We start from the raw sequence: 72,089 nt of genomic DNA, 5'->3' as shown, positions 1-72,089 counted from the left end.
TCTTAGATGGAGACTGACAGGTACAAAGAGTTTTCCTAACGGACAGGCAGCAGGGGCATCCCCCTGAACCTCAACACCCTCTTTCTCAAGATTGGAACATATAGATGTAGTAAGTGTAACCACTAGTGTTGAGCATTCCGATACTGCAAGTATCGGGTATCGGCCGATATTTGCTGTATCGGAATTTCCGATACCGAGATCCGATACTTTTGTGGTATCGGGTATCGGGTATCGCAACAACATTAATGTAATAATGTGTAAAAGAGAGAATTAAAATAAAAAATATTGCTATACTCACCTCTCCGACGCAGCCTGGACCTCAGCGAGGGAACCGGCAGCGTTGTTTGTTTAAATTTCGCGCTTTTACTTGGTTACGTGAAGTCCCGGCTTGTGATTGGTCAGGGCGGCCATGTTGCCGGGACGCGGACCAATCACAGCAAGCCGTGACGAAATTACGTCACGGCTTGCTGTGATTGGTCCGCGTCCCGGCAACATGGCCGCCATTAACCAATCACAAGCCGTGACGTCACGGGAGGCTGGACATGCGCGTATTTTAAAAAGCGCGCGTGTCCAGCCTCCAGTGACGTCCCGGCTTATGATTGGTCATGGCGCCATGTTGCCGGGACGCGGACCAATCACAGCAAGCCGTGACGAAATTACGTCACGGCTTGCTGTGATTGGTCCGCGTCCCGGCAACATGGCCGCCATTAACCAATCACAAGCCGTGACGTCACGGGAGGCTGGACATGCGCGTATTTTAAAAAGCGCGCGTGTCCAGCCTCCCGTGACGTCACGGCTTGTGATTGGTTAATGGCGGCCATGTTGCCGGGACGCGGACCAATCACAGCAAGCCGTGACGTAATTTCGTCACGGCTTGCTGTGATTGGTCCGCGTCCCGGCAACATGGCCGCCCTGACCAATCACAAGCCGGGACTTCACGTAACCAAGTAAAAACGCGAATTTTAAACAAACAACGCTGCCGGTTCCCTCGCTGAGGTCCAGGCTGCGTCGGACAGGTGAGTATAGCAATATTTTTTATTTTAATTCTTTATTTTACACATTTATATGGATCCCAGGGTCTGAAGGAGAGTTTCCTCTCCTTCAGACCCTGGGAACCATCAGGAATACCATCCGATACTTGAGTCCCATTGACTTGTATTGGTATCGGGTATCGGTATCGGATTGGATCCGATACTTTGCCGGTATCGGCCGATACTTTCCGATACCGATACTTTCAAGTATCGGACGGTATCGCTCAACACTAGTAACCACCCCTTTTTGTAGTATAGGAACCAGTTCACAATTATCTCCACCCCCAAGAAAACAACGAGATGAGACATCCGCCTTAATGTTATTGTTCCACGGCCTATATGTAACAAAAAAGTTAAACCTCATGAAGAACAATGCCCATCTTGCCTGTCAAGGCGTTAGACGTTTTGCAGACTCTAGATATATGAGATTCTTATAATTCATAACTACCATAACCAGATGAATTGCCCCCTCTAGAAAATGATGCTACTCTTCAAAGGCCCACTTGATTGCCAATAATTCCCTGTTACCAATGTCATAATTTCTCCCTGCAGATGACAGTTTTTTAGAAAAGATTACACATGGACACCATTTACCAGGAGACACACCTTGCAACAATACAGCCCCCATTCCCACTTTAGATACGTAAACTTCTACAAAAAAGGTTGTGTAATGTCAGGCTGTGAAAATCAGCGCAGATGCAAAACACTTCTTCAAGGTATCGAATGCCTCCCTGGCCGGACAGGACCATTTGAAAAGGTCTGTCCCTTTCCTGGTCATATCCCTCAGAGGTTTAGCCACAACCAAAAAGTTTTTGATGAACTTACGACAGTAGTTGTCGAAACCCAAAAACCTTTGTAATGCCTTCAAATCCTTAGGACAATCCCAATCAAGTATCACCCAGACTTTCACTGGATCCATGTGAAAACCGGTGGACAATAAAACATATCATAGAAAAGGCATCTCCTCAACCAAGAACCTACATTACTCTTGTCTGACAAATAATTTTTTGTCTCTGAGTATCTCTAAGACCTGCCTGACATGTACCTGATGCGACACACGGTCAGGTGAATAAAGTAATATGTCATCAAGATAGATTACAACAAATCTACCTACCAGGTGACTAAAGTAATCATTTACAAAGGGCTGAAAGACAAAGGGAGTATTAATCAACCCAAATGGCATCCCAAGGTTCTCATAGTTTCTATCAGGCTGATATGACCCTTTCCCAAACTTTCCACGATATAGTCCTTCATTGCCTGCCTCTCTGGACCAGAGATATTATATAGTCTTCTCTTTAGCAGCTTTGTCCCAGGGGCAAGATTAACGTCAGTCCTTGGAACCCCTGCTCGGAAAACACATCCCCAAAGTCAGACAGGTATATAGGCACAGACTGGGTATTCACGCTTGCAAGCCGGGTGCCCAAGCAGTGTCCTTGACAAGACTCACTCCACTTTACCAACTCCCATGTCTGCCAATCTACCACAGGATTGAACAGAGTGAGCCAATGTAGTCCAAGGACCACAGGAGAGGGCAGAACCTCTAGTGCATAACAGTCAATACTTTCTTAGTGCATGGCCCCTACCTGTAGATGTAACCCTCGGACGACTTGAGTAAAATACCCATCTCAAGGGTGCAAAGTCAATAGCAATTATGGGTATATGATTTGGACGAACCTAGCATCGATCAAGTTAAAACCCGCCCCACTGTCCCGAAATTCAGAAATAACCACCTTATTGTTGCCCAGATGGATTTCAGCAGACAAAAAATATTGTGTCCTACCCACAGAGAAGATATGTACACCTAGGTTGATAACCTCCCTGGGCTCCTTAGTTTTCTGGTGGCTGCTTGCAGTGAGGTAGCAAAGGACATGCATCCACAACATGGCCCTTTCTCTTACAGAAAAACATACTCACTTTATGCCGAACTACAGACTGATTCCAGAACAACTTTCCCCACCCAACTGCATAGGTTCCTCAGATGACTCAGACCAGATTTCCCTTGGCATGACCTCCCACACATTGGGGTGTCTCTTTATCCCTCTGTTGAAAAATGGAAGTTCACCCGGATAGCCAGACACATGGCTGCATCAACGAAAACTGAAGTCTCATACACAGCTAAGTATCCTCCACCTTACTGATAGCCCATGACAGAACTGGCTACAAAGTGCAGGGTCAGTTCACTTAGTGTCAGTGGACCACCTCCGAATCTTGGAGCAATACTTCTCATCTGGCCGGTCTCCGTGCCGAAGCTGACATAGTGTGGACTCAGCTAAAGAGACGTGGTCGGGGTAGTCACCAAATGAGCCAGTTCCAGAAAAATGTCTCCAACATCTGGAGTGACTGGGAGTCAGATGGGAGAGAGAATGCCCATGCTTGGGGGTCACCCTAAAAGAGAGAGATTATTTTCCTCACCCACTGCTCCTTGGTTAGGAACAAAGACTTAACATGAAGTATAGTTTACAGGCCTCCCTGAAAACAACAAACTTGTCACGCCCCCCAGAGAACCTGTCAGGCAAAGCGATCTTGGGCTCCACTAAGGGTTGCCTAGGAGTCATGGTCCTCAAATCTGATGTGTCAGGGTGCTGCAAAACGACAGTACATAGATCTGCCACCTCCAGGCTGAGATGCTGCAGTTGCCCTGTCAGAGCAGTGATAGGATCCATAATGGATCAAAAAACGGTTTCGGAGCTAATTTCAAAACTCTGTTGTCGGGTGTGGCGGGACCAGGGGCTCCTACCCTGACCCTAATGGTAGGGAAGCCCTAGCTCGCCCTGTTACCCAGATTATTTCTGATGGTGAAGACGCCGGGGCCATGTACCTTGCCTTAGCTCTTGAATCCGAGATTAACAAGGTAATATGAACAGGGATAACGAAAAAAAAAAACAATCATAAAAATACACTTACACAAACAACAGAGGAATGCACCAAGGAGTGGAGGATGGTGTTAAACTGAAGAAGAGGAATTGTCACATACCAAAAACCTAGCAACAGTTACATATAAATCCAAACACCTTCTCAAATAGCAACCAACAACAACCTCCACCATGCAGCAAAGGCTTACTCTGACAAAAAGTGCTATCCAGGGCCAAGATTATATAGTAGATGGGTGTGGCTAACAGTGAAAAGCTGAGCATTAATGCAGCACAGTTTCCTGAAGCTCTCAACTGACCAGATTAACCTCAGCACTGCTAAAAGAAACCTGCACCATTTAATATGTTGGGGAGGTGCTTCTAGTCAGTGCAAGAGTAGGAGAAATCAGACGCTGCGATCTTGTTGCTACTCTCTGTTGCGGTAAATCCGTGACACCTACTGTTTGGGCACGGACTATGAACACAGACTTCTCCAGGAAGTCCTTCTTACTATTCTGATTCAGCACCCCAAACATTGGGTATTTGGGTACATTATTTGGTAAATTGAATGGTGTCATTCAAAACTACAAATCATTGCACAAAACAAGCCCTCATACAGCTATGTATATGGAAACATAAAAATAAGTCATAGCTATTGGAAGAAGCGGAAGAAAAAACTAAAGTTCAAAAAAGAAAAATTGATAGGTCTTGAAGGGGTAAATAAACACCATGAAATGAGAGCACATTGGAGATCCTGTCAATAACAACCATAGCTGTAGTGGTGGTTGATCCCATGTGACTGTCTGTTGATTTTATTTCAGTAAAGTCCAAACCTTTTCAAAATAGCTACTGTGCATCAGGTAACACATCAGTTTAATAGCTATGTGTAGATTTCTGAGTATTTTTTGGCATTTTTTGATCTTTAGCATTCATTGCTTGCCCTTAGAAGGGGAACTATTCCAAAAAAGCAGAACATGGCAAAGTAGATATGCGTGTGTTGTATTTGGCTTAAATCAAGCTCTGAATTTGAAACTGTAAAGCAAACAGTATGGCACTCAAAACAATACATTACCATTACCAAGTTAATGTGATCCTAAACCTTATGTACACTTTAACGTGTCTATGTCATTTCCTGTGTAAAATGTACTTGTTTGTTCAAGAGATGTAGTAAACCTCTGTGAGGACCATATGAACTTAACTATGAGTAACATAAAAATCTCATGACACCAGCATAATAAAAGGTGTGAAAAGATATTGTTTTTCTAAGAACATGGGCAAAACTAATAAAAATGTTCAAACTGAAGACAAATATATTCTGCCTTAAATTACTTTTTTAAAATAAAATAACTAAATTGTTCATATAGGAAATGAAAACAGCCAAAAATATATAATAGGCCTAATATACAAATAAATCTGCTTTCCTTAGCTGAGGGTTGCTCTGATGGACTAGTGGAGTAATGATTGCGGTCACATAGGCCTTGCCTCTAGGGGTAGGAACCCCACCTGGATTCCTGTGAAGACTCTGCTTTCTACTGTACTTGCATTCTAAGGATGCAGATACAGTTGCAAACTGTGGGAGAGCAAAGAACCATAGGCTCCGTTAGGCCAGTGGCCTGCTTACCATGAAGAATAGGAGAATTTCACTTTTTTATTGATTCAAACAAAGCAGAGGAGGACTTGGAACCTTACTATAGTATGATGTGATGAAGAGAGGGCATTATGATTGTTTCAAGGCTCAAAGAAGGGACATTACTTGGGCCATGCTTCATTATATAATCAGGCTTCCACAGACAGATTCCAGTACAGTCAGGCACTGGTTCTGCTCTGTCCCCTTTTATTTTGAGTCCTGTTTGGCACACAGCTAGGTGAGTCACTAGAGTTAAGGTTGCTACAGTTCACATACTGCATTGTGCCCATGCATTATGTTTTTATTCTAGGTAACGTTCACGTACACCCCACAGGCCAAGTATAGTATGACATTATAGAGATTTCAGATTAGAAATTGCAGCACAATTACTTTATTAAATATAAAGAAGTTCATTATGTAAACTGGTTTTGATGGAGAGTAGAAAGCAGGTAATTATCCATGAACAATGCTCCTTGAAAAGAGTGCCATGGATCTCTAAATATAGAATTTTGTCCATCTTCCCAGCTGGCAAGGTAATACATGCACCCCACCATAAGTGGTCCATCTTGTCTTCCTACATCAAAATGAATGGGGTTCTTGAGACTTTGATTTTAGCTGGATTAAAAACACAGCTAGAGTAATCATAAAAGTGTTAAAGGGGTTATTTTGACTCTTCAAGGCAGTATGAGTCTCTAAACCCTTGGCCATCAATCCCTTAGATAACTGTATGATTGTTGTACTCACATACCAAGCACCCTCAGATAGTGCCAACTCAGCTGTACTGAGTTGTAATAAGAGTCCAGGAGAAACAGGGTTGATATTCTCTGAAATCTTGTATTAAGTACAATGCAGCAGGTGGAAAGAGTAATCCCAAACAGATAAGTATACATGTGCATCCAAAGATGGCTACAGCAAACTGATAATGAAGAAGAAGGGAGGAGCAAGGGCTAACATCATCAACTACAGAAGGGAAGAAGGGACACACTTCAAACGACAGAGCTTCTCCCAAGCAACAGCAGAATGAAATACATAACATAGAAAATACACAACAAGCTGTTCCCATTCATGGGACACAACAGGAGTTGTGCAGTCTTAAGCTACACATCTGCAGTTACTTTATGTGATTGTAAACTTATGAATGCAAGTGTATTGAGCCAGGCAGGAAACAGAGCAACATACCAATGCAAAATAAGATGCAAAGTCCTGTTAGGCCTTAAACTTTCAGATACTAATGAGGTGGTAGGGAAATTGGACTGAGAGTAGACTTCCAAAGATCTATGTGTGCAGATCCCTTATAGGAGAGTTGAGAAACCCATCACCACTGTTATCGACTTTAAAGTTGGAGGATTTAATGGAAAACTAATCACACACCAAATTCACAACTCTATTTGCTGAAAATTCATAACTTTGACATAGAAACAAGGCCAAGATACTCAACTCTGAAAGAAAACATAGAAACTGGGTTGTAGAAAAATGGCAGCTGTTGTTCTGAACTGATGAGTGAAGATATGAAATATTTGGCTGTAACAGAAAACAGTTTGCTTGCCGAATAATTGGATAGCGGTCTAAGGCCGGGGTCCCACTAGTGTAGAATACGGACGAGTACTATGTGAGAAAATATCGCATAGCACTCAGACCACTATTAATCTATGGGGCAGCTCACATCACAGTTTTTTTTCCTTGGGCGTATTCAGTGTGCGGGTGAAATTGCAGCATGCTGCGATTGTACGCGTATATCGCCCGAGTCTTGCCAATGCAAGTCTATGAGTGGGAGAAAAAATCGGACACCACATGGACCATCAGTGCGACTTGCGAGAAATACGCACATATTTTCCTCATTTCAGCCCATTGAGCCATTAAATTCAATGAGGAAAAGCAGTGAGAAATGTAAAGCCATACTCATGTCATATGGATGTCATACAAATACATAGCTGCGAGAAAATCGCATTGGACACGCATTACACATGGATGACAATATGGAGACCACTTGTGCGACTCTCGGCAGGGAGACATGGACTGATTTTCCATACGTTTAGTGTGAACCCGGCCTAATAATGAGTATCTGCAGCCAACAGTAATGCGTGGTGGAGGTTCAATACAAATTTGAGGCTGAATTTCAGAAAATGGAGTTGGGGATTTAGTCAGGATTAGGGCTCATTCCCACTTGCGATGAAATCGGAAGAATGTAATCCGATAAAAAATCGGATTGCATTCGGACCAATGTTATTCTATTATTGTGTGTTCATCTGTATTTTTTTTTCCAGCTCAGATCGGATCATGATCGGACTAGAAAAAATTTGCAGTATGCTGCGATTGTAATCGGAAATTGCATCACAACCCGCAATAGAAGTTAATGGGTGTGAGAAAAAAAAAATCGCACAGCACTCGGACCATGCGAATGCTGTCCAATTTTTACACACCGATCGCATTTGAAAAGCCGTCAATTCATCTGCCACGTAGAGTAATATCACAGCATGACAGATTAGAATAGAATAGATATATCATGTGGTAGAGCGGCTCATTCAACTGCACACGGAGGTAGTCAATGGAACACTGCACCTTTAAGGATGACTTGGTTTATTAGTACCACATAAACCAAGGTGTGGTAAAGAAAATACCAAGTTGAAAACGGACATATTGGCATGCTCGGGGTTCACTATGTCTGTCAGAGTTCGTCACTGGGCAGTTCGTGGTGACAAACCTACCAGCTCACAAATGTTTGACTTGTTGCACTTGGTCCAGAAATGGTTGCAGCCAGAGTCCTCCACTCCAGCCCAGATGGTCGAGCAGGTGGTTATGGACAGATTTGTTCACTTGCTTCCCAAGCCGGTGTAGACCTGGGTTGCCCAAGGAGACTCCCGGAATGCGGATGTCCTGGTGGGCCTTGCAGAAAGGTACCAGGTGGTCGAGAGGTCCCTGAGGAAGCCAGGGGGTGGTACATTTCCATACTGGGATACCCAGCGGGAGCCGGAAGTCCAAAAAGAGGGGCAACAGAGCCACCACTGGGGGAAGTCCAAGGTCCCCCCACGCTGAGGGGCTGCCAAAGGCTGCTGGTAAAGACCTGATCTGCTGGCGGTGTCACAGTCCTGGACACATAGTGGCCCATTGTCATATGTCTGCTGACCAGATGGATTGTAGCCTAGGCAGTTGCTGCATGTATTATGCCTACCCAGACTGCAGTAAAGACTATCAGCCTGGAGAGGGGCTGCAATCATGCCCCGTGACCATAAAAGGAGTACTGGTATCAGAACTCAGATTCTGGGAGTTTGGTGACCCTGATAAGGGCCACGCTTACTCACCAGTTGATCCCAGGCAAACATGTGGGCATATGCTGTATCCACAGGGATGCCAAAGACTACCCTGTTTCCAGAGTGTTGATTAAAATGAATCAGGGTACAGAGTTCCATGAGGTTGGGGTAGTCAGAGACTTGCTACACCCCGTGATAACCAGGTGGGATGTCTGCCTGTTCAGGGACATGTGGAGGAAAGCAAGGGTGCCAAGTGTCTCAGGTAGGAGCTACCACATGCTAGTGCTTATCCCCACGGTGGAGAGCAAGTTACTAGCCAAATGGCAAGGCCCATATGAGGTGGTGGAAAAAGTGGATGAAGTTAATTACAAGGTACAACAGCCAGTGCGAAGGAAACCGCATCTGGTCTATCATGTGAACTTGCCCAAACCCTGGCAAGACCTCAGAATTGCTGGAAACCCTTTTCCTGGTAGCCAGTCCCAAAGTCACTGTGGATGATGTCACAATTGTAGAGACTCTGACACAGGCCCAGAGGCAACAGTGTCGGAAGCTGTTGCAGGGGAACCGGGACCTATTCTCAGAGTTGCCAGGGCATACGCAGTTGGTAGAACATGACGTGTTGACAGAACCGCACGTAAGGGTAAACCTCACGCCCTGTATAATTCCAGAAGCATAGAGAGAGGTGATATCCAATGAGGTGAAAAGGATGCAAGACCTAGGGGTTATAGAGGAGTCGAAAAATGGATGGTAGAGTCCCATCGTCCTCGTATCGAAGCCTGATGGTGAGTGGCGGTTCTGCAATGACTACCATAAGCTGAATGAAGTTTCAAGTTTTGATGCTTACTTGATGCCTTGTGTGGACAAACTCATTGAGAGACTTGGACCCGTGAGGTATATTACAACCCCGGACCTGACGAAAGGCTATTGGCAGTTCCCCATGTCCCAGAGTGCCAAGGAGAAGACAGCCTTCTCAACAACTGGTGGGTGTTTTCAATACACCAGGATGCCCTTCGGTCTGCAGGGGGCCTCAGCCACCTTCCAGTGGGTGATGGATCAGATCCTGGCTCCGCATGAGAAGTATGCTACAGTGTACCTCGATGATATAGTGGTCTTTAGCCCTGACTGGACTAGTCATCTGCAAAAGGTACAGACAGTTCTGAATGCGTTAAGAAATGCAGGGTTCACGATAAATAAAAAAAAAGTGCCATAGGGAAGGAGGAGGCTAAGTACCTAGACTATGTCGTCGGGAGAGGCGAAATTAAGCCGCAAATCAACAAGACCAAGGCGATTCAAGAGTGGCTGCAACCGCTTTCCAAGAGGCAAGTGAGGGCGTTTCTTGGAATAGTGGGGTACTATCAGCAATTCATTCCGAATTTAGCTATGATTGCCACATCATTGACAGATCTTCTTAAAAGCACCAAATCAATGATAGTTAAATGGACTGATGACACAGAGATGGCGTTCCAGGAACTGAAGAGAAGTCTGTGTAAGCAGACAAAGAGTTTATGGTCCAGACGGATGCATCAGAAGTTGGCTTGGGAGCCGTCCTGTCTCAAGTAATAAATGGAGAACAACCCATCCTATATTTCAACCGGAAGCTCTCGTCATGCGAGAAGAACTACGTCATCATCAATAAGGAGTGTCTAGCCATAAATTGGGCCGTTCATACATTGAGGTACTATCTACTAGGCCGAAGGTTCAAACTGGTGTCCGATCATGCCTCTCTGAGATGGTTAAGGGAGAAAAAGTGTAAGAACGCCGGGGTGACTAGGTGGTTCTTAGGCCTCCAAGATTTCAAATTCCATGTAAAGCACAGGCCTGGGAAGTCACACAGGAATGCAAATGCCCTCTCCTGAATCCCCTGTTTGGTGTCTGAAGGTGCCATAGCCCCCGGCTTTGGGCAGAGGGGGGGAATATGTGACAGTGTCACCGGCACTGTATGTGAGTGGAGATATGTGTTACGGAGATTGCTTTCCTCTGTGATCTAGAAACCCATAAGTTTCTTTTCAGCATGATATGTGCTTAAGGAATTATGTGGCCATGTTATGGGTGGGTTTTTAGGTGAGTAGGTAAGAGATGGGCGGGATGCCTACTCACCATATCTCCACCTCAAAGGTGTGGCTGGGGAAATAAATGTCAGAGCCAGTTTTTTTTCTGTGCTCTGTGTTGTGTAGAGGCAAGTAAGCCTCTAGACCGATGCTCCTGTGAGAGGTCTCACATGTGTTGTCCCAGAGAAACTGGGCAGAACTTTGTGTGAACTGTTTACTTTCTTTTCCACCAGAAAGGCTGTTTTTTTCTGTTACCATTTTGGGTGTTTGGTTTACGATGCAATAAACCACCCAGATACTTTACCACACGTGTGGCTGTGTCTACCTCGAGGAGAAGCTAAGAGAGCCAACCTGCCACAATATATATATCTGTAGCTTTGTCACCATAAAAGGAAGGGGGGACTCATTTCTTGCACAGGGGCCCCAAGCTGTCAGTGTCCGCTCCTGTTAAGAACTATCTTCATCGTAAAGAACAAGGAGTCCTGGGAGTGATTATATTGTCCCCAAAGAGTCCTAATCTCAACATCATTAAAGGGAACCAGTCAACAGAATTGTACACAGTATACTACACTCACTGTCATGTCGGCGCCGTTATACTGAATAAAATGATACCTTGGTTGGTTAAATCAGTCTTATGGTTGTTCTTTAATCATTATTTTCAGTTTTGTGCTAATGAGATTCTCGTGCCCTAAGGCATGTTGCTGTATATGGGCTCTGATTAGATATTCATAATGCGGACTGCTGACAGATCACTGCTCCTACAGTGACCTGCCCTGCAGTTTGCATAATGAGTATCTTTATATACTTAAAAAAAAAAAAAACTTCTGCAGGCAGCTGCCAGCCGTGGCACCTGCTCTGCAGCAAAATGTTCTGTGTGCCAATAATACATTTTTTTTCATGTTATTCAGCTAGAGGAAAAAAAATCAATTTGAAAATGGCACCTGCCGCACCTGCGCAGTAGCTGCTATCGGTATCTGCTACTGTAATCCGATAGCTGCTATTGCGCATGTGCCGGCGGCGCCATCTTACTGGAGAAGAAAAAAAAATGTTGGTCAAGAGGGCTTGGCTCATAATCTCCATTCTACTGAATCTCAAGGGTGTTGAAGGTGTTGAGGTCAGGACTCTGTGTAGGTCAGTGAAGTTCTTCCACACTAAACTCATCCAACCATGCCTTAATGGACCTTGCTCTGTTATTGGGACATAGTCATGTTGGAACAGAAAAGGGCCTTCCCCAGACTGTGTCCACAAAGTTGGAAGCAGACAACTAGAGGACACAGACCAACTCCTAAAAAATCCATAGCATTAGCCCTTCTCCACCAAACTTTCCACTTAGCTCAGTCACGCAAGTAACCTTCTTATAGCATGCGCCAAATCCAAACTTTTTAATAAGATTGCCAGATAGCAATTATTCACCATACCATGATTCATCACTATGCAGAACACATTTCCATTGCTTCAGAGTCCAGTGGCAGTGTGCTTTACACCACTCCATCTAACATTTAACATTGTGCTTGATAATGTAAGACTTGCATGTAGCTGCTTGCACGTGGAAACCCACCCTGTGTATTCTATTACAGAACTATGTTTGAATTCAATGAGCTCTTTAGAATGATCGCGCAAAAGACTACTCAGTCAGAAGTACGTAGCTCAAGAGACAGAAGTACTCACTTCCAGCTTGAGCATGCAGAGAGTAGAGTACAAAACTGATAGAAAGTCTATGAGTCTATACTCCACTCTGTGCAGAATGAGCAGTAGGTGAGTGCTTCCTGAGTTGTGTACTTCTCAGCAGTCTTTTGAGCGAATTTAAGGGAGCTTAATGGCTTACAACATATAAAATAATACACCAAAGTTAAGCTACACATTTAAGTTGTGTCCACACTTAGCTAGAATACATTGAAATAGCACAAATGATGACACGGGTTTTGAAACAGGTGCTTCTCACGAACTATATAATATCATCAAATAGTTAATTTATTTCAGTTCTTTAATGCAAAAAGTGAAACTTATATATAGAGTCTTTACAAAGAGAGTGATCTATTTCAAGTGTTTATTTTTGTTAATGTTGATGATTATTGCTTACAGCCAATGAAAACCCAAAAGCCATTATCTCAGTAAATTTAAATAATTAACAAAAAACACCTTCACAGGCTTCTTAAACATTTAAAAAGGTCCCTTAGTCTGTTTCAGAAAGCTCCACAATCATGGGAAGACTGCTGACTTGACAGATGTCCAGAAGGCAGTCATTGACACACTCCACAAGGAGGGTAATCCACAAAAGGTCATTGCTAATGTAGCTGGTTGTTCATAGAGTGCTGTATCCAAGCATATTAATGGAAAGTTGAGTGGAAGGAAAAAATGTGGTAGAAAAAGGTGCACAAGCAGCAGGGATAACCGGAGCCTTGAAAGAATTGTTAAGAAAAGACCATTCAAAAATTTGGGGGAGCTTCACCAGGATTGGACTGCTGCTGGAGTCATTGCTTCAAGAGCCACCACACACAGACATATCCAGGACATGGGCTACAAGTGTTGCATTCCTTGCGTCAAGCCACTCATGATCAATAGACAATGCCAGAAGTGTTTTACATGGGCCAATAAGAAAAAGAACAGGACTATTGTTCAGTGGTGCAAGGTGTTGTTTTTTTCAGATGAAAGTAAATTTGTGCATTTCATTTGGAAATCAAGGTCCCAAAGTCTGGAGGAAGAGTGGAGAGGCACACAATCCAAGCTGCTTGAGGTCTAGTGTGAAGTTTCTACAATTAATAGTGATTTGGGATCCATGTCATCTGCTGGTGCAGGTCTTCTGTGATTTATCAAGACCAAAGTCAGCGCAGCCATCTACAAGGAAATTTTAGATCACTTCCAGCTTCCCTCTGCCAACAAGTTTTTTGAAGACAGAAATTAATTCTCCAGCAGGACTTGGCACCTGTCCACAAAAATACCAATATATTTGAAAAAACTGACCGTCACATCCATACATAGACTAAGTGTGAACAGGTGCTGAACCTAGAGTAACCAACTCATATATAGTCAAGTAAAAAAGGCACCCCTCCACAGAGAGAGAGAATATTAGTCTAGGAAGAGGTTTTCACAGGTACCCATTCACATGGAGACGTTTACTCTCAGCGAGGTAGGCAAGAGTAGGACCTGATATACGAGAGATGCCGTAAAGGGGCTATCAGGTACACATAAAATTGGCCATTTTTATGCGCTAAACGCTCTCATTTTTCATATTTCTAGTGCAGTATTGCAGTTCAGTTTTCATGTTTCATGTTTGCATGTCTTAGCGCTGCAGTGTGCTGCCTTTTTTACTTCACAAAAATACCAAGACACGGCTTAAAAACAACAGTATCACTGTGCTTGATTGGCCAACCAACTTGCCTGACCTTAACCCCATAGAGAATCTATGGGGTATTGTCAAGAGGAAGATGAGAGACACCAGACCCAACATTGCAGACGAGCTAAAGGTTGCTATCAAGGCAACTTGGGCTTCCACCTCAGCAGTGCCACAGGCTAATTGCCTCCATGCCACGTCGCATTGATGCAGTCATTGATGAAAAAGGAGCCCCAAACAAGTATTGAGTGCATTTCCTGAACATACATTTTAGCAGGCCAACATTTCGGATTTTAAAATAATTTTTCAAGCTGGTGTTATAAGGTATTCTAGTTTACTGAGATAATGACTTTTGAGTTTTCATTGGCTATAAGCCATAATCATCAACATTAACAGAAATAAACACTTGAAATAGATCTGTTTGTAATGACTCTATATAATATATGAGTTTCACTTTTTGCATTGAATAACTATAAATTAACTTTTTGATGATATTCTAATTTTGTAAGAAGCACCGGTAGTATTATCACCTGATCTAGCTTTTTCAGTACTAAACAGCTGAAGTGAGTAAGCCAATTATAGAAATAGACTGAAGTTAAAAACAAGTTTAACAGATTCTGCATAATAACTGAAGTATATATTACAATACGGTTTCCTGTATGTATATACATTAATGTATGACATATCTAGCACAGAGTTTTACCGCTAACATGATGTGTTGCAAAAGTGAAAATTTCACTTTGATCATACATCAATGACAATTAGTCAAGTACATTCCAGGAAACACACAGTCTGATCCTGGTGTGATCACAGCCCATGCACGTTAATGGATTTTTCCCCTTTTCCTTCCCACATGTGAAAGGCGGCATTCCAGTTAAAAGCTACAGCAGCAATATCTCAATCAGCATGTAGAGCCACAGGGGAGAAAGGCATAAGGCATTTATTGACGTCGGAAGGAGGGTTTCCAAGGCTTGAGTTCAACCATGGCTAGAGAACACACAATTCAGCCACCAAGAAATCCAGGTGGAACATAACCCCATTGACCTATGGTCCCAGGATAGTCTACATGATGCTGCAAATTGGTATCTATGCCAAATAAAGCAAATGATGAATTTGAAAAGCAAAATACATCATAATATAGACTGGTAGAATGATAGATTGCGCCAATATCAAAAGGGTCGAGTGACAGGTCCTGTGACCGAAGCAGACTTATTAATTTGGAAACTTTCTGCTTTACAGAGAATACTGGACTCCTAAGGACACCAAATCATGTATTTCGAATGACTAAATAATATAACGGAACATACAAGAAACAAGTAAACAAAGAGGCATATGCATTACACCAAACCATGTGGTTACTCACCACGCCCGGTTTCAGTGCAGCCACTGATGGACAACCAGACCTCAGCCTTCTTCTTGACTAGGCTTCTGCCTCATCCCTTGGATCATCTGTGCATTTCCTAATTAGGATTGTCTGAGGCTCTCCTGATAACTTAATCTGTTTTCTAGTATGTTCTACTGTCACATCTCAATGATGCTTTCCAGAATGTCTGTGTTTTCCGTAAGGGTATATACACTGTGTGCCCAATTATTAGGCAATTTATATTTTTTATGATTAATTTTATTATTAAACAACTACAGTGCTGTCAGTCAATCCAAAGGGTTAAACAACCTGAATATTTTGAAAATATTTTTGTGTGCAGTATTATTGGGCAACTCTTAGTATGTTCAGAATTATTAAGGAACAAGATGAAAGATATCTCAATTGTACATTTTCATCTGTCAAAGTGAGAATAATAATCAAACAACTATGTACAAAAATATATTTCTGACATTTTAATAAAAATATCAGTGACCAATAAAGGCCCCACTCAGGCATAGGGAAAGTATAAGAAAAGATATGTTAGTTCACAGGATAGGGGATAGTTAATATTTGGTACTAGCCCACATTGGGGTGGAGCTAGTGGTGATAAAAAAGGGAATTATTCCTTATTGGAAGATAAGTTATTTAGAGTGTTCGATAGTGACAGTGTCAGGTTCAAGGTGTAGTGGGCTGGAAGCACGTTGTCTACAAATGGTTCCGGCAGTATGGAGTCGTACAAAACACCCTGCTGAAATTTCTGCAATGTCTGGAGTCTATGGCTTGATACAGGTGCTAGGGAGTGCACCTTAATCCCTTCTATATAGAGGAAGATGGATGAGGAACTACATGATGGAAACGTAGCGGATTTCTGGAATACTGTGGTGCTGGACAGGAAATCACTGAAGCTGATAGGATGATCAAGCATAGGGATAGTCCTAGTTGAAAAAAAGGAAATGAAACGGAAAATGTACTGTGTGCATGAAGCAAGTGGCGAAGCTTGCTGTGCCCGATACTGCATTGCAAAATACTAATGTACTTGAACTGTCCAATAAAGTTGAATGTGTTAAAACGAACTGGGTGTCCCCTGATGTGTGTCTAACTGTCCCTGGAACTAAAAATGTGGTGACACCGTAGGTCTCCGGCCTGCAAGTGAGTGTGATGCTCAACACATACGGACTTGAACACAATATTTTTGCAATGTGCCAGGGCATAATGGAGCAGACGCTTGATCACAGCTACTGCCCTGTGGCACTTACAACGCACATGATTTTTGAATAAAGAACAAGAGTTCATCCTGGAACGGAGTGCCGACCTTTTTGTTCAGTTGTATTTATCTTAATGCCTGCTCATGTTGTCGAGCCGCCGAAATGTTAATGATGCAGGTGTGGTGTGGTGTACTATTCTGTTTGTCTGTGGATTGTTTTCTATGGCACCTTCATATGCTACTTCATATGTTATACTGGAATGCACTCAATGCACCTTATTCATTTGCATCCACAATATATAATTTACAACCTGTTCTATTGGCTCTTGTATACCACTATTCTACCCCTAAGCTGCAACTTGGACCATTTAGGTTTGTGACTGTTTAAAGTGTACCTGCTATTATTTTATAAGAGAATTGTCACTTTTTGATCTTTATTCTCTAGAAAGGTTCTCTGAGCAATGTATTTTCCTAATATACAGTGGATATAAAAACTCTACACATCTCTGTTAAAATTACGTTTTTCTCATGTAAATAAATCACACCCAAAAAATCATATTAGGACTTTTTCCACCTGTAATGATATATTCAAATCCATTGAGAAACTCTGAAAATGAAAATGGCGGAGGCCTACAAAGCAGGAGAAGGCTATAAGAAGATAGCAAAGCATTTTCAAGTTTCCTGAAATTTTGTGCTCTATTTTTTCCTCCACAGATAATTTTCATCATTGTGGCCAAAGAGTTCAATTGTAACATCATTTGTCCACAGGACTTGTTTTCCAAAATGCATCAGGCTTGTTTAGATTTTTTTTGCATATTTCTGATGCTAAATGTTATGGTGAGGACTCAGGAGAAGTTTTCTTCTGATGACTCCTCATGAAGGCCATATTTGTACAGGTGTCTCCGAACAGTAGAACAATGTACCATAACTCCAGAGTCTGCTAAATCTTTCTGTTTTGCAGTCAAGCGGAGGTTCTGATTTCCCTCTCGAGCAATTTTCCACTGTTCCTGTTAACAGACATTTCTTAATTACATTTCTAACTGAGGAAAGGACAACTTGAAAATGATTTGCTATCTTCTTCTGGTTTTCTCGTGCTTTGTGGGCCTCCACCATTTTCATTTTCAGAGTGCTAGGCAGCTACTTACACATGTGGTCAAAATTATTTGTACCCCTCATTTAATGACAGAAAAACCCACAATGGTCACAGAGATAACTTGAATCTGAAAAAAGTAATAATAAATAAAAGAGCTATGAAAATGAACAAATGAAAGTCAGACATTGCTTTTCAACCATGCTTCCACAGAATTAAAAAAAAAATAAAACTCATGAAATAGGCCTGGATAGAAATGATGGCACCCCTGAAAATAATATGACAAAAGGGACATGTTAATTCAAGGTGTTTCCACTAATTAGGATCACAGGTGTCTAAAATCTTGGAATCAGTGAGTGGGCTTGTATATAGGGCTACAGATACTCACCGTGCTGTTTGGTGACATGGTGTGTATCACACTCAACATGGACCAGAGGAAGCAAAGAAAAGAGTTGTCTCAGGAGATTGGAAAGAAAATTATAGACAAACATGTTAAAGGTAAAAGCTATGAGACTATCTCCAAGCAGCTTGATGTTTCTGTGACTACAGTTGCAATATTACTCAGAAATTTAAGATCCATGGGACTGAAGCCAACCTCCCTAGACGCTGCTGCAGGAGGAAAATTGATGTCAAATCAAAGAGATGGATAATACGAATGGTAACATTAGAGCCCAGAAAAACTTCTAAACAGATTAAAGGTGAACTTCAAGCTCAAGAAACATCAGTGTCAGATCGCACCATCCGTCGCTCTATGAGCCAAAGTTGATTTCATGGGAGATGACCAAGGAGGACACCATTGTTGAAAAAAAAATCATAAAAAAGCCAGACTGGAATTTGCCAAACTACATGTTGACAAGCTACAAAACTTATAGGAGAATGTCCTATGGACAGATGAGACAAAAAAGGAAAATTTTGGCAAGGCACATCAGCTCTATGCTCACAGATGAAAAAATTAAGCATATCAAGAAAAGAACACTGTCCCTACTGTGAAACATGGAAGAGGCTCTGTTATGTTCTGAGGCTGCTTTGCTGCATCTGGCACAGGGTGTCGAGAATCTGTGCAGGGTACAATGAAATCTCAAGACTATTCTAGAGAGAAATGTGCTGCCCAGTGTGAGAAAGCTTGGTCTCAGTCGCAGGTCATGGGTCTTGCAACAGGATAATGACCCAAAACACACAGCTAAAAACACCCAAGAATGGCTAAGAGGAAAACATTGGACTATTCTGAAGTGGCCTTCTATGAGCCCTGACCTAAATCCTACTGAGTATCTTTAGAAAGAGCAGAAAAATGCCATCTGGTAAATGCAACCTTCAAACATGAGACAACTGGAGCAGTTTGCTCTTGAGGAGTGGGCCAAAATACCTGTTGAGATGTGCAGAAGTTTTATTGACAGTTACAGGAATCATTTGATTGCAGTGATTGCCTCAAAAGGTTGTGCAACAAAATACTAAGCTAAGGGTGCAATCATTTCTTTCCAGGCCTATTTCATGAGTTTTATTTTTATTTTTTTTTATTCTGTGGAAGCATGCTTGAAAAGCAATGTCTGACTTTCATTTGTTCATCTTCATAGATATTTATTATTACTTTTGTCAGATTCAAGTTATTTCTGTGACCATTGTGAGTTTTTCTGTCATTAAACGAGCACCATTAAACCAACAATTTTGACCACATGTGTAGAAGAACCCATGGCTGCTGTTTTTGGCACAAAGTTAGAGGAGGCTGATTTTTTTAAAAGTGTCATCGAAGGTCGTTTGCTCAATGCATCCTTAGGAACGGAAGCCGGCGCTTGCACCGCTGAGAGCCGGGGGCCGTCGGAGGGTAAGTATATCCCTTTTTTTTTTTTTACATGAATATGGATCCCAGGGCCTGAAGGAGAGTCTCCTCTCCTCCAGACCCTGGGGACCATCCGCACCGCACACGCCGTATAAGATGACTGGGCATATAAGATGACCCCCGTCTTATATGGCGAGTATATCCCAAACTCCATATTTTATATGGAAAAGTTGGGGGTCATCTTATATGCCCAGTCGTCTTATACACCAGAAAATATGGTATATGTCCGGCAGCCACCTTACAACCTGCAGACTAAACCCATATCTGCATGTTAATAGATTTTTTCTAGTGACTAGTTCCCTTTAATTTGCTGCAAGTCTCTTGGCTGCCTCGAAGACCAATTTTCTTATTGTATTTTCGTGAAATTTTCCAAATACAGCTAGTTCTAGGTAATGTCACTGGTGTGCAATATTTAAGCCACTTCTTTATGACCGTCTTCTCAGTGTTCCATGGTTCTAAAAAATTGTACCTTTTTCCTGTTAACTTTCAATATTAAAATCTCTTTACTGTGTTGTAAGTGGTTTACGGACCATGGCTTTTGCCGTAAAGTGCAACTAAGAAAATGTCAGGAAAATCTTACTAGAACAGCCAAACTTTATACTGCGTTAATCAGAATCACTGTAAACGATGGCAGCTGTGTACTGACTATTATGTAACATTAGGGTAACTGTGATTTGGTAATTCTGAACACAATCACGTACCCAATTACAAAAGGGTGTTCACACTTATACAACCACATTATCTTAGTTTTGATATTTTTATTTCCTCTCATCAATATGATTTCAGTTTGTTTCTTAGTGGATTTGTATAGACTGTGGGTGACATTTAAGGTGGAAAAAAATCTAAAATGATTCTTCTTGGTATGTTTTATTTACATAACAAAAATCTTGCATTTTAACAAGGATGTATAAACCTTTTACTCTATGTATGTATTGTTTCCTAGTGATGATTTTTGAGTTGTGCGTGAATTTTTTTTTACCTAATTTTTCTGAATTCTTTTATATGGGAATTAATTTTTTGTTGTACTTTACATATAAGTACTATAGTATACAGGGTGGGTGATTTATATGGATACACCTAAATAAAATGGGAATGGTTGGTGATATCAACTTCCTGTTTGTGGCACATTAGTACTGTATATGGGAGGGGGGAAACTTTTCGAGATGGGTGGTGACCATGGCGGCCATTTTGGATGCAACTTTATTTTTTTCAATGGGAAGAGAGTCATGTGACACATCAAAGTTATTGAGAATTTCACAAGAAAAACAATGGTGTGCTTTGTAACTTTATTCTTTCATGAGTTATTTTATGTTTATGACCAGTTATAAAATGAGTTCAAAGTGCTGCCCATTGTGATGGATTGTCAATGCAAAAAAATTCTGTAATTTGGGGCGCATGCGCAGACTGACTTTCAACTGACTTTATTGACGGGTGATTACAGACGGACATTAACAAGATGGCTGCAACCATGTGAGTTCCCTCATTCCCAAGACGGCCAGCTCTCTTGCCTTTCAGGTGAACGGTTTTAACCAATCTTGTTTGTTGTGTATACAGTATATATTTCATGTTTACGGGATACAGGACATCACTTTCACTGAGGAAGCCACATTCGTTGTGGCGATATGCGTGGGCTCCTTCCCACATCAATTCCCTCTTAGCATTCATGGCTGTATTCAGGATCTGAGGACTCTTGCAATTCTCAGTTTGGGCTATTGTGCCCTCGGGTAACTTTCCTAACATTTGTGCTACTCAGAGCTTATTCTGTGCCTTACTAGAGCTTTTTGGCCTGTTACCTGGTACATGTATATATATTGATATCTGTCCATAAATGTTAGATTCCCTCCATTTCATGGTTGCCATTTGGCTTATATACATGGTACTGTGAATGAGTATGATCCCAGATACATTTTTCTAAATCATGTTATGTATTTTGATCACCACATGGCCATTTGTTTTCAAGCCATATTGAATCAATTCATTTATTTTCTATGCTTAGAGGATTATTGTGTGGGTAGCTATTGCCTTTATATTAAGACATGGCAAGATTAAGCACTCTGTAATTTTTAAGTGTCCTGTATAAGTGTTTTTTCAAATAAAGTATATGTAATTTATAAGTTTGGGTGTTCCCATTCATGCGAGCATGGCTCTTTTTCTTGGTTGTTCTAGTGTTTATTACATGCTTATGGAGAACCCCTGTGAAATTGTTTAGTGGTGCCCTCCAAGTTCTTGCAAATTCCCATTGTCCTTTTTTGGGGATTTTCTTCGCCCCAACCAACCTTCTTTTGGAGTGTAGGCACACTGATATTTTGGATATTGTTACTATATTTTACTTAAGGTAAATTCACACTAAGCGACGCTGCAGCGATACAGACAACGATGCCGATCTCTGCAGCGTCGCTGTTTAGTCGTTGTGTGGTCGCTGGAGAGCTGTCACACAGACGGCTTTCCAGCGACCAACGATGCCGAAGTCCCCTGGTAACCAGGGTAAACATCGGGTTACTAAGCGCAGGGCCGCGCTTAGTAACCCGATGTTTACACTGGTTACCAGCGTAAATGTAAAAAAAAAAAACACATACTCACATTCCGGTGCCCGGCGTCCGCTTCCCTGCACTCCTCCTGCATCCTGTGTCAGCGCCGAACATCTCCGGCATCTCCCACAGAGCAGAGCGGTGACGTCACCGCTCTGCTTTACGGCCGGCACTTACACAGGATGCAGGAGGAGTGCAGGGAAGCGGACGCCGGGCACCGGAATGTGAGTATGTGTTTTTTTTTTTTACATTTACGCTGGTAACCAGGGTAAACATCGGGTTACTAAGCACGGCCCTGCGCTTAGTAACCCGATGTTTACCCTGGTTACCAGTGAAGACATCGCTGGATCGGTGTCACACACACCGATCCAGCGATGTCAGCGGGAGATCCAGCGACGAAATAAAGTTCTGGACTTTCTTCTCCGACCAACGATGGCACAGCAGGATCCTGATCGCTGCTGCCTCTCAAACACAACGGTATCGCTAGCCAGGACGCTGCAACGTCACGGATCGCTAGCGATATCGTTAAGTGTGAAGGTACCTTTAGTTTGATTTTGATTTAAGGATAGGTAATTGTTTTGTCTTACTGTTAAGACTGTACAAGGTTGGTTATCATGAACCTGGAAGCAAGGGACTTGGCTTGGAGAGGTCAGGTTGAGGGTATTTTTGGCTCTAGCTCTGAGGGGGCCACTCAGGTTAATTCCTCCTCTGCTCTTTGTTCTGAAATTACTAATCTCCACAAATCATTGACAAAAACATGGCGGAATGTAAAGAGCTTGGAGGAGTATAATAAATTGGGCATTGTTCCCAGAGGTCTGAGAATGCAGATTTTCCGAGCATGGGAAGCTGACAATGATTTTAAACAAATAAGGGAGGCAGGTCTCTTAAAATGCTCCTCTACTTTGATTAATTTACTAATTAATCATAATCGCAGCCTCATAAACAAATTGAAGGAGAACATTAAAGAGAAAGAAGCTGAGCTCAGTAATTTAGATGTACAGAAGGTTGTTCTGCCATTTCAACAACGCCTCAAGGAGACCATTGACACTTTTGAAAAAGATATTATACAAAAGAAAAAACGAAAGTTCATTCAAGATAAAAGGGACTTTGATAACCAACAAGTGTTCAAATGGTCTCATCATGGCAATAGGAGAATGAACAAATTTGGTGTAAATACCTCTTCCATAGCTACTGGGGAGTCCTCCACGAGTGATTTTTTATCATCAGGGACAAGCGACCAAGAAAGCACAATAGAAGAGGCTGTCACAAACAGACCAAATCAAAAGAGGAGAGGTCGGCACTATCATGAGAGGTCGCCAATTTACAGAAGGGAACTGAGACACAACAAGAAAAAATGACGCCCACTGCAAATTTAAACAATGCAGGTAACCTACAAATCATAAATCTTTCTGATTATGTTCTATCCAATATAGAGAAATCTCTATTGTTTAAGGGCTTGTCATTTGCACCAATGAATAAATTAGATACGTTTTTACTTATTAAGGATTTGTATTTGTTTTGTAGGCAGCTTGTCTTTAAATTGTTGTATCAGCAACCATCTATCATTGATTCCCTACCTCCAGATGACAGGCAGACTTTCAATTATTTGGTCGAACTCCTTGAGGAAAATGAGGGTGAAAGTGGCAGTGCTGGCAGCACCACATGGCGGTTGCCCTCACAAGCCACACCACCTTTTACCCTTTTTCCTCAGTCCAAATCTTTTATGAGATGGTTAGTCAGTATATTGCCAAATTGCAATTCAAAAATCATCAGGGTGAAAATCTCGGACACAGGGAAAGACAAGCCTTGTCTAAGTTAAAGAATAACACTGGTCAACAGCATTTTTGGTGCCAAAGATATTTCATCGAATTTAGGGTATTTTTGGGGTGCTGATTCTGAATATGTCATCAGTTTTGCCAGATTGGCTCAAGTTTTTGAGATTTTTGGTATCTTATTTATAGCACTTGTTGGTAAATGCGACGCATCATCTCATTAATTTCTTTGGATTAGTACTTGAACTGAGCAGTTCTCAATATAGTTTTGTGTTAATTAGTGTTCTAAAAGTTTGTTCATAGCTTGATTTTTTCACTAACTTTATGTTGTTGTCTGTTTTCCAGTGAAAAGCATGAACTCATCAAGAAGAAGTTGTCTTAACGATCCAGACTCATTCTGTTACATTTGTGGTGAATACACACTGCCAAAACATAGAAGAAACATAACAGACTTCGTAAAAAAAAGTGTATTTTGCCTATTTTGGGGTTATGCTTGGGGACCAAGACAAGTTTTGGGCACCACACATAGTGTGCAAAGCATGTATCGAATTATTACGAAAATGGAGCAAAGGACAAAGAAAAAGCTTCAAATTTGGTGTTCCAATGGTGTGGAGAGAGCCAAAAAATCATCATGATGACTGTTATTTATGGTAAACACAGGTACAGGCACATCTTCACAATGAGGGACAGGCCTTCTTGCAGATTCCATGTTACTCCCATTTTTGTTTCTTATGCTTATTGAATCCTTGCACTTGCACTGCACAGAAATAACAGTCATCATGATGATTTTTTGGCTCTCTCCACACCATTGGAACACCAAATTTGAAGCTTTTTCTTTGTCTTTTGCTCCATTTTCGTAATAATTCGATACATGCTTTGCACACTATGTGTGGTGCCCAAAACTTGTCTTGGTCCCCAAGCATAACCCCAAAATAGGCAAAATACACTTTTTTTACGAAGTCTGTTATGTTTTTTCTATGTTTTGGCAGTGTGTATTCACCACAAATGTAACAGAATGAGTCTGGATCGTTAAGACAACTTCTTCTTGATGAGTTCATGCTTTTCACTGGAAAACAGACAACAACATAAAGTTAGTGCAAAAATCAAGCTATGAACAAACTTTTAGAACACTAATTAACACAAAACTATATTGAGAACTGCTCAGTTCAAGTACTAATCCAAAGAAATTAATGAGATGATGCGTCGCATTTACCAACAAGTGCTATAAATAAGATACCAAAAATGTCAAAAACTTGAGCCAATCTGGCAAAACTGATAGCATATTCAGAATCAGCAGCCCAAAAATACCCCAAATTCATTAAAATATTTTGGACACCAGAAAAAAAAATTTTTTTTGTTGACCTATGTAATCCATCATTTACTATCAAAGAGGCAGATAAGGGTGGGAATATTGTTTTATGGCCGATTGATATGTATACCAAAGAGGCACAAGGACAGCTCAACAATGTTAATTGTTATCAGGTACTGCCGTCTGACCCCACTGATGTTTTCAAGAGGAAGTTGGATTGGCTACTTCTTTCGGCCAGATGCAACAACATACTGAACAAAAATTAGTTCAACTTTTTGACTACACCTTTTCCAGCTGTTCCAACCCTATCTCTGCTTCCAAAGATTCATAAGTCTGTCCGGGAACCACCAGGTAGGCCTATTGCGGCCAGCATTGATGGCTTATTTGAAATACCCTGTATCTATCTAGATAATTTTTTACAGCCTTTTGTCATCCACTTAGGTTCATATATTCAGGACACCTCTCATCTGATCCGTCAATTGCAAGATATGATTGTTCCCCAGCACACCATCCTTGTAACAATGGATGTCGAATCATTATATACCTGTATAAGTCACGCATTAGGTATTGAAGCAGTTTCCTATTTTCCGAACCAATAAATATCAGGTGACCGCAGACATCATTATTTCATTTTGGATCTTTTGCCCTTTGTTCTTTCCAATAGTTACTTTGTTTTTGATCGGGTCTTTTACAAGCAAATCTCGGGGACTGCGATGGGAGCTCGCTGCGCGCTCTCCTACACTAACCTTTTTATGGGTTGGTGGGAGGAGGCGCAGGTGCTCCCACTGCAGTCTTTTAAAGCCAATGTATTTCATTGGTTTTGCTACATAGATGACCTTCTGGTGTTTTGGACGGGCTCTGAGTCTGGATGTACAACATTCATTGCTGAGTTGAATAATAATCAACTGAACATTTCTTTGACAGCTCTGCTCTCTACAAGTTCTGTCGACTTCTTGGATCTTAAGATTATGAAAGTTGGTTGACAGATTCAAACCAAACTCCATCGAAAGACCACTGCCAAGAACAGTTTGCTGCACTTTACAAGCTTCCACCCCCAGCACTTGTGGAAGAACCTTCCAAGAGGTAAATTCTTGAGGGTGAGGCGCAATTGCAGCTCTCATACTGACTTTCGGGAGGGAGCACGGGATCTTACCAATCGATTATCTGAAAGGGGGTACCCTTGTAGGGTAATCTCCAGTGCTTTCCAACACTCACTGGTTAGTGACAGGTTTTCTTTATTGCAGCCAAGAATCCAAGATAGACTGGGTTCCACCAACTTGATAACTATCTATCACAATCAGTGGCAGGATGTCTATGATATTTTGGGTAAGTACTGGGGCATTCTATTGAATGAACCTAAATTAAGACCATTTGTTTCAGACACCCCTAAAATGATAGCTAGGAGGGCAAAGAATTTAAAGGATTACTTAACAGCAAGCCATATCAAACGACCAACTACTAGACTGGGCACAGGCAGTCGTCTGAAAGGATCTTATCCATGTGGGGGCTGTAACATCTGCCCCTACATGATCGCTGCTGACAATATTACTCTTCCCATTCTTCCAGAAAGGATATAAGTCAAGTTTTATTCCAACTGTTGATCAAGGAATGTGGTGTATGTCCTGATTTGTCAGTGTCCTAAGATTTATGTAGGACAAAACAGTTAAGAAGTTTGATGAAGATTACAACAGCACATCTCAAATATTGGCAAGGCAAGAGAGTGACAACAAAAGGGTAAGCCCATTTATTCGGTGGTCAGACAAGCCAAGGTCATACACAGAGAGGTGGGTGCAGTACACAGGGGCAATCAGAAGAATAGTCAGGACGTAGCAAGAGATCAGTAAACTGTAATGGGCAATAGACGGTACAGAAATGGTAGGCAAGAATCACAACAAAGATGGAGCCAGATCAGAAACCAAACAGACAAACGATAGTACATGCACAAAGCAGAGGCACACCAGGGTCAGACACACTCAGCCAAGGGACAGACCCGCCCACATGTGATCTCACATGAGTGGACTTTTACAATATACAGTCACATCTCATTTACAATCGTCTCTACTCTAACAACCCGTTTATCATGTTTGGCTTTGTATCACATGTTCTTAGCTTTGGTGCCCCTTGATTTCTGCCCGATCTCTGTTACTACCTTGTATACACTATGCTGTTGTCTGTAAGATTTGTCACCAAAATCTCAGTAGAGGCCAAAAAATTAATAGTTTGAGTACTTCATGCATGAACCGTCACATGGATATGAGGCATAAGTTGCAGTGGGAAGCTCACTGTGCTACAATGCGGCCTAGTGGGCCTGGCCAACCACCGTCTACCCCATCAAGTGCATCCGTGGCCTCTTCATCCTCTGTGACTGTGGGGACAGCAGTCACACATGGTTTTGGACGCAGACCTTCCACCTCTTTACCAGCAATAGCCAGTGTGATTGGCAGGTCATCAGTACATTTGCAAGTGGAAACACCTGCTGGTGTTGAGCGCTCTCCGACATCGAGACCACCAAATTTTGATCAAGGCAACATAATATCTCCTCCTACACCTTCCTCACAGACCAGCAGTTTGCCGGGGACACCCTACTCAACCCTGACTAAGCACGGCAGCCAGCCCTCGGTCCCTCAGATGTGGACAAGTAAAATACCATTTCCTCCTAACCATGACAAAGCTAAGAGGTTGAATTTCACCATCTGCAAGCTGTTGGCTACAGAAATGCTGCCTTTCCGCCTGGTGGACACAGAGGATTTTTGAGACGTTATGTCCGTCGCAGTGCCCCAGTACCAGATGCCCAGGCGTCACTGCTTCTGAAAGAAAGCTGTGCCTGCGCTACACCAGCATGTGGCACACAACATCACCGCTTCCTTGAGAAACTCTGTGTGTGACAGGGTGCATTTCACCGCAGACACTTGGACGAGTAGACATGGACAGGGGCGTTACATGTCGGTGACTGGGCAGTGGGTAACTATAGTGACAGCAGGAGAAGGGGCTGCTGTCCAAGTCTTGCCATCCCCACGAGTTGCGCGTTGATCCTCTGTATCTATAAGTTCCTCTACTGCTTTTGCCTCCTCAACCCCCTCTTGGTCCTCCACCTGCACCCAAAGCCTGTCTGGTAATGCCACCCGCGTTCTAACTGCACAGAAGGAATCCTGCACACCTCCTTACTATGCTGTCACCATGGCTCAATGTTATCAGGCGGTGTTTACCTTGAAATTTCTGGGAAATGTGAGTCACACAGCTGAGGAGTTGTGGTCAGCTCTGGAGACTGAGTTCCATCAATGGTTGTCTCCACTGAACCTGCAGCCAGGGAAGGCCATGTGCGACAATGGTGCAAACCTGGGTGCGGCCCTTCGCCGGGGCAATGTCACACACGTGCCTTGTATGGCTCACGTTTTGAACCTGGTTGTCCAGCAATTTTTATCCCACTATCCCGGACTAGATGGGCTTCTGCAGAGGGCAGGGTCGCTGTGTGCTCACTTCCGCCGTTCGCATCCCGCAGACTTCTACAGAAGTCGTTGGGCCTGCCAGTTCACCAGCTGAAATGCGATGTGCCCACACGGTGGAATTCAACTCTGCACATGTTGCAGCAACTGTGGAAGCACCGACGAGCCCTGGTGCAATACGTTATGATGTATAGCCTGGGCCAAAGAGATCCAGAGGTGGGGCAAATCACACTGCTGGAGTGGTCTCAGATCAGGGACCTATGCACCCTTCTGCACAGTTTTGAAATAGCGACGAAGATGTTTAGTGCTGAAGATGCCATTATCAGCATGATGATTCCGATCATTTACATGCTGAAGCACACCTTAAACAGTATTCGGAGTCAGGTGGTGGGACAAGAGGAGGAGTTACAGGAGGAGTCGTATGCAGAAGGGATAATATCTCCAAGGTCCAAACGGTCAGCAGCACCAAGGCGCTGGCATTGGAGGGTGGGGGAGAGGGATTACCGAGGGTGCATGGTAGCAGCCAAACTGTTGAGGAAGGTGCAGGAGCCAAGGAAGAAGTGGAGGACGAAGTGGCCCTAGGCATGGAAGACTCATCAGATGAGGGAGACCTTGATCAAATTTCTGTTGTGCGAGGTTGGGGGGAGAGGGCAGAGACAGAGGAAGTATGATTCTCATCTCGCCGCCACCAAGACAACAAGGACTTGGTCCTCCTGGATGCGCAAAACACATGAGTGCCTTCTTGCTGCATTACCTGCAACATGACCTTCGGATTGTCAGAATCCGAAGTAATGCCGACTACTGGGTTGCCACACTCTTAAATCCCCAGTACAAAAGTAAATTTGGTGAAATAATTTCTGCCATAGAAAGGGATTCACGCAGAGACTGTTACAGAATCTTACATCTGCTTTTCCACGAAACACCAGTGGTGCACGTACTGAATCTCTGAGTTCTAACTTCCCAACCATGGGACTGTCGACTCATCACTCAAACCGTAACAGTAACATTGTATCTGGTGGTAATAGCAATTTTTTCCAATCATTTCAACAATTTTTTAGACCATCCTTTGCAAGGCCACAGGAGACAAGAAGTCTAACTCAAAGCCAATGCCTAGAGAGGATGGTACAGGAGTATCTCCAAGTTAACATTGATGCCATGACTGTGGAACTGGACCCTTGCTCATTTTGGGCTTCCAATCTGGAAAAATGGCCTGAGGTCGCCACTCACGCCTTGGAGATCTTGTCGTGCCCCGCAGCCAGCGTTCTCTCTGAACGTGTGTGCTGGTGGTGTGCTGACAGATAAGCGCACGCGGCTGTCCAGTGAGAATGTAGACAGACTAACGTTCATCAAGATGAACAAATCCTGGATCCGCAAGGACTTTTCTACCCCTGTATCATCCTGGGGAGAATAAAAGCTTGATGATTTTTGAAAATCACCTCACCCATCATTTTAAGAAACTCTGGGGAAATTGATGCCACTTAAGTGGTGTCTGTGGCCCAATTTTTGGAAAAAATGGACACTCTTTTTGGAGTCCCCTTGCTGTGTTTTACATGACGTTGGCATCGTCAATTCCAGGTGGGTGGGGTCGCTCGCCCCCCCTTTTAGCCTTTAGAAACTACATACTCTATGGCTTGGGGTAACACAGATGGTTGAGTCTGCAGAGCTGTTTACTTATACTATGGCCTGGGATTCAGAGGTCTGCTCCAAAGCTTCAGTGTCTGCTTGACAGCAGAGTATCCCACCCATGAAGCAAGCTACACTGCCTGTTTATCTAATTACTGATTTTTAACTGCATCTAGCCCAGGCAATACTTTGGGCCTAGTAGCAGTGTCTGTGTCAGGACTCTGAACATTTTTTACCTTTTGTGCATTACTGCCCTTTTCCAAGATGGCGTCTTTGGTCTCATGTGCACTGTGTCTTCCTGCTATAAAACTCCCCCCCAGTCTTCAGTCTGTGCTAGAGTATTCTGCCTTGCATCCAGCTCCTGACCTCTGATTACTCCCTGGCTATATACCTGCTCCTGTGAACCTGTGTGGTGATCCTGCTACTCTGCTCTGAGTTCCTGCTGCATACACCAGTTCCAGTAATCCTCCTTAATCTGCTGCTCGTATTTACTTCCCTCTGCATTTGCTGGACATGTAAGCGTCTGCTGCTCTGCAAAAACCTGAGACTATTAACCAGGCCTCCCTGGTTGAGCTAAGATATTATTTGAACAGCCTTATAAGCTTATCTATCTGTGTTTGAACTAAGACAAGGATTTATTCGTATCAAGTATCCTCAAGAAAAACTGTGCTTCATAGACTTTCTGCGTGATTGCATTTTCCTCTGAAGTTTCCTATAGACTGCTAAGCTGCGTTTAATATTTACACCAAGTATTGTGGACTTGAGTTTCTCTCTGCACCTGTTTGAATCACTGTGTAATAATATAAACTTTACCACTTATAAAACTGTGTCCTGTAGTTGTCTTGTTCCACGCAAAGAGTCTCCTGATTTATCCCCTATAATTATTACACGTATACCCTTTGGCGGCACCTGAGCTTCAAGCCTTAAAAAAGTATATTGATGAAAATTTGGCCAAAGGCTTCATACGTCCTTCTTCCTCACCAGCAGGGGCACCTATATTTTTTGTAAAAAAGAAGGATGGGACCCTGAGACCCTTTGTTGACTATCGGGAACTCAATAAGGTAACCGTACGAAACCATTACCCTTTGCTTCTGATTCCCGAATTACTGGAAAGAGTCCGCCATGCTAAGGTGTTCTCTAAACTGAATCTTCATGGGGCTTATAATTTGGTGCGTATTCGTCCAGGGGATGAGTGGAAGACAGCATTCAGATGCTGGTATGGACACTTTGAATATCTTGTGATGCCCTTCAGGCTTTGTAACACCCCTGCAACGTTTCAACACCTTGCTAATGACATCTCCAGAGATTTGTTGGACCATTTTGTAGTGATCTATTTGGATAATATACTAATCTTTTCTGACTCTCTACAGGAACATGAAGAACATGTCAAAACTGTTTTAAGACGTCTGAAAGAGAACCATCTGTATATTAAGCCGGAGAAATGGGAGTTCCATCATTCTGAGATACAGCTCTTAGGTTATATCATCTCTCCCCAGGGGCTGAACATGGAATCTGGTTAGATTCAGGCTATGCTTGACTGGCCGGTACCCATGAACGTTAAAGAGGTCCAACGTTTTATTGGTTTTACAAATTTCTACAGACGCTTCATTCGAAATTTTTCTGATATTGTCCGTCCCATTACTTCCTTGACAAAGAAGGAAAAGCCCTTTAAGTGGTCATCACAGGCTTAAGAAGCTTTTGATTGGCTTAAGATCTGTTTCACATCAGCACCGCTGTTGATACACCCAGATCCAACACTTTCATTCATTGTGGAGGTGGACGCTTCTGATAATGCTTTGGGGGCTATTCTCTCCCAAAGAACTGGAGAGAAGGGTCTGCTACATTCTTGTGCTTTCTTTTCCCGTAGACTAACCTCAGCAGAGAAGAATTACGACGTGGGAGACAAGGAATTGCTGGCTATTATTGCGGCTTTCAAAGAATGGAGGCATTATCTGCAAGGAGCTGCACAACAGATCATAGTGCTAACTGACCATCGCAATTTAGAGTTCCTTAGATCTGCTAGATGTCTTTCTCCTCGTCAGGCTCATTGGAACTTATTTTTAAATCAATTTTACTTTGTTATCTCGTAACGTCCAGGTTCTCATAATGGGAAGGCTGATGCTTTATCCCGAATCCATGCTGCGGATTTCGTACCTGGAGCCCCGTCCAAGACCATTCTATCTGATGCCAATTTCATCGGAGTTATCCATGATCAGGACTTGTGGAAGGAGTGCAGGGAGGCCTATGACGGTGATGCATTTCTGGCCAACCCACCTGTGGATATTAATCTTGTCTTTAAGGGTGGCATGTGGTTCAGAGATCGACATATCTACGTTCCTGAGGTTGTCCGTCTGCAGATCCTCGAGTTGGTACATGACTCCAAGTTGGCTGGTCACAGGGGGGTACAGAAGACACAAGAGTTCCTGAGCCGATTCTTCTGGTGGCCAACTAGTTTGAAGGATACCAATGACTATGTCCTCTCTTGCGAGGTATGTGCCCAATACAAGACTCCTCATGTGGCACCTACGGGTCTTCTACAACCATTACCTGTTCCGTCCCGCCCTTGGGGGTCTGGATCAATGGACTTTATTGTGGAGCTGCCTACATCGGGGGGCATGAATACAATCATGGTGGTAGTTGATCGCCTGACTAAAGCTACTCATTTTGTTCCATGCCCCGGCCTCCCCTCAGCTAAAGATACAGTGAACTTGGTTATACAGAATGTCTTTCGGTTGCATGGGGTTCCGGATGAGATCATCTTGACCGTGGAGTACAGTTCACTTCAAGATTCTAGAAGGGGTTTTGCTCTGCACTCAATATTAATGTCTGTCTCTCTTCTGCTTACCATCCCCAGACAAATGGTCAGACTGAGCGTACCAACCAGATGCTGGAACAATATCTAAGATGCTATGTCAGCTGTTGTGAATTCCGTTCGCGGACTCCCTCCTGTGGTCATGAATGGTACAGTACTTTGGTTAGTTCTGCTCTTGGACTCCCTCTGGTGGCTTTGAGCGGAACTGCTGGTCACTGAGGTTGGCTTTGTCAGCTGCTCTCGTTTATTGCTAGGCTGGCTTCCCTATTTAACTCCACTCAGATCGTTACTTCATGCCAGCTGTCAATGTTTCAGTATTGGTTCAGATCTCTCTTGGACTTCTCTGAGGAGCTGTCTACTCCAGCAGAAGCTAAGTCTTTGCTAGTTCATTTGTTGTTACTGCTTCCTGAATATATTTGTTAGTACTGCTAATTTCTAGTCCAGCTTGCTATCATGATATTCCCTTGCTAGCTGGAAGCTCTGGGAGTGCAGAGTGGCACCTCCACACCGTGAGTCGGTGTGGGGAGTCTTTTTGCTTACTCTGCGTGGTTTTTTGTAGTCTTTTGTGCTGACCGCATAGTTCCCTTTTCTATCCTCTGACTATTTAGTGAAGTCTGGCCTCCTTTGCTAAAACCTGTTTCATTCCTGTGTTTGTGACTTTCCTCTTAACTCACTGTCAATATATGTGGGGGCTGCCTTTACCTTCGGGGAATTTCTCTGAGGCAAGGTTAGGCTTCTATTTCTATCTTTAGGGGTAGTTAGCTCTTAGGCTGTGAAGAGGCGTCTAGGGAGAGTTAGGTACGCTCGACGGCTATTTCTAGTGTGTGTGATAGGAGTAGGGTTTGCGGTCAGCAGAGTTCCCACTTCCCAGAGCTAGTTCCGATTTTGAGTTTACTCATCAGGTCATTCCGGGTGCTCCTAACCACCAGGTCCATAACAGTCAGCCATCTCCCGGATGATTGCTTGGAGTTACTGCCGTTAGCCGAATTTTCATATAATAATTCTCAGAGCGCCTCCACTAAATTTACACCTTTCTTTTCCAATCTGGGTTATCATCCGTGTATTTTACCTAGGTCTCCAATTAATTCTCCGGTTCCGGCAGTGGAGGAAAGGCTGACTGCGATCAGACAAAATCTGGAAGTTCTGAATGAATCCCTGACCACAGCTCAAGAACGTTATAAGAGATCGGCTGATAGATTCCGTAAACCTGCACCCATGTTCAAGGTAGGAGATTCCGTGTGGTTAGCAACTAAGAATCTGAAGTTAAATGCTCCTTCACAAAAACTTGGACAGAAATTCATTGGCACCTTCAAGATCAACGGTATTGTGAGCTCTGTGGCCTACCGGCTGAAGCTGCCTAGGACTATGAAGGTACACCCAGTTTTTCATGTATCTTTACTAAAGCCTGTATCTCCTAATACCTTCCAGGGACGTGTTGTGCCACCTCCGCAGCCTGTGGTGATTGATGGGCAAGAACAATTTGTGATGGAGGAAATTATTGATTCCAGGATTCGCAGGAATCGGCTCCAATATCTGATAAGATGGCAGGGATATCCCCCTGAGGAAGACTCTTGGGAACCTGTGGAAAACATCAATGCCCAACAGAAGATTTCTCGTTTTCATCAGAGATTCCCTGAGAAACCAGGCCTGAGGCCGCTTCTAAGGAGGGAGTAATGTCAGGACTCTGAACATTTTTTACCTTTTGTCCATTACTGCCCTTTTCCAAGATGGCGTCTTTGGTCTCATGTGCACTGTGTCTTCCTGCTATAAAACTCCACCCCAGCCTTCAGTCTGTGCTAGAGTATTCTGCCTTGCATCCAGATCCTGACCTCTGATTACTCCCTGGCTAGCTGCTGTGAACCTGTGTGGTGATCCTGCTACTCTGCTCTGAGTTCCTGCTGCATACACCAGTTCCAGTAATCCTCCTTCATCTGCTGCTCGTGTTTACTTCCATCTGCATTTGCTGGACATGTAAGCGTTTGCTGCTCTGCAAAAACCTGAGACTATTAACCAGGCCTCCCTGGTTGAGCTAAGATATTATTTGAACTGCCTTATAAGCTTATCTTTCTGTGTTTGGACTAAGACAAGGATTTATTCGTGTCAAGTTTCCTCAAGAATAACTGCTACATAGACTTTCTGCTTGATTGCATTTTCCTCTGAAGTTTCCTATAGACTGCTAAGCTGCATTTAATATTTACACCAAGTGTTGTGGACTTGAGTTTCTCTCTGCACCCGTTTGAATCACCGTGTGATAATATAAACTTTACCACTTATAAAACTGTGTCCTGTAGTTGTCTTGTTCCACGCAAAGAGTCTCCTGAGTTATCCCCTATAATTATTACAGTCTACTATTCAGCAGAGTACCCCACCCATGAAGCAAGCTACACCGCCTTCTTCCTTTCTCAATCTAACCCCTCAGGTCTGGGGTGTCCGCTCTCCCTCTTGCTCTCTCCTTCTCACAGGTGGACTACCGCGTGTATTCACACTGTGGCAAATCTTTTGGGCCCAGGCATAAGAAGTCATCGAGGTAATGGATAATATGTGCCCCCTTAGAAACATCCATGATGACCCATTCGAGGAAGCAACTAAACGCCTCAAATAGTGAGCAGGATATGGAGCACCCCATGGGAAAACAGCGATCTATGTAGTATGCTCCTTCACAGATGCAGCCCAATAGGCGGACACTATTCAGAGGCACAGGTAGTATCTGGAACGCCCCCTCAATGTCTGGTTTAGCCATTAGGGTGACCCTTCCCAACTTCTTGACCTGCCTGATTGCATCGTCAAAGGAGGTACAGTGTATAGTACTGTACTTGGTCCCGCGTCGAGTGTTATGATCTGGTGGCCTAGGAGCAGCATGAGACGTACTCTGGAGAAGGTGGAACCTGTACTGACCGCAGACCCTGAACTTAACACCGCAACTAGAAGTAGCCGTGGAATGTACCTAGCGCTCCCTAGACATCTCGACACAGCCGGAGGACTAATTACCCCTAGAGATAGAAAAGGGAAAACTATCTTGCCTCAGAGAAAATCCCCAAAGGATAGACAGCCCCCCACAAATATTGACTGTGAGAGGAGAGGGAAAAAACATACACAGACTGAAATGAGAATTTAGCAAAGGAGGCCACTTCTAGCTAAATAGAAAGGATAGGACAGAGTACTATGCGGTCAGTATTAAAACACTAGAAAATATCCACCACAGAAAATACAAAATCTCCACAGCTAACTAAAGATATGGAGGGTATATCTGCATCTCCAGAGATACCAGCTTGGCGAAACAAATCCTTATACAGACCAAGCTGGACAAGACAAAAACATGGAAAAGAACTAAACAATAAGGCCCACAGCATGTGGACTGCAAAAATCAAGGCCAGAACTTATCTTTGTTGAAATGAACTGCAAAGCAGAAGAGACCAGGCAGGGATGTGAATCCTCCAGGAACAATGGACAACTGGCACTGACTAAAGGGTGAAGCAAGACTAAATAGCCCAGTCAAAATTGCAAAAAGTGAACACACCTGATAAATGCTGCAATTCAGAGACAGCAGCGCTACCACTTACAACCACCGGACGGAGCCCAAGAGCAGAATTCACAACAGTACCCCCCCTTGAGGAGGGGTCACCGAACCCTCACCAGAGCCCACAGGCCGATCCGGACGAGCCAAATGAAAGGCATGAACCAAATCATCAGCATGAACATCGGAGGCAACAACCCAAGAATTATCCTCCTGGCCATAACCCTTCCATTTGACAAGATACTGAAGCTTCCGCCTCGAAAAACGAGAATCCAAAATCTTCTCAACCACATACTCCATCTCCCCATCAATCAACACCGGGGCAGGAGGATCAACAGAGCGAACAACGGGCACCACATATTTCCGCAAAAAAGATCTATGAAAAACATTATGGATGGAAAAAGAGGCTGGAAGGGCCAAACGAAAAGACACTGGATTGATAATCTCAGAAATCCTATAAGGGCCAATAAACCGAGGCTTAAACTTAGGGGAAGAAACCTTCATAGGGACATGACGGGAAGACAACCAGACCAAATCCCCAACCCGAAGCCGGGAACCAACACACCGACGACAGTTAGCAAAACGCTGAGCCCCCTCCTGAGACAACACCAAATTGTCAACAACATGAGCCCAAATTTGCTGCAACCTGTCAACCACAGAGTCCACCCCAGGACAATCAGAAGGCTCAACCTGCCCCGAAGAAAAACGAGGATGAAAACCAGAGTTACAAAAGAAGGGTGAAACCAAGGTAGCAGAACTAGCCCGATTATTAAGGGCAAACTCGGCCAATGCAAGAAAGCCACCCAATCATCCTGATCAGCAGACACAAACCATCTCAAATAAGTTTCCAAAGTCTGATTAGTTCACTCGGTTTGGCTATTTGTCTGAGGATGAAATGCGGAAGAAAAAGACAAATCAATACCCAGCCTAGCAGAAAAGGCCCGCCAAAACCTAGAAACAAACTGGGAACCTCTATCGGACACAATATTCTCCGGAATGCCATGCAAACGAACCACATGCTGAAAAAACAACGGAACCAAATCAGAAGAGGAAGGCAACTTAGGCAAAGGTACCAAATGAACCATCTTAGAAAACCGGTCACAAACCACCCAGATAACTGACATCCTCTGGGAAACCGGAAGATCCGAAATAAAATCCATAGAAATATGCGTCCAAGGCCTCTCAGGGACCGGCAAAGGCAAAAGCAACCCACTAGCGCGGGAACAGCAAGGCTTGGCCCGCGCACAAGTCCCACAGGACTGCACAAAAGAACGCACATCCCGTGACAAAGAAGGCCACCAAAAGGACCTACCAACCAAATCTCTGGTACCAAAAATCCCAGGATGACCAGCTAACACAGAACAATGAACCTCCGAAATCACTTTACTAGTCCATCTGTCAGGAACAAACAATTTCCCCAATGGACAGCGATCAGGTTTATCAGCCTGAAATTCCTGAAGAACCCGTCGTAAATCAGGGGAGATGGCAGGAAGAATCACCCCTTCCTTCAGAATACCGACCGGCTCAAGGACCCCAGGAGAATCAGGCAAAAAGCTCCTAGAGAGGGCATCAGCCTTAACATTCTTAGAACCCGGAAGATACGAGACCACAAAATCAAAACGGGAGAAAAACAGGGACCATCGGGCCTGTCTAGGATTCAGCCGTTTGGCAGACTCGAGATAAATCAGATTCTTATGATCGGTCAAGACCACAATACGGTGCTTGGCCCCCTCAAGCCAATGTCGCCACTCCTCAAATGCCCACTTCATAGCCAACAACTCACGATTGCCGACATCATAATTGTGTTCCGCAGGCGAAAACTTTCGAGAAAAGAAGGCACACGGTTTCATCAAGGAACCATCTGAATTCCTCTGAGACAAAACGGCCCCTGCCCCAATCTCAGAAGCATCAACCTCAACCTGAAAAGGAAGAGAAACATCCGGCTGACGCAACACAGGGGCAGAAGTAAATCGGCATTTAAGCTCCTGAAAGGCAGAAACAGCTGCAGAGGACCAATTCGTCACATCAGCGCCTTTCTTCGTCAAATCGGTCAGGGGTTTAACCACGCTGGAGAAGTTGGCAATGAAACGACGATAAAAATTAGCAAAGCCCAAAAATTTCTGAAGGCTCTTCATGGATGTGGGCTGGATCCAATCATGAATGGCCTGAACCTTAACCGGATCCATTTCCATAGATGAGGGAGAAAAAATGAAGCCCAAAAAAGAAATCTTCTGTACTCCAAAGAGACACTTAGACCCCTTCACAAACAAGGCATTATCACGAAGGATCTGAAATACCATCCTGACTTGTTTCACATGAGACTCCCAATCATCTGAAAAAATAAAAATATCATCCAAATATACAATCATGAATTTATCAAGATAATTCCGAAATATATCATGCATGAAGGACTGAAACACAGATGGAGCATTAGAGAGTCCGAATGGCATCACAAGGTATTCAAAATGGCCTTCGGGCGTATTAAACGCAGTTTTCCATTCGTCACCCTGCTTAATACGAACAAGATTATATGCCCCTCGAAGGTCAATCTTAGTAAACCAACTAGCCCCCTTAATCCTAGCAAACAGATCAGAAAGCAAAGGCAAAGGGTATTGGAATTTGACCGTGATCTTATTCAAGAGGCGATAATCAATACAGGGTCTAAAGGAGCCATCTTTTTTGGCAACAAAAAAAAAACCTGCTCCCAATGTTGAAGAAGATGGCCGAATATGCCCCTTCTCCAAGGACTCCTTAACATAGCTCCGCATGGCGGTATGTTCTGGCACAGACAGGTTGAAAAGTCAGCCCTTAGGGAACTTACAGCCTGGAATCAAGTCAATAGCACAATCACAGTCCCTATGCGGTAGAAGGGAACTGGACTTGGGCTCATTGAATACATCCTGGAAATCTGACAAAAACTCAGGAATTTAAGAAGAGGGCGAGGAGGCAATTGACATCAAAGGAACGTCACCATGAACCCCCTGACAACCCCAACTAGTCACAGACATAGATTTCCAATCTAATACCGGATTATGCACCTGTAACCATGGGAAACCCAGCACAATAGCATCATGCAAATTATGCAACACCAGAAAACAACAATCTTCCTGATGGGCTGGCGCCATGCACATGGTCAGCTGTGTCCAAAACTGAGGTTTATTTTTAGCCAACGGTGTAGCATCAATGCCCCTCAAAGGAATAGGACTCTGTAAAGGCTGCAAGGGGAAACCACAATGCCTGGCTAATTCTAAGTCAATTAAGTTTAGAGCGGCGCCTGAATCCACAAATGCCTTGACAGAAAATGACAATAATGAGCAGATCAGGGTCACAGATAACAGAAATTTAGGTTGTACAGTACTGATGGTAACAGAACTAGCGATTCTCTTGGTACGCTTAGGGCAATCAGAAATAACATGAGCAGAATCGCCGCAGTAAAAACACAACCTATTCTGACGTCTGAATCCTTGTCGTTCAGCTCTAGACACAATCCTATCACACTGCATAGGCTCAGGACTCCGCTCGGAAGACAATGCCATAGTATGCACAACTCTGCACTCGCGCAAGCGCCGATCGATCTGAATGGCCAGAGACATAGAATCACTCAGACCAGCAGGCGTGGGGAACCCCACCATAACATCTTTAACGGATTCAGAAAGACCCTTTCTGAAGATTGCCGCCAAGGCATCCTCATTCCATTTAGTCAGTACAGACCATTTTCTAAACTTCTGGTAATATGATTCTGCCGCTTCTTGACCCTGAGACAGGGCCAACAAGGTCTTCTCAGCATGATCCACTGAATGAGGTTCGTCATACAATAACCCAAGCGCCTGAAAAAAGGTGTCTACATTAAGCAACGCCAGATTCCCAGGTTCCAGGGCAAATGCCCAATCCTGGGGGTCACCACGCAGCAGAGATATAACAATTTTAACCTGCTGGATGAGATCACCAGAGGAACGGGGTTTCAGAGCAAAAAACAGTTTACAGTTATTTTTAAAGCTCAGAAATTTGGACCTATCCCCAAAAAACAAATCAGAATCGATGTAATCCGATCGATGTAATCGGAAATACCCTGTACTCTAGCAGCAAGTTGATCCACACGAGAAGCCAATCCCTGAACATCCATACCAGCACCGAACTCCTGAGCCACCCAGAGGTAAAGAGGGAAGAAAAAAACAAAACACAACAGACTACAGAAAAAAAAATGGCTCAGCATTTTCCTTCCCTTCTTCTGAGATGTGGTTAACTCATTGTTGGCCAGTTGTACTGTTATGATCTGGTGGCCTAGGAGCAGCATGAGACGTACTCTGGAGAAGGTGGAACCTGTACTGACCGCAGACCCTGAACTTAACACCGCAACTAGAAGTAGCCGTGGAATGTACCTAGCGCTCCCTAGACATCTCGACACAGCCGGAGGACTAATTACCCCTAGAGATAGAAAAGGGAAAACTATCTTGCCTCAGAGAAAATCCCCAAAGGATAGACAGCCCCCCACAAATATTGACTGTGAGAGGAGAGGGAAAAAACATACACATACTGAAATGAGAATTTAGCAAAGGAGGCCACTTCTAGCTAAATAGAAAGGATAGGACAGAGTACTATGCGGTCAGTATTAAAACACTAGAAAATATCCACCACAGAAAATACAAAATCTCCACAGCTAACTAAAGATATGGAGGGTATATCTGCATCTCCAGAGATACCAGCTTGGCTAAACAAATCCTTATACAGACCAAGCTGGACAAGACAAAAACATGGAAAAGAACTAAACAATAAGGCCCACAGCATGTGGACTGCAAAAATCAAGGCCAGAACTTATCTTTGTTGAAATGAACTGCAAAGCAGAAGAGACCAGGCAGGGATGTGAATCCTCCAGGAACAATGGACAACTGGCACTGACTAAAGGGTGAAGCAAGACTAAATAGCCCAGTCAAAATTTCAAAAAGTGAACACACCTGATAAATGCTGCGATTCAGAGACAGCAGCGCTACCACTTACAACCACCGGAGGGAGCCCAAGAGCAGAATTCACAACAGTCGATATTGTTGTTTACTGACCTGCCCCTTTGATATGACAAATGGTGGATTAGTCTGAATGCATTGGGTTCCTTTTTTGGCACGACTCCCAATGGGGATACCACTACGTCTTCTAAGGAAAGTGTTCTGAATGGACCCGCCATTCTACCTAAAGATATTTCTTTTTAAAAAAATTTCTCATGACGTCTGGGTGTTGGTAGGCTGATTTTAGATTTTTACTCCAGCCTTTCTTGATTTTAGAAGGGCATGGCATGCCTATATCTGTGTCTCCTCCTTCTTTTACTCCTCCACCTCTTTTCTTTTTGCATGACTATATGCACTTGTGACTTTTCCATGTGTTTGTTGTGTCTTCTGAGCAGTTTGTCAGCTTTTGGACACCTTTTAAGGTGTTTTCTATGTGTTTTCTATGTGTTTGTGTTTGCCTGCCATTGGTTTCAATGGGGTTCGATGGTGTTTGTCGAACGTTCGACGAACATTCGTCGAACATGCCCCAATTCGACGAACTGAACCAAACTCGAACACTAGGGGAGTGGCTCAACACTAAAGATGAGATCCTGTCAGTGGTTTAAACCGTATGGTACTCTTGTTTCCAGTGTGAAAATCCAAAAGGACTCCCTATTCAGGAGTTTACTTCTGTGATCTCCACCTCTGTAAGGTCTATAAACTTTTTCTATACCACAGAAAATAAAACCAGAAGTATCTCCTTTATGGACATTTAAAAAGTGTTTGGATACAGCCGACAAGAAAATAGCTGCAGGATTAATTGCATCAGATAAGTGACATCTGATTCTCGTTTTTAATGGGCATGTAGTTCATCCCACATATTGTAATTTACAGAGGGTACTTTCGATAAGGTAGACTACATAGGTGTCATTACAATTAATAAAATCATTAATATGAAATTCCCTGAGATTAACTTGTAATTGATACCTGTTTGTTTTCCACGCAAACTGACATACAGGGCCTTGCGAAAGTATTTGGCCCCCTGGAACTTTTCAACCTTTTCCCACATATCATGCTTCAAACATAAAGATACCAAATGTAAATTTTTGGTGAAGAATCAACAACAAGTGGAACACAATTGTGAAGTTGAATGAAATTTATTGATTATTTTAAATTTTTGTGGAAATTAAAAAACTGAAAAGTGGGGCATGCAATATTATTCGTCCTCTTTACTTTCAGTGCAGCAAACTCACTCCAGAAGTTCATTGTGGATCTCTGAATAATCCAAGGTTGTCCTAAATGCCTAATGATGATAAATATAATCCACCTGTGTGTAATCTAGTCTCCGTCTAAATGCATCTGCTCTGTGATAGTCTCAGTGTTCTGTTTGAAGCACAGAGAGCATCATGAAGACCAAGGAACACAACAGGCAGGTCTGTGATACTGTTGTGGAGAAGTTTAAAGCTGGATTTGGATAAAAAATTATTTCCAAAACTTTAAACATACCAAGGAGCACTGTGCATGCGATCATATTGAAATGGAAGGAGTATCATACCACTGCAAATCTACCAAGACCCAGCTGTCCCTCTAAACTTTCATCTCAAACAAGGAGAAGACTGATCAGAGATGCAGCCAAGAGGCTCATGATCACTCGGGATGAACTGCAGAGATCTACAGCTGAGGTGGGACAGTCTGTCCATAGGACAACAATCAGTCGTACACTGCACAAATCTGGCCTTTATGGAAGAGTGGAAAGAAGAAAGCCATTTCTCAAAGATATCCATAAAAAGTGTTGTTTAAAGTTTGCAACAAGCCACCTGGGAGACACGCCAAACATGTGGAAGAAGGTGCTCTGGTCAGATGAAACCAAAATCAAACTTTTTGGCAACAATGCCAAATGATATGTTTGGCTTAAAGGCAACACAGCTCATCACCCTGAACACACCATCCCCCTGTCAAACATGGTGGTAACAGCATCATGGTTTGGGCCTGCTTTTTTCAGCAGGGACAGGGAAGATGGTTAAAATTGATGGGAAGATGGATGGAGCCAAATGCAGGACCATTCTTGAAGAAAACCTGTTGGAGTCTGCAAAAGACCTGAGACTGGAACGGAGATTTGTCTTCCAACAAGACAATGATCTCAAACATAAAGCAAAACCTACAATGGAATGGTTCACAAATAAACATATCAAGGTGTTAGAATGGCCAAGTCAGAGTTCAGACCTCAATCCAATCGAGAATCTGTGGAAAGAGCTGAAAACTGCTGTTCACAAACGATCTCCATCAAACCTCACTGAGCTCTAGTTCCAAAGAAGAATGGGCAAGAATTTCAGTCTCTTGATGTACAAAACTGATAGAGACATACCCCAAGCGACTTGCAGCTGTAATCGCAGCAAAAGGTGGCGCAACAAAGTATTAAGTTAAAGGGGCCGAATAATATTGCACGCCCCACTTTTCAGTTTTTGAATTTCCACAAAAATTTAAAATAACGAATACATTTCGTTAAACTTCACAATTGTGTTCCATCTATTGTTGATTCTTCACCAAAAATTTACATTTGGTATCTTTATGTTTGAAGCATGATATGTGGGAAAAGGTTGAAAAGTTCCAGGTGGCCGAATACTTTCGCAAGGCACTTTACTAGACAGAGTTGGGCACCATATTTAAAAAAGCCTTTGAGGTCCAACCATGTTTTCTTTCCTTGCTTCTTTAATAAAGATTGATTATTATGGTATAGACTAGGTGACAATATAGAACCCAATGTTGGCGCTTTTTTTGCCGTATAGCGTATTTTATTATTAATTATCTATGTCAGTTTTGAGTCCTGATTAAGTATAGGAATATATTTTTTAATAATACTAACTATGTCTCCAAATTGTGGACTATAGTCAGTTATGAATGGTTATGTAATAGTTAGTATTATTAAAAAATATATTCCTATACTTAATCAGGACTCAAAACTGACACAGATAATTAATAATAAAATACACTATACAGCAAAAAAAGCGTCAACATTAAGTTCTATATTGTCACCTAGTCTATACCATAGTAATAAATCTTTATTAAAGAAACAAACACAGAAAACATGGTTGTACCTCAAAGGCTTTTTTAAATGTGCTGCCCAACGCTGTCTAGTATGTCAGTTTGCATGGAAAACAAACATATATCAATCACGAGTTAATCTTTGGGAATTTCATGTTAATGATTTTATTAATTGTAATGACACCTATGTAGTCTACCTCATCGAATGTACCCTCTGTAAATTACAATATGTGGGATGCACTACATGCCCATTAAAAACGAGAAATAGACGTCACTTATCTGATGCGGTTAATCCTGCAGTTATTTCCTCGTTGGCTGTATCCAGACACTTTTTAAATGTCCATAAAGGAGATACTTCTGGTTTTATCTTCTGTGGTATAGAAGAAGTTTATAGACCTTACAGAGGTGGAGATCACAGAAGGAAACTCCTGAATAGGGAGTCCTTTTGGATTTTCAGACTGGAAACAAGAGTACCATATGTGTACCATATGGTTTAAACCACAGACAGGATCTCACTTTACATTACTAAGATACTAACTCTATTTTCTGCTACTTATTTTTCCTTCACTTTTTTAACCTTTTTGTGTGATGTTTTCACAATGTTTTATATTTGCTTTGTATTTGTATTCTCATGACCTGTCCTCTTGTATACTTCAATAGCCAAATCAGCAGTGCAATGGAACAAAAGAAACTATAAGAACTCACTCACTCTTCATCAGACTATGCCATGAATAAGAAGGATGTCGAAACGCGCTGGCTAAGAACTATTTTTTCTGCATAATGCTGTAAAGTGCTGAGGTGGTTTACCCCATTATTCCGTTTTTATATTTTTTGGACTAATAAACATGTGAAATTTTATCCATGATGATTATTTCCCATTGGATTACTTTCCTCTTTCCTTTTCATAAAGTACAATATGTCATGAAAAAACAATCCCAGAATCATTGGAACACAATGAAACGTTCCAGAGTTATTACCACATGAAGTTACATGGGTCTCAGAAGTATAAAATTTGGCCTGGTGATGAAGGTGAAAAGAGGCTAAGGGCTGAAGTGGTTAATGGAAAATCCTGACATTATAATTCACGCCCTATACATTCCAAGCATTGGACCTCCACTGTTCACCAGAAAAACTATTTTTTGCAATAAAAAGTGTCTTTTAGCGTGTGATAGCAACCAAACTTAAAAACTATATAAATCTGGTATCGCTGTAATTGCACCGACTAGTGTTGAGCATTCCGATACCGCAAGTATCGGGTATCGGCCGATACTTGCGGGTATCGGAATTCCGATACCGAGATCCGATACTTTTGTGGTATCGGGTATCGGTATCGAAACAACATTAATGTGTAAAATTAAGAATTAAAATAAAAAATATTGCTATACTCACCTCTCCGACGCAGCCTGGACCTCCGCGAGGGAACCGGCAGCGTTGTTTGCTTAAAATTCGCGCGTTTACTTCCTTACTTGAAGTCCCGGCTTGTGATTGGTCGCGTGCCGCCCATGTGGCCGCGACACGACCAATCACAGCAAGCCGTGACGTAATTTTAGGTCCTTCAGGATTTTAAAATTACGTTCTGGCTTGTGATTGGTCGCGTAGCGGTCACATGGGCGACGCGACCAATCACAAGCCGTGACGTCACGGGAGGCTGGACATGCGCGCATTTTAAAATGCGCGCTTGTCCTGCCTCCCGTGACGTCCCGGCTTATGATTGGTCGCGTCGCCCATGTGGCCGCAATGCGACCAATCACAGCAAGCCGTGACGTAATTTTAGGTCCTTCAGGATTTTAAAATTACGTTCTGGCTTGTGATTGGTCGCGACGCGATGCGACCAATCACAAGCCGTGACGTCACGGGAGGCAGGACAAGCGCGCATTTTAAAATGCGCGCGTGTCCAGCCTCCCGTGACGTCACGGCTTGTGATTGGTCGCGTCGCCCATGTGACCGCGATGCGACCAATCACAAGCCAGAACGTAATTTTAAAATCCTGAAGGACCTAAAATTACGTCACGGCTTGCTGTGATTGGTCGCGTCGCGGCCACATGGGCGACGCGACCAATCATAAGCCGGGACGTCACGGGAGGCAGGACAAGTGCGCATTTTAAAATGCACGCGTGTCCAGCCTCCCGTGACGTCACGGCTTGTGATTGGTCGCGTTGCCCATGTGACCGCGACGCGACCAATCACAAGCCAGAGCGTAATTTTAAAATCCTGAAGGACCTAAAATTACGTCACGGCTTGCTGTGATTGGTCGCGTCGCGGCCACATGGGCGGCACGCGACCAATCACAAGCCGGGACTTCAAGTAAGGAAGTAAACGCGCGAATTTTAAGCAAACAACGCTGCCGGTTCCCTCGCGGAGGTACAGGCTGCGTCGGAGAGGTGAGTATAGCAATATTTTTTATTTTAATTCTTTATTTTACACATTAATATGGTTCCCAGGGCCTGAGGGAGAGTTTCCTCTCCTTCAGACCCTGGGAACCATCAGGAATACCGTCCGATACATGAGTCCCATTGACTTGTATTGGTATCGGGTATCGGTATCGGATTAGATCCGATACTTTGCCGGTATCGGCCGATACTTTCCGATACCGATACTTTCAAGTATCGGACGGTATCGCTCAACACTAGCACCGACCTAAAGAATAAAATCGCCTAATCACTAATACCACACAAGGAACAGCGTAAAAAATAAATAAAACCAATTCTTCTCCTTCCCTTTTGTTTATTCTGCCTCCCCAAAATCGCAATATGGCTAGGTTCACATTTATACTGCGCTCTGCGCTGAGAGCTTACATTGGGGTTTCCGTGTAAATCTCTGAAATTCTGAAATACGTGATTCAGACGGAACCCCTGGCAGAAGACTCACTGTAATGAGGCAGATGGAGGCAAGGTGGATGCCATAGGACCTGTGATCCGGAAGGTGTCAGCCTTTTTAAGTGCTCAGCATAGAGCGCCAGATAATTGTGATTCCAAATGTTATGTAAAACATTCCGAATGAAAGCTGTTATGATCCGGTGACCTTGGAGCCGCATGAGAGACTTTCTCAGGAGTAGGTAGAACCTGTACTGACAGCAAACCCTAAACTAACACCGCAACTAGAAGTAGCTGTGGGATGTACCTAACACGTCCTAGACACCTCGACACAGCCGGAGGACTAAATACCCCTATAGATGGAAATGGGAATTCTATCTTGCCTCAGAGCAGAACCCCAAAGGATAGGCAGCCCCCCACAAATATTGACTGTGAGTATAAGAGGAAAAACACACGCAGGCAGAAAAACAGGATTTAGCAAAAGAGGCACTTCTAGCTAAATAGAAAAGGATAGGACACAATTCTAAGCGGTCAGTATTAAAATCCTAAAAATATCCACAGCAGATAATACAAATATTCTACATCTAACTAAAGACATAGAAAGTATATCTGCATCTCCTGAGAATCCAGCATGACTGAAAAATCCAAAGTCTAAGCTGGACAAAAACACAATGAATTGCACTGAATTGCAAAGCACACTGCATGTGTGCACAGAGACAAAAACCAGACACTTATCTTAGATGAATTGGCAGCAGGGCATGAGGAACCAGAGAGAGATGCAATCCCTCCAAGTACAATGGACAACTGGCATGGACTCATGGATCCTGCACACCTAAATACCTAATAGAGCTGCAATCAGCAGAAACACCTGCCCGGATTACAACCCCAAGACAACTGCACTACCACCAACAACCACCGGAGGGAGCCCAAGAGCAGAATTCACAACAGTACCCCCCCTTGAAGAGGGGTCACCAAACCCTCACCAGAGCCCCCAGGCCAATCAGGACGAGCCAGATGAAAGGCACGGACCAAATCAGCAGCATGGACATCAGAGGCAAAAACCCAAGAATTATCCTCCTGGCCATAACCCTTCCATTTGACAAGGTACTGAAGCCTCCGCCTCGAAAAGCGAGAATCCAAAATCTTCTCAACCACATACTCCAACTCCCCATCAACCAACACAGGAGCAGGAGGATCAACCGATGGAACAACGGGCACCACATATTTCCACAATAAAGATCTATGGAAAACATTATGGATGGCAAAAGAGGCCGGAAGGGCCAAACGAAAAGACACCGGATTGATAATCTCAGAAATCCTATAAGGACCAATAAACCGAGGCTTAAACTTAGGGGAAGAAACCTTCATAGGAACATGACGGGAAGACAACCAGACCAAATCCCCAACCCGAAGCCGGGAACCAACACACCAACGACGGTTAGCAAAACGCTGAGCCTCTTCCTGAGACAACACCAAATTGTACACCACATGAGCCCAAATCTGCTGCAACCTATCCACCACAAGATCCACTCCAGGACAATCAGAAGGTTCAACTTGCCCCGAAGAAAAACGAGGATGAAAACCAAAATTACAAAAGAAGGACGAAACCAAGGTAGCCGAACTAGCCCGATTATTAAGGGCAAACTCGGCCAATGGCAAGAAAGCCACCCAATCATCCTGATCAGCAGACACAAAGCATCTCAAATAAGTTTCCAAAGTCTGATTAGTTCGCTCGGTCTGGCCATTTGTCTGAGGATGAAATGCGGAAGAAAAAGACAAATCAATGCCCAGCCTAGCACAAAAGGCCCGCCAAAACCTAGAAACAAACTGGGAACCTCTGTCGGACACAATATTCTCCGGAATACCATGCAAACGAACCACATGCTGAAAAAACAACGGAACCAAATCAGAAGAGGAAGGCAATTTAGGCAAAGGCACCAAATGAACCATCTTAGAAAACCGGTCACAAACCACCCAGATAACCGACATCCTCTGGGAAACTGGAAGATCTGAAATAAAATCCATAGAAATATGCGTCCAGGGCCTCTCAGGGACCGGCAAAGGCAAAAGCAACCCACTAGCACGGGAACAACAAGGCTTGGCCCACGCACAAGTCCCACAGGACTGCACAAAAGAACGCACATCACGCGACAAAGAAGGCCACCAAAAGGACCTACCAACCAAATCTCTGGTACCAAAAATACCAGGATGACCAGCCAACACAGAACAGTGAACCTCAGATATCACTCTACTAGTCCATCTATCAGGAACAAACAGTTTCCCCACAGGACAGCGGTCAGGTTTGTCAGCCTGAAATTCCTGCAGAACCCGTCGCAAATTAGGGGAAATGGCAGAAAGGACCACCCCTTCCTTCAGAATGCCGACCAGCTAAAATACCTCAGGAGAATCAGGCAAAAAACTCCTAGAGAGGGCATCAGCCTTAACATTCTTAGAACCCGGAAGATACGAGACCACTAAATCAAAACGGGAGAAAAACAGGGACCATCGAGCCTGTCTAGGATTCAGCCGCTTGGCAGATTCGAGGTAAATCAGATTTTTATGATCGGTCAAGACCACAATACGGTGCTTGGCTCCCTCAAGCCAATGTCGCCATTCCTCAAACGCCCACTACATAGCCAACATCTCCCGATTGCCGACATCATAATTGTGTTCAGCAGGCGAAAACTTACGGGAAAAGAAGGCACACGGTTTCATCAAGGAACCATCAGAATTCCTCTGAGACAAAACGGCCCCTGCCCCAATCTCAGAAGCGTCAACCTCAACCTGAAACGGAAGAGAAACATCTGGCTGACGCAACACCGGGGCAGAAGTAAATCGGCGTTTAAGCTCCTGAAAGGCAGAGACAGCCACAGGGGACCAATTCGTTACATCAGCGCCTTTCTTCGTCAAATCGGTCAGGGGTTTAACAACACTGGAGAAGTTAGCAATGAAACGGCAAAAAAAATTAGCAAAGCCCAAAAATTTCTGAAGGCTCTTCACAGATGTGGGTTGAATCCAATCATGAATGGCCTGAACCTTAACCGGATCCATCTCTATAGATGAGGGAGAAAAAATAAAGCCCAAAAAAGAAACTTTATGCACTCCAAAGAGACACTTAGACCCCTTCACAAACAAAGTATTATCACGAAGGATCTGAAATACCATCCTGACCTGTTTCACATGAGACTCCCAATCATCGGAAAAAATTAAGATGTAATCCAAATATACAATCATGAATTTATCAAGATAATTCCGGAAGATATCATGCATGAAGGACTGAAAAACAGATGGAGCATTAGAGAGTCCGAATGGCATCACAAGGTATTCAAAATGGCCTTCGGGCGTATTAAACGCAGTTTTCCATTCGTCACCCTGCTTAATACAAACAAGATTATATGCCCCCCGAAGGTCAATTTTAGTAAACCAACTGGCCCCCTTAATCCTGGCAAACAAATCGGAAAGCAAAGGTAAAGGGTATTGAAACTTGACCGTGATCTTATTCAAGAGGCGATAATCAATACAGGGTCTCAAGGAGCCATCCTTCTTAGCAACAAAAAAAAATCCCGCTCCCAACGGTGAAGAAGATGGCCGAATATGCCCTTTCTCCAAAGACTCCTTAACATAACTCCGCATGGCGGTATGTTCCGGCACAGACAGGTTGAAAAGTCGGCCCTTAGGAAACTTACAGCCTGGAATCAAGTCAATAGCACAATCACAGTCCCTATGCGGTGGAAGGGAACTGGACTTGGGCTCATCGAATACATCCTGAAAATCAGACAAAAACTCTGGAACTTCAGAAGAGGAGGAAGAGGAGATTGACATCACAGGAACGTCATTATGAACCCCCTGACAACCCCAACTAGTCACAGACACAGACTTCCAATCCAACACAGGATTATGTATCTGCAACCATGGAAACCCCAGCACAATAGCATCATGAGCATCATGCAAATTATGCAACACCAGAAAATGACAATCTTCCTGATGGGCTGGCGCCACGCACATGGTCACCTGTGTCCAAAACTGGGGTTTATTTTTGGCCAAAGGTGTAGCATCAATGCCCCTTAAAGGAATAGGGTTTTGCAAAGACTGCAAGGGGAGACCACAACGCCTGGCAAATTCAAAGTCCATTAAGTTCAAAGCGGCGCCTGAATCCACAAACGCCATGACAGAAAATGACGACAATGAGCAGATCAAGGTCACAGATAACAGAAATTTAGGTTGTACAGTTCCGATGGTAACTGAACTAGCGATTCTCTTTGCACGCTTTGGGCAGACTGAAATGACATGAGAAGCATCGCCACAATAAAAACACAACCTATTCTGATGTCTGAATCCTTGTTGTTCCGTTCTAGACAGAATCCTATCACACTGCATAGGCTCAGGCATCTGCTCTGAGGACAACGCCACAGCGCGCACAGTTCTGCGCTCCCGCAAGCGCCGATCAATCTGAATGGCCAGAGACATAGAATCACTCAGACCAACAGGCGTGGGAAACCCCACCATAACATCTTTAACAGATTTAGAAAGACCCTTTCTGAAAATTGCCGCCAAAGCATCCTCATTCCATTTAGTCAGCACAGACCATTTTCTAAATTTCTGACAATACAATTCTGCCGCTTCTTGACCCTGAGACAGGGCCAACAAGGTCTTCTCCGCTTGATCCACAGAATTAGGTTCATCATATAATAATCCTAAAGCCTTTAAAAAGGAATCTACATTAAGCAAGGCCGGATTCCCAGATTCCAGGGAAAATGCCCAATCCTGAGGGTCGCCACGCAGCAGGGAGATGACAATTTTAACCTGCTGAATGGGATCACCAGAGGAACGAGGCTTCAGAGTAAAAAACAGTTTACAGTTGTTTTTAAAACTCAAAAATGTGGACCTGTCCCCAAAAAACAAATCAGGAGTAGGAATCCTAGGCTCTAAAAGCGGAGTCTGAACAATATAATCAGAAATACCCTGTACCCTAGCAGCAAGCTGGTCTACACGAGAAACTAATCCCTGAACATCCATGCTAGCACAAGACTCCTCAGTCACCCAGAGGAAAAGAGGGAAGAAAACACAAAGCAGGCTACAGAAAAAAAAAATGGCTCTTTCTTCCCTTCTTCTGAGATGCATTTAACTCATTGTTGGCCAGTTGTACTGTTATGATCCGGTGACCTTGGAGCCGCATGAGAGACTTTCTCAGGAGTAGGTGGTACCTGTACTGACCGCAAACCCTAAACTAACACCACAACTAGAAGTAGCCGTGGGATGTACCTAATACGTCCAAGACACCTCGACACAGCTGCGCTGAGAGCTTACATTGGGGTTTCCGTGTAAATCTCTGAAATTCTGAAATACGTGATTCAGACGGAACCCCTGGCAGAAGACTCACTGTAATGAGGCAGATGGAGGCAAGGTGGATGCCATAGGACCTGTGATCCGGAAGGTGTCAGCCTTTTTAAGTGCTCAGCATAGAGCGCCAGATAATTGTGATTCCAAATGTTATGTAAAACATTCCGAATGAAAGCTGTTATGATCCGGTGACCTTGGAGCCGCATGAGAGACTTTCTCAGGAGTAGGTGGAACCTGTACTGACAGCAAACCCTAAACTAACACCGCAACTAGAAGTAGCTGTGGGATGTACCTAACACGTCCTAGACACCTCGACACAGCCGGAGGACTAAATACCCCTATAGATGGAAATGGGAATTCTATCTTGCCTCAGAGCAGAACCCCAAAGGATAGGCAGCCCCCCACAAATATTGACTGTGAGTATAAGAGGAAAAACACACGCAGGCAGAAAAACAGGATTTAGCAAAAGAGGCACTTCTAGCTAAATAGAAAAGGATAGGACACAATTCTAAGCGGTCAGTATTAAAATCCTAAAAATATCCACAGCAGATAATACAAATATTCTACATCTAACTAAAGACATAGAAAGTATATCTGCATCTCCTGAGAATCCAGCATGACTGAAAAATCCAAACAAAGTCTAAGCTGGACAAAAACACAATGAATTGCACTGAATTGCAAAGCACACTGCATGTGTGCACAGAGACAAAAACCAGACACTTATCTTAGATGAATTGGCAGCAGGGCATTAGGAGCCAGAGAGAGATGCACTCCCTCCAAGTACAATGGACAACTGGCATGGACTCATGGATCCTGCACACCTAAATACCTAATAGAGCTGCAATCAGCAGAAACACCTGCCCGGATTACAACCCCAAGACAACTGCACTACCACCAACAACCACCGGAGGGAGCCCAAGAGCAGAATTCACAACAGAAAGCTTCATCTCAATCCACAAAAAAGCAAGCCCCACAAAGGTCTGTCATTTATTAATGGAAATATAGGAGGCTTCCACATTACTGGTAGTACAAAGGCTCTGGAAAAGCAAAATGGCTCCTCGCCCTTCAAAAGAAATTCAGCAAATTCTGCGCTCCCCAATCCAAGTGCCCCTTCCCTTCTGAGCTCCACAGTGTACCTAAACCACATATGGCATCCACATGTTTGGCATTTCTGAAGCAAGGAGAGCCCACATAACTTACAGCTGCATGTCTCCCAAAGCATGAGCTGCACAAAACGTCCTAGTGACTGCAATGTACTGATCACTACAGTGTACTGGTCACTACAACGGCAGTTTGCAATTTTCACTCTGCAAGATTCATTGATGTTTGTTTCTGGAAAACACCCTGTTAGGGCTAGAGGAATGCACCAAATAATTAGGAAGATGGTATTAGGTGCGTTTCCAGCCCAGGGTCCACCGTGCAGAGATGAAACCTGCTGCTGAGTAATGACGGACTATATGGCGGTATAATGTGGATACACACACGGGTTAGCTTCACCCGGTATGAAGTGAACCCTGTTGCGTCACAGGGCCGCGGTACTGCACAAAGAGCACAAGCAAGGAGTCACAGAACTCTATCCCAAGACTCAGGGAAAGAGTTCCTCTAGACCTCTTGCTCTCGATACCGCTACTGGGGTGTCAGAGTTAAACAGAAATAATAATTTACTGCACAAGAGTGCATGCAGTGCCGCTCTGGCGGACGCCACTAACCACCCAGACTTGGGTCAGGAAAGCTCTCTATTAGTGCACGGCGCCACACTGGCGGTCACTGCAACCAGACTCTGCATCGTGTGCTAGGTGTGCAGGTAGCACTGTCGGGCGCTAGATAGCAAGCATCCACCATTCACGAGCAGTCAACAACACTAGGAAGGGGGATGATTAACCCCTTCATGACCTTGGGATTTTCCGTTTTTCCATGTTCGTTTTTCACTCCCCTCCTTCCCAGAGCCATAACTTTTTTATTTTTCCGTCAATTTGGCCATGTGAGGGCTTATTTTTTGCGGGACGAGTTGTACTTTTGAACAACATCATTGGTTTTACCATGTCGTGTACTAGAAAATGGGAAAAAAATTCCAAGTGCGGTGAAATTGCAAACAAATGCAGTCCCACACTTGTTTTTTGTTTGGCTTTTTTGCTAGGTTCACTAAATGCTAAAACTGACCTGTCATTATGATTCTCCAGGTCAGTACGAGTTCATAGACACCTAACATGACTAGGTTATTTTTTATCTAAGTGGTGATAAAAAATTCCAAACTTTGCTACAAAAAAAAAAAATTGTGCCATTTTCCGATACTCGTAGCGTCTCCATTTTTCATGATCTGGGGTCGGTTGAGGGCTTATTTTTTGCGTGGCGAGCTGGCGCTTTTAATGATACCATTTCAGTGCAGATATGTTCTTTTTATCGCCCATTATTGCATTTTAATTTCAATGTTGCGGCGACCAAAAAAACGTAATTCTGGCGTTTCAAATTTTTTTCTCGCTATGCCGTTTAGCGATCAGGTTAATGCTTTTTTTTATTGATAGATTGGGAAATTCTGAACACGGCGATACCAAATATGTGTAGGTTTGATTTTTTTTAATTTATTTATTTTGATTGGGGCGAAAGGGGGGAGATTTAAACTTTTATATATTTTTTTTTTTTCACATTTTTTTTACTTTTTTTTAACTTTTGCCATGCTTCAATAGCCTCCATGGGAGGCTAGAAGCTGGCACCACTCGAACGGCTCTGCTACATAGCAGCGATCTGATGTTCGCTGCTATGTAGCAGAAATGCAGGTATGCTGTGAGCGCCGACCACAGGGTCTCAAGGACCTCTATGGTTACAATGCTGAAGCATCGCGGACCTCCGATCATGTGACGGGGGTCGGCGATGCGATCATTTCCGGCCGCCCGGCTGGAAGCGGTAGTTAAATGCCGCTGTCTGCGTTTGACAGCGGCATTTAACTAGTTAATAGGGGCGGGCAGATCGCGATTCTGCCCGCGCCTATTATGGGCACATGTCAGCTGTTCAAAACAGCTGACATGTCCCGGCTTTAATGCGGGCTCACCGCGGAGCCCTGCATCAAAGCGCGGTATCTGACCTCGGACGTACTATCCCGTCCGAGGTCAGAAAGGGGTTAAAGAGCGACAGTCACACATCTACACACACACGTTTTCACGTTTACACTAGCGCATAGCCAAGCGGCCATGCGAAGCTTTTATAGCAGCAGTGCTACAGGACCTTCCAGATGGTCCAATAGGAGCCGCAACAGGACCTGAGCATGTGACCCCAACCTCCAATGGGAGGTCGTCCCGAGGGCATGCTCAGGATGGGAAAAGCAGGACTTAGTCCCAGAAAGACCTGCTCGCTGCTGATCAGTGCTGGCTACAAAGGCAGAGCCTGGAAGGGCAGCAGTAACTAGTCACACAGTATCAGCTTGAGCCAGACGCTGGGACCGATGTCTCCAATGAGCAGGCTCCACTCTGGCCGGAGAAGAATGGGAGACCGCAGCGGAGATGGTTCGACATTCCCCCTGTGCACAGGCGGGAACTCGACACCTAACACACCCATGGAGTAAAAATCATCACTACACCTGTAGATAAATTCCCAAAGGGATATAATTTCCATAATGGGGTCACTTGAAGGGGGATTCTGCTCTCCTAACAATTAGAGGATCTGTATATGGAGTCCGCAAACTATTCTAGGAAAATCTGCACTCCGGGAGGCAAATAGCGCTCCATCCCTCCCGAGTCTCTCCGTATGGCTAAGCAGTACTGTACAGCCACATATGGGGTATTGCCACGTTCAGCATAAATTGTGGGACAAATTATGGTGCAATTTTCTTCTTTCACTTCTTGGGTGAAAATGTAAAATCTGGGGCTAAAACAAAATTTTGGTGGTAAAAATGTAGTTATTTTTTCTTCACTACCCAATGGTATAAAAATCTGTGACACACCTGTGGTGTCAACATGATTAGGGTTGAGCGAAACGGGTCGATCATTTTCAAAAGTCGCCGACTTTTGGCTAAGTCGGCGTCTCATGAAACCCGATCCGACCCCTGTGCTTGTCGGCCATGCGGTACGCGACTTTCGCGCCAAAGTCGCGTTTCAATGACGCGAAAAGCGCCATTTCTCAGCCAATGAAGGTGAACGCAGAGTGTGGGCAGCGTGATGACATAGATCCTGGTCCCCACCATCTTAGAGAAGGGCATTGCAGTGATTGGCTTGCTGTCTGCGGCGTCACAGGGGCTATAAAGGGGCGTTCCCGCCGACCGCCATCTTACTGCTGCTGATCTGAGCTTAGGGACAGGTTGCTGCCGCTTCGTCAGAAGCAGTGAGAGCGTTAGGCAGGGTCCACTAACCACCAAACCGCTTGTGCTGCAGCGATTTCCACTGTCCAACACCACCTTCGGTGTGCAGGGACTGTGGAAGCTATTTTTTATTTTTTTTCCCCTCAGCGCTGTAGCTCATTGGGCTGCCCTAGAAGGCTCCGTGATAGCTGTATTGCTGTGTGTACGCCACTGTGGAAACCAACTGCTTTTTTCAAAGCACATATCCTCTTGTTCCTTCCTTTCTGCACAGCTATCTTTTTTGTTTGTCCACACTTTTTATTTAATTTGTGCATCAGTCCACTCCTATTGCTGCCTGCCATACCTGGCTTACATTACTGCAGGGAGATAGTAATTGTAGGACAGTTTTTTTTTTGTTGTTGTTTTTTTTTGTGGGAGATTAAGATTGGCATTTCTGCTACAGTGCCATCCCTGTGTGTGCCATCTCTCACTGAGTGGGCCATAGAAAGCCTATTTATTTTTTCCGTGATTTGTGTTCTAAATTCTACCTCAACACAAAAACACTACATCAATCAGTGATAGAAAAATATTGGCCTCAGTCAGGGCTTGTGTGCCACTGCTGTGTGTGCTATCTCTCATTCAGTGGGCTATAGAAAGCCTATTTATTTATTTATTTGTTTTCTTATTATTTGGTTTCTAAAGTCTCCCTGAAAAAAAAAAAAAAAACCTAAAAAAACAGTGGGAGAGTAATATTGCCCTTTCAGCTTGTGTGCCAGTCTTGACTCCTGGGTGTGCCACCTCTCTCCCTTTCATTCAGTGGGCCATAGAAAGCCTATTTATTTATTTTTTTAAATATTATTGGGTTTCTAAAGTCTCCCTTAAAAAACAAAAAATACATAAAAAAACAGTGGGAGAGTAATATTGCCCTTTCAGCTTGTGTGCCAGTCTTGACTCCTGGGTGTGCCACCTCTCTCCCTCTCATTCAGTGGGCCATAGAAAGCCTATTTATTTTTTCCGTGATTTGTGTTCTAAATTCTACCTCAACACAAAAACACTACATCAATCAGTGGGAGAAAAATATTGGCCTCAGTCAGGGCTTGTGTGCCACTGCTGTGTGTGCTATCTCTCATTCAGTGGGCTATAGCAAGCCTATTTTTTTTTTTTTTTTTAATATTATTTGGTTTCTAAAGTCTCCCTGAAAAAAAAAAAAAAACCTAAAAAAACAGTGGGAGAGTAATATTGCCCTTTCAGCTTGTGTGCCAGTCTTGACTCCTGGGTGTGCCACCTCTCTCCCTCTCATTCAGTGGGCCATAGAAAGCCTATTTATTTTTTTTAAAAATATTATTGGGTTTCTAAAGTCTCCCTTAAAAAACAAAAAATACATAAAAAAACAGTGGGAGAGTAATATTGCCCTTTCAGCTTGTGTGCCAGTCTTGACTCCTGGGTGTGCCACCTCTCTCCCTCTCATTCAGTGGGCCATAGAAAGCCTATTTATTTTTTCCGTGATTTGTGTTCTAAATTCTACCTCAACACAAAAACACTACATCAATCAGTGGGAGAAAAATATTGGCCTCAGTCAGGGCTTGTGTGCCACTGCTGTGTGTGCTATCTCTCATTCAGTGGGCTATAGCAAGCCTATTTTATTTTTTTTTTTTTAATATTATTTGGTTTCTAAAGTCTCCCTGAAAAAAAAAAAAAAACCTAAAAAAACAGTGGGAGAGTAATATTGCCCTTTCAGCTTGTGTGCCAGTCTTGACTCCTGGGTGTGCCACCTCTCTCCCTCTCATTCAGTGGGCCATAGAAAGCCTATTTATTTTTTTTTTAAATATTATTGGGTTTCTAAAGTCTCCCTTAAAAAACAAAAAATACATAAAAAAACAGTGGGAGAGTAATATTGCCCTTTCAGCTTGTGTGCCAGTCTTGACTCCTGGGTGTGCCACCTCTCTCCCTCTCATTCAGTGGGCCATAGAAAGCCTATTTATTTTTTCCGTGATTTGTGTTCTAAATTCTACCTCAACACAAAAACACTACATCAATCAGTGGGAGAAAAATATTGGCCTCAGTCAGGGCTTGTGTGCCACTGCTGTGTGTGCTATCTCTCATTCAGTGGGCTATAGCAAGCCTATTTTTTTTTTTTTTTTTTAATATTATTTGGTTTCTAAAGTCTCCCTGAAAAAAAAAAAAAACCTAAAAAAACAGTGGGAGAGTAATATTGCCCTTTCAGCTTGTGTGCCAGTCTTGACTCCTGGGTGTGCCACCTCTCTCCCTCTCATTCAGTGGGCCATAGAAAGCCTATTTATTTTTTTAAAAAATATTATTGGGTTTCTAAAGTCTCCCTTAAAAAACAAAAAATACATAAAAAAACAGTGGGAGAGTAATATTGCCCTTTCAGCTTGTGTGCCAGTCTTGACTCCTGGGTGTGCCACCTCTCTCCCTCTCATTCAGTGGGCCATAGAAAGCCTATTTATTTTTTCCGTGATTTGTGTTCTAAATTCTACCTCAACACAAAAACACTACATCAATCAGTGGGAGAAAAATATTGGCCTCAGTCAGGGCTTGTGTGCCACTGCTGTGTGTGCTATCTCTCATTCAGTGGGCTATAGCAAGCCTATTTTTTTTTGGGTTTTTTTTAATATTATTTGGTTTCTAAAGTCTCCCTGAAAAAAAAAAAAAACCCTAAAAAAACAGTGGGAGAGTAATATTGCCCTTTCAGCTTGTGTGCCAGTCTTGACTCCTGGGTGTGCCACCTCTCTCCCTCTCATTCAGTGGGCCATAGAAAGCCTATTTATTTTTTTTTAAAATATTATTGGGTTTCTAAAGTCTCCCTTAAAAAACAAAAAATACATAAAAAAACAGTGGGAGAGTAATATTGCCCTTTCAGCTTGTGTGCCAGTCTTGACTCCTGGGTGTGCCACCTCTCTCCCTCTCATTCAGTGGGCCATAGAAAGCCTATTTATTTATTTTTTTAAATATTATTGGGTTTCTAAAGTCTCCCTTAAAAAACAAAAAATACATAAAAAAACAGTGGGAGAGTAATATTGCCCTTTCAGCTTGTGTGCCAGTCTTGACTCCTGGGTGTGCCACCTCTCGCCCTCTCATTCAGTGGGCCATAGAAAGCCTATTTATTTTTTCCGTGATTTGTGTTCTAAATTCTACCTCAACACAAAAACACTACATCAATCAGTGGGAGAAAAATATTGGCCTCAGTCAGGGCTTGTGTGCCACTGCTGTGTGTGCTATCTCTCATTCAGTGGGCTATAGCAAGCCTATTTTTTTTTTTTTTTTTAAATATTATTTGGTTTCTAAAGTCTCCCTGAAAAAAAAAAAAAAACCTAAAAAAACAGTGGGAGAGTAATATTGCCCTTTCAGCTTGTGTGCCAGTCTTGACTCCTGGGTGTGCCACCTCTCTCCCTCTCATTCAGTGGGCCATAGAAAGCCTATTTATTTTTTTTTTTAAATATTATTGGGTTATTAAAGTCTCCCTTAAAAAACAAAAAATACATAAAAAAACAGCAGTGGGAGAGTAATATTGCCCTTTCAGCTTGTGTGCCAGTCTTGACTCCTGGGTGTGCAACCTCTCTCCCTCTCATTCAGTGGGCCATAGAAAGCCTATTTATTTATTTTTTTAAATATTATTGGGTTTCTAAAGTCTCCCTTAAAAAACAAAAAATACATAAAAAAACAGTGGGAGAGTAATATTGCCCTTTCAGCTTGTGTGCCAGTCTTGACTCCTGGGTGTGCCACCTCTCTCTCTCATTCAGTGGGCCATAGAAAGGCTATTTTTTTTTTGTTTTTTTTAATATTATTTGGTTTCTAAAGTCTCCCTGAAAAAAATAAAAAAAACATAAAAAAACAGTGGGAGAGTAATATTGCCCTTTCAGCTTGTGTGCCAGTCTTGACTCCTGGGTGTGCCACCTCTCTCCCTCTCATTCAGTGGGCCATAGAAAGCCTATTTATTTATTTTTTTTAATATTATTGGGTTTCTAAAGTCTCCCTTAAAAAACAAAAAATACATAAAAAAACAGTGGGAGAGTAATATTGCCCTTTCAGCTTGTGTGCCAGTCTTGACTCCTGGGTGTGCCACCTCTCTCTCTCATTCAGTGGGCCATAGAAAGGCTATTTTTTTTGTTTTTTTTTAATATTATTTGGTTTCTAAAGTCTCCCTGAAAAAAAAAAAAAAAACCTAAAAAAACAGTGGGAGAGTAATATTGCCCTTTCAGCTTGTGTGCCAGTCTTGACTCCTGGGTGTGCCACCTCTCTCCCTCTCATTCAGTGGGCCATAGAAAGCCTATTTATTTTTTTTTAAAATATTATTGGGTTTCTAAAGTCTCCCTTAAAAAACAAAAAATACATAAAAAAACAGTGGGAGAGTAATATTGCCCTTTCAGCTTGTGTGCCAGTCTTGACTCCTGGGTGTGCCACCTCTCTCCCTCTCATTCAGTGGGCCATAGAAAGCCTATTTATTTATTTTTTTAAATATTATTGGGTTTCTAAAGTCTCCCTTAAAAAACAAAAAATACATAAAAAAACAGTGGGAGAGTAATATTGCCCTTTCAGCTTGTGTGCCAGTCTTGACTCCTGGGTGTGCCACCTCTCTCCCTCTCATTCAGTGGGCCATAGAAAGCCTATTTATTTTTTCCGTGATTTGTGTTCTAAATTCTACCTCAACACAAAAACACTACATCAATCAGTGGGAGAAAAATATTGGCCTCAGTCAGGGCTTGTGTGCCACTGCTGTGTGTGCTATCTCTCATTCAGTGGGCTATAGCAAGCCTATTTTTTTTTTTTTTTTTTAATATTATTTGGTTTCTAAAGTCTCCCTGAAAAAAAAAAAAAACCTAAAAAAACAGTGGGAGAGTAATATTGCCCTTTCAGCTTGTGTGCCAGTCTTGACTCCTGGGTGTGCCACCTCTCTCCCTCTCATTCAGTGGGCCATAGAAAGCCTATTTATTTTTTTTTTAAATATTATTGGGTTTCTAAAGTCTCCCTTAAAAAACAAAAAATACATAAAAAAACAGTGGGAGAGTAATATTGCCCTTTCAGCTTGTGTGCCAGTCTTGACTCCTGGGTGTGCCACCTCTCTCCCTCTCATTCAGTGGGCCATAGAAAGCCTATTTATTTTTTTTTTTAAATATTATTGGGTTTCTAAAGTCTCCCTTAAAAAACAAAAAATACATAAAAAAACAGTGGGAGAGTAATATTGCCCTTTCAGCTTGTGTGCCAGTCTTGACTCCTGGGTGTGCCACCTCTCTCTCTCATTCAGTGGGCCATAGAAAGGCTATTTTTTTTTTGTTTTTTTTAATATTATTTGGTTTCTAAAGTCTCCCTGAAAAAAAAAAAAAAACATAAAAAAACAGTGGGAGAGTAATATTGCCCTTTCAGCTTGTGTGCCAGTCTTGACTCCTGGGTGTGCCACCTCTCTCTCTCTAATTGTGGGCCATAGAAAGCCTTTTTTTTTTTTTTTTTTTTTAATATTATTTGGTTTCTAAAGTCTCCCTGAAAAAAAAAAAAAAAACCTAAAAAAACAGTGGGAGAGTAATATTGCCCTTTCAGCTTGTGTGCCAGTCTTGACTCCTGGGTGTGCCACCTCTCTCCCTCTCATTCAGTGGGCCATAGAAAGCCTATTTATTTTTTTAAAAATATTATTGGGTTTCTAAAGTCTCCCTTAAAAAACAAAAAATACATAAAAAAACAGTGGGAGAGTAATATTGCCCTTTCAGCTTGTGTGCCAGTCTTGACTCCTGGGTGTGCCACCTCTCTCCCTCTCATTCAGTGGGCCATAGAAAGCCTATTTATTTTTTTTTTTAACCCCTTCCTGACATCTGACGTACTATCCCGTCGAGGTGGGGTGGGCCCGTATGACCGCCGACGGGATAGTACGTCATACGCGATCAGCGGCGCTCACGGGGGGAGCGCCGCCGATCGCGGCCGGGTGTCAGCTGATTATCACAGCTGACATCCGGCACTATGTGCCAGGAGCGGTCACGGACCGCCCCCGGCACATTAACCCCCGGCACACCGCGATCAAACATGATCGCGATGTGCCGGCGGTGCAGGGAAGCATCGCGCAGGGAGGGGGCTCCCTGCGGGCTTCCCTGAGCCCCCCGCAGCAACGCGATGTGATCGCGTTGCTGCGAGGGTCTTACCTCCCTCCCTGCAGCTCCCAGACCCGGATCCAAGATGGCCGCGGATCCGGGTCCTGCAGGGAGGGAGGTGGCTTCACAGACGCCTGCTCAGAGCAGGCACTGTGAAGCAGCCTGCACTTTCCTCAGATCGGTGATCTGTCAGAGTGCTATGCAAACTGGCAGATCACCGATCTGTATTGTCCCCCCCTGGGGCAAAGTAAAAAAGTTAAAAAAAAATTTTTCCAAATGTGTAAAAAAAAAAAAAAAAAAATATTCCAAAATAATGAAAAAAAAAAAAAAATAAATTATTCCCATAAATACATTTCTTTATCTAAATAAAATAAAAAAAACAATAAAAGTACACATATTTAGTATCGCCGCGTCCGTAACGACCCAACCTATAAAACTGCCCCACTAGTTAACCCCTTCAGTAAACACCGTAAGAAAAAAAAAAAAAAAACGAGGCAAAAAACAACGCTTTATTACCATACCGCCGAACAAAAAGTGGAATAACACGCGATCAAAAAGACGGATATAAATAACCATGTTACCGCTGAAAACGTCATCTTGTCCCGCAAAAAACGAGCCGCCATACAGCATCATCAGCAAAAAAATAAAAAAGTTATAGTCCTGAGAATAAAGCGATACCAAAATAATTATTTTTTCTATAAAATAGTTTTTATCGTATAAAAGCGCCAAAACATAAAAAAATTATATAAATGAGATATCGCTGTAATCGTACTGACCCGACGAATAAAACTGCTTTATCAATTTTACCAAACGCGGAACGGTATAAACGCCTCTCCCAAAAGAAATTCATGAATAGCTGGTTTTTGGTCCTTCTGCCTCACAAAAATCGGAATAAAAAGTGATCAAAAATGGTCACGTGTCCGAAAATGTTACCAATAAAAACGTCAACTCGTCCCACAAAAAACAAGACCTCACATGACTCTGTGGACCAAAATGTGGAAAAATTATAGGTCTCAAAATGTGGAGACGCAAAAACTTTTTTGCTATAAAAAGCGTCTTTTAGGCTGGTTTCACACTTGCGTTTTTATCTGCATGCGTTTTTTAAAAAAACGCATGTGTGAAAAAACGCATGTAAACGTGGTAAAACGCATGCGTTTTTAGACGCATGCGAATTAATATAGAAAAACACAAGAAAACAAACAAAAAAAAAAAACCCTACCCCTAACCCTACCCCTAACCTGAAATACGTGGCACTAAAATATACGTTTATATACGTATATAAGTGCCACGATATTTCAGTGGCCACGTATATAAGTGCCACGTATATAAGTGCCACGTATATAAGTGCCACGTACTTAAGTGCCACGTACTTAAGTGCCACGTATTTACGTGCCACGTATTTACGTGCCACGTATTTAAGTGCCACGTACTTAAGTGCCACGTACTTAAGTGCCACGTATTTACGTGCCACGATATTTCAGTGCCACGTATAACCACATAGTTATAGTATTTATAGTACGTGGCACTGAAACACGTGGCACTGAAACACGTGGCACTGAAACACGTGGCACTTAAATATGTGGCACTTAAATATGTGGCACTTAAATACGTGGCACTTAAATACGTGGCACTTATGACTGTCAGAAAATGTTCATTAAACGGTTAGAGGTGAGGTTAGGGGTAGGGTTAGGGTTACCGTTGGGATTAGGGTTAGGGGTGTGTTTGGGTTAGGGTTTCAGGTAGAATTGGGGAGTTTCCACTGTTCAGGCACATCAGGGGCTCTCCAAACGCGACATGGCGTCCGATCTCAATTCCAGCCAATTCTGCGTTGAAAAAGTAAAACAGTGCTCCTTCCCTTCCGAGCTCTCCCGTGCGTCCAAAAAGGGGTTTATCCCAACATATGGGTTATCAGCGTACTCGGGACAAATTGAACAACAACTTCTGGGGTCCAAGTTCTCTTGTTATCCTTGGGAAAATAAAAATTTGGGGGGCTAAAAATCATTTTTGTGGGAAAAAAATATGTTTTATTTTCACGGCTCTGCGTTGTAAACTGTAGTGAAACACTTGGGGGTTCAAAGTTCTCACAACACATCTAGATAAGTTCCTTGGGAGGTCTAGTTTCCAATATGGGGTCACTTGTGGGGGGTTTGTACTGTTTGGGTACATCAGGGGCTCTGCAAATGCAACGTGACGCCTGCAGACCAATCCATTTAAGTCTGCATTCCAAATGGCGCTCCTTCCCTTCCGAGCTCTGTCATGTGCCCAAACAGTGGTTACCCCCCACATAGGGGGTATCAGCGTACTCAGGACAAATTGGAAAACAACTTTTAGGGTCCAATTTATTCTGTTACCCTTGTAAAAATACAAAGCTGGGGGCTAAAAAATCATTTTTGTGAAAAAAAAAAGAATTTTTATTTTCACGGCTTTGCGTTACAAACTGTAGTGAAACACTTGGGGGTTCAAAGTTCTCACAACACATCTAGATAAGTTCCTTGGGAGGTCTAGTTTCCAATATGGGGTCACTTGTGGGGGGTTTGTACTGTTTGGGTACATCAGGGGCTCTGCAAATGCAACGTGACGCCTGCAGACCAATCCATTTAAGTCTGCATTCCAAATGGCGCTCCTTCCCTTCCGAGCTCTGTCATGTGCCCAAACAGTGGTTACCCCCCACATAGGGGGTATCAGCGTACTCAGGACAAATTGGAAAACAACTTTTAGGGTCCAATTTATTCTGTTACCCTTGTAAAAATACAAAGCTGGGGGCTAAAAAATCATTTTTGTGAAAAAAAAAAGAATTTTTATTTTCACGGCTTTGCGTTACAAACTGTAGTGAAACACTTGGGGGTTCAAAGTTCTCACAACACATCTAGATAAGTTCCTTGGGAGGTCTAGTTTCCAATATGGGGTCACTTGTGGGGGGTTTGTACTGTTTGGGTACATCAGGGGCTCTGCAAATGCAACGTGACGCCTGCAGACCAATCCATTTAAGTCTGCATTCCAAATGGCGCTCCTTCCCTTCCGAGCTCTGTCATGCGCCCAAACAGTGGTTACCCTCCATATATGGGGTATCAGCGTACTCAGGACAAATTGGACAACAACTTTTGGGGTCCAGTTTATTCTGTTACTCTTGTAAAAATACAAAAGCTGGGGGCTAAAAAATCATTTTTGTGAAAAAAAAAAAAGAATTTTTATTTTCACGGCTCTGCGTTATAATCTGTAGTGAAACACTTGGGGGTGCAAAGCTCTCAAAACACATCTAGATAAGTTCCTTAGGGGGTCTAATTTCCAAAATGGTGTCATTTGTGGGGGGTTTCAATGTTTAGGCACATCAGGGGCTCTCCAAACGCAACATGGCGTCCCATCTCAATTCCAGTCAATTTTGCATTGAAAAGTCAAATGGCGCTCCTTCCCTTCCAAGCTCTGCCATGCGCCCAAACAGTGGTTTACCCCAACATATGGGGTATCTGCATACTCAGGACAAATTGCACAACGTTTTTTGGGGACCAATTTCTTCTCTTACCCTTGGGAAAATAAAAAATTGGGGGCGAAAAGATCATTTTTGTGAAAAAATATGATTTTTTATTTTTACGGCTCTGCATTATAAACTTCTGTGAAGCACTTGGTGGGTCAAAGTGCTCACCACACATCTAGATAAGTTCCTTAGGGGGTCTACTTTCCAAAATGGTGTCACTTGTAGGAGGTTTCAATGTTTAGGCACATCAGGGGCTCTCCAAACGCAACATGGCGTCCCATCTCAATTCCAGTCAATTTTGCATTGAAAAGTCAAATGGCGCTCCTTCACTTCCGAGCTCTGCCATGCGCCCAAACAGTGGTTTACCCCAACATATGGGGTATCTGCGTACTCAGGACAAATTGCACAACATTTTTTGGGGACCAATTTCTTCTCTTACCCTTGGGAAAATAAAAAATTGGGGGCGAAAAGATCATTTTTGTGAAAAAATATGATTTTTTATTTTTACGGCTCTGCATTATAAACTTCTGTGAAGCACTTGGTGGGTCAAAGTGCTCACCACACATCTAGATAAGTTCCTTAGGGGGTCTACTTTCCAAAATGGTGTCACTTGTAGGGGGTTTCAATGTTTAGGCACATCAGGGGCTCTCCAAACGCAACATGGCGTCCCATCTCAATTCCAGTCAATTTTGCATTGAAAAGTCAAATGGCGCTCCTTCCCTTCCAAGCTCTGCCATGCGCCCAAACAGTGGTTTACCCCAACATATGGGGTATCTGCGTACTCAGGACAAATTGCACAACATTTTTTGGGGACCAATTTCTTCTCTTACCATTGGGAAAATAAAAAATTGGGGGCGAAAAGATCATTTTTGTGAAAAAATATGATTTTTTATTTTTACGGCTCTGCATTATAAACTTCTGTGAAGCACTTGGTGGGTCAAAGTGCTCACCACACATCTAGATAAGTTCCTTAGGGGGTCTACTTTCCAAAATGGTGTCACTTGTAGGGGGTTTCAATGTTTAGGCACATCAGGGGCTCTCCAAACGCAACATGGCGTCCCATCTCAATTCCAGTCAATTTTGCATTGAAAAGTCAAATGGCGCTCCTTCCCTTCCAAGCTCTGCCATGCGCCCAAACAATGGTTTACACCCACATATGGGGTATCAGCGTACTCAGGACAAATTGTACAACAACTTTTGCAGTCTATTTTCTCCTGTTACACTTGGTAAAATAAAACAAATTGGAGCTGAAATAAATTTTGTGTGAAAAAAAATTAAATGTTCATTTTTATTTAAACATTCCAAAAATTCCTGTGAAACACCTGAAGGATTAATAAACTTCTTGAGTGTGGTTTTGAGCACCTTGAGGGGTGCAGTTTTTAGAATGGTGTCACACTTGGGTATTTTCTATCATACAGACCCCTCAAAATGACTTCAAATGAGATGTGGTCCCTAAAAAAAAATGGTGTTGTAAAAATGAGAAATTTCTGGTCAACTTTTAACCCTTATAACTCCCTAACAAAAAAAAATTTTGGTTCCAAAATTGTGCTGATGTAAAGTAGACATGTGGGAAATGTTACTTATTAAGTATTTTGCGTGACATATGTCTGTGATTTAAGGGCATAAAAATTCAAAGTTGGAAAATTGCAAAATTTTCAAAATTTTCGCCAAATTTCCGTTTTTTTCACAAATAAACGCAAGTTATATCGAAGAAATTTTACCACTATCATGAAGTACAATATGTCACAAGAAAACAATGTCAGAATCGCCAAGATCCGTTGAAGCGTTCCAGAGTTATAACCTCCTAAAGGGACAGTGGTCAGAATTGTAAAAATTGGCCCGGTCATTAACGTGCAAACCACCCTTGGGGGTGAAGGGGTTAAATATTATTGGGTTTCTAAAGTCTCCCTTAAAAAACAAAAAATACATAAAAAAACAGTGGGAGAGTAATATTGCCCTTTCAGCTTGTGTGCCAGTCTTGACTCCTGGGTGTGCCACCTCTCTCTCTCATTCAGTGGGCCATAGAAAGGCTATTTTTTTTTTGTTTTTTTTAATATTATTTGGTTTCTAAAGTCTCCCTGAAAAAAAAAAAAAAACATAAAAAAACAGTGGGAGAGTAATATTGCCCTTTCAGCTTGTGTGCCAGTCTTGACTCCTGGGTGTGCCACCTCTCTCTCTCTAATTGTGGGCCATAGAAAGCCTTTTTTTTTTTTTTTTTTTAATATTATTTGGTTTCTAAAGTCTCCCTGAAAAAAAAAAAAAAAAAACCTAAAAAAACAGTGGGAGAGTAATATTGCCCTTTCAGCTTGTGTGCCAGTCTTGACTCCTGGGTGTGCCACCTCTCTCCCTCTCATTCAGTGGGCCATAGAAAGCCTATTTATTTTTTTTTAAAATATTATTGGGTTTCTAAAGTCTCCCTTAAAAAACAAAAAATACATAAAAAAACAGTGGGAGAGTAATATTGCCCTTTCAGCTTGTGTGCCAGTCTTGACTCCTGGGTGTGCCACCTCTCTCCCTCTCATTCAGTGGGCCATAGAAAGCCTATTTATTTTTTCCGTGATTTGTGTTCTAAATTCTACCTCAACACAAAAACACTACATCAATCAGTGGGAGAAAAATATTGGCCTCAGTCAGGGCTTGTGTGCCACTGCTGTGTGTGCTATCTCTCATTCAGTGGGCTATAGCAAGCCTATTTTTTTTTTGTTTTTTTTAATATTATTTGGTTTCTAAAGTCTCCCTGAAAAAAAAAAAAAAAACATAAAAAAACAGTGGGAGAGTAATATTGCCCTTTCAGCTTGTGTGCCAGTCTTGACTCCTGGGTGTGCCACCTCTCTCTCTCTAATTGTGGGCCATAGAAAGCCTTTTTTTTTTTTTTTTTTTTAATATTATTTGGTTTCTAAAGTCTCCCTGAAAAAAAAAAAAAACATAAATTAGGTGGGAGATTAATATTGACATTAGTGCTTGAGTGACAGTCCTGCGTGTGTGTCATCTCTGTGATTTTGTGCCACAGAAAACAGAGTGTGTAACATTGTGCCTGATTTTCCTTGTGGTCTCACCAACCTGTTAAGGGATATTGAAATCATACTGAAGTTATAGCTCACCGTGTAAGTTGTTTGACAGCAACAAATAAAGTTACTTTGGTTAAGATTTTAAAACAATGAGGAAGTCTGGTGCAAGAGGTCGTCGTGGGCGTTCATTGTCAGCTGGTAATGATGGTAGTGGTAGTGGAGCATCAGGTGGTCGTGGGGATAAAAATATTCCACCTAAGTCTGGAGCTGTGGAGCCAGTTTCGTCGTCAGGCTACACAAGGCCTCGAACGCTCTCTTTTCTGGGAGTAGGAAAACCGCTTTTAAAGGCGGAGCAGCAACAGCAAGTTTTGGCTTACATTGCAGACTCAGCCTCTAGCTCTTTTGCCTCCTCTTCCGAAACTGGTAAATGTAAAAGCAGCGCGTCGCTTGTGGATGTTCACGGTCAGGGACAAGTCGCTTCCTTGTCCTCCTCAGCAAAAACTACAACAAGAGAGAAGGATGCAGCAGGCGACACAACGGGTCACTCCATGGAGCTCTTTACACATACCGTCCCTGGCTTAGAAAGTGAAACATTTAACAGGCCATGCCCATTACAAGTATATTCTGACATGGAGTGCACTGATGCACAGCCACAGCCAGAGTACTATGCTGCTCCTTTGACTCAGACCACCACATTGCCCTCTCAGGGTACAGATCCACAATCAGACCCTGATGAGACTATGTTGCCCCGCCACGAACGCTATACCACCGACCGACACAGTGACACAGACGAAGTTGCACACGAGCTCGAAGAGGAGGTAATAGATGACCCAGTTATTGACCCCGATTGGCAGCCATTGGGGGAACAGGGTGCAGGCGGCAGTAGTTCAGAAGCGGAGGTGGAGGAGGGGCCGCAGCAGGCATCAACATCGCAACAGGTTCCATCTGCCGGGCCCGTATCTGGCCCAAAACGCGTGTCAAAGCCAAAACCTGTTGGAGCACAGCGTTGCCATCCGGTTAAAGCTCAGTCTGCAATCCCTGAAAAGGGATCCGAGTCTAGGAAGAGTGCAGTCTGGCATTTTTTTAAACAACATCCAACTGATCAGCGCAAAGTCATCTGTCAAAAATGTTCAACTAGCTTAAGCAGAGGTCAGAATCTGAAAAGTCTAAATACTAGTTGCATGCATAGACACTTAACCACCATGCATTTTCAAGCCTGGACTAACTACCAAACGTCCCTCAAGGTTGTAGCACCCTCGGCCAATGAAGCTAGTCAGCAACGCAACATCCCTTCCGTCACTGTAAGGCCACCATTTTCCGCACCACCGGCAGTATCTGTGCAGGTTTCTTTGCCAGCCAAAAGCAGTCAGGGTCAGGGAATCACCAGTTTTGTAGGAGGAAATATTGCATCTAGGGCACCGGCGGAAACAATACCGTCTCCAACCGTCTCTCAGTCTGCCATGTACACCGGCACACCCGAAAGTTCCACGATCTCCAGCTCTCCAGTCCAGCTCACCCTACATGAGACTCTGGTTAGAAAAAGGAAGTACTTATCCTCGCATCCGCGTACACAGGGTTTTAACGCCCACATAGCTAGACTAATCTCGTTAGAGATGATGCCCTACCGGTTAGTTGAAAGCGAAGCTTTCAAAGCCCTGATGGAGTACGCTGAACCACGATACGAGCTACCCAGTCGACACTTTTTTTCCAGAAAAGCCATCCCAGCCCTGCACCAGCATGTTAAACAGCGCATCGTCCATGCACTCAGGCAATCTGTGAGTACAAAGGTGCACCTGACTACAGATGCATGGACCAGTAGGCATGGCCAGGGACGTTATGTGTCCATCACGGCACACTGGGTGAATGTGGTGGATGCAGGGTCCACAGGCGACATCAATTTAGGGACAGTTGTGCCTAGCCCACGGTCTAGGAAACAGTTGGCTGTAGGCGTTCGCACCCCCTCCTCCTCCTCCTCGTCCTCCTGCAGAAGCTACAGCTCTTCCACAGAACGCAGTCTGCCAACCACTCCATCGGCAGATGACACTGTTGCACACCAGTTGTCCCATTATGGGCCAGCTACTGCCAAGCGTCAGCAGGCTGTATTGGCTATGAAGTGCTTGGGCGACAACAGACACACCGCGGAAGTTCTGTCCGAGTTCTTGCAACAAGAAACACAGTCGTGGCTGGGCACAGTAGATCTTGAGGCAGGCAAGGTAGTGAGTGATAACGGAAGGAATTTCATGGCTGCCATCTCCCTTTCCCAACTGAAACACATTCCTTGCCTGGCTCACACCTTAAACCTGGTGGTGCAGTGCTTATTGAAAACTTATCCTGGGTTCTCCGACCTGCTCCTCAAAGTGCGTGCACTTTGCTCACATATCCGACGTTCGCCTGTACACGCCAGCCGTATGCAGACCTATCAGCGGTCTTTGAACCTTCCCCAGCATCGC

General features: G+C 43.2%; 1 long non-coding RNA gene across 1 annotated transcript; it reads left to right on the top strand.

The window, feature by feature from the left end:
* The first annotated feature begins 23,347 nt into the window (after nt 1–23,347).
* Nucleotides 23,348–25,798, top strand: LOC143769088 (uncharacterized). Its single transcript, XR_013214211.1, has 3 exons — nt 23,348–23,538; nt 25,408–25,585; nt 25,676–25,798. It is a non-coding gene; the product is annotated as an uncharacterized LOC143769088 (long non-coding RNA).
* Nucleotides 25,799–72,089: the final 46,291 nt, after the last annotated feature.

This window comes from Ranitomeya variabilis, chromosome 4 (assembly GCF_051348905.1).
Source record: "Ranitomeya variabilis isolate aRanVar5 chromosome 4, aRanVar5.hap1, whole genome shotgun sequence".
Classification (NCBI taxonomy): Eukaryota; Metazoa; Chordata; class Amphibia; order Anura; family Dendrobatidae; genus Ranitomeya; species Ranitomeya variabilis.
Note: the sequence above shows the minus strand (reverse complement) of the source record. Positions and strands in the feature narration are given on the sequence as shown.